Raw genomic sequence first — 72,089 nt, 5'->3', positions numbered from 1 at the left:
CAGAGAGTCAGTTGTAACTGCTAAAATATTGAGGCTGGGATTTCAGCAAAGGTAATGTTGAGGGGGGACGGTTGGATGCTCACTTGTCGGAGCTGGTCATTATCTGTCACTTATATGGACGTTTTTTTTGAAAACTCTGTTGTGGATGTGGGCATCACTGGCTCGGCCAGCATTTATTATCTGTCCCTAGTTGCCCTTAGGAAGGTAGTGGTGAGCTGCCTTCTTGAACTGCTACAAGTACATTTGCTTTCGGTAGATACAATACGATTAGGGAGGGGATTTCTGAGAACGCTGTTGTAAGCATATCCTAGCTTAATAGACCAAAACTGTACGCTGTGCACCTTGAGTGGCGTCACCAGTCTTGTGTGGAAAGATTTTCACTCCTCCCCTCCTTGAAATAAAGATTTGCACCTCACGTGCCTTCTAAAATACATGCTGTGCATAGAAGCTAAATTTTTGTGCTTCATGTACATGCCTCTTGCTGCGTTCTGCTGGGATCTTTTAAGAATCTAGAAAAGATTACAGCCAATACATCCATTTGGGCAGCACGGTGACTCAGTGGTTAGCTCTGCAGCCTCACGGCGCCAGGGGCCCGGGTTCGACTCCAGCCTCGGGTAACTGTCTGTGCGGAGTTTGCACATACTCCCTGTGTCTGCATGGGTTTCCTCCATGTGCACCAATTTCCTCCCACAGTCCAAAGATGTGCAGGCTAGGTGGATCGGCCATGCTAAATCGCCGGTAGTGTTCAGGGGTGTGTGTGGGTTATAGGGGTGGGATGGGATGCTGCAAGGGGCGAAGTGGACTTGTTGGTCCGACGGACCTGTTTCCACACTGTAGGGAACCGAATCTAATCTAATGTCTGCAGTCAACTCTTATAATCCTCCATGTTATCATCTAATTTAGTCTGAAGGGATGCCTGACAACTAATGAAGTGAGGGAACAGGCTTTATGTCTGTATTAATTGAGGATGAATTGATTGTGAGTTGGCTGTATAAATATGGGAGCTAGTAATTAGGGGTTGACGTTTATGGAGTATTTTTAAAAGAAATAAAGCTCTGATGGTACGATGTTGGGTTGGACTCTTTGCGTACCTGGAATCCAATTCTTCAGGTCCAGGGAACCTATTAACTTAGTCTTCTCAGTTTTCCTCAATGTTTTCTTGAGGATTTCCTTCTCCCTTTCGCTCCCTACTTTTCGCCCATTGATTTTTTTTTTGTATGTTTTCTACTGTGAAATCAGATAGAAAATATTGGTTCAAAGCTTGTGCCATTACCTTCATTTCCCATCATCAATTCCCCAGTCTCACCCTCTCATGAGCCATTATTCACTGTATTTACTCTTTTCCTTTTTATAGATTTGTGGAAGCTTTTACTGTATTTATATTAATGTCTCCCTCATTATTATTTTGGTCATCTTTTGTTCACATCTGAAATAGTTTCAGTTCCACAATTTTCGAATCTTTCTTTCAATTTATACTATCTTTAACTTTCTTAGATAGCAACAGATGGCACCATGGTGCATTCTAGCTGTACATCCTTTCATTCTAAATTGACAATATTTTTGTTCAGAGTTATGAAATATCCCCTGAAACATCTGCCATTGCTTCTCTATGGTCTTACCTTTTAAACTATTTTCCCAGTTCAACTCTGCCTTTATACTCCTGAGTTATCTTCAATGAAAGTTAAAGATATTAAACAGTTTCAGACCAAATTCTCATCCTCGTCCTTGATGTAAAATTCTACCACATCCTGATCATTCTTATCCAGAGAATCCTGTACTATGTTATGGTTGATGAGTTGTATCTCAAAACATACTACCAGGTCGAAAATATCTTAATCCCTGCTTGGTTCCAGTGGTACAGTTTTAAGACTCCAAATGCACTCTATGAATATATCCTGAGGGGTAGATAACTGCTCTTAACATCAAGGTGCCGTTCAACCAAATATGACATCAAGGAGCCGTCGCAAAGCTGCAGTCAGTAAGAATCAGGTGAAAAACCCTCTGCCGGCTGGAACCTTACCATAAAGGAAGTGGTTGTGGTTGTTGGAAGTCAGTTGCCCCAACTCCAAAGCATCACTGCGGGGGTTACGTAAATTTGTGCCCTGAGCTCAACCATCTTCAACTGTTTCATCAAATGCCAAATGCCATCCCTCCGTCAGAATGCCATACGTGGGGATGTTCTCAGTTGATTGTGTCATGTTCAGCACCACTCATAGCTCCTCAGATGCTGAAGTAGTCCATGTCCACGGAACATAAGTGATGAGAAGCAAGTGGTAGTTGTGCTGTGCAACTTACGGGCAATGAACGTCACCATTAAGGAGAATCTAACCATTGCCCCATGACTTACACTCCTTTACTGCCAATATGCTGAGGCTTATCAGGTTTCCAGAAACTGAATTGGACCAAACTTGTAATTATTGTGACGACAAGAGCAGGTCAGAGGTTAAGAATTCTGCAGTGAATAATGAGCCCCCTACCTACACAAAGCCTGTCCACCATCTATAAAGCCCAAGTCAGGAATGTAATCTCCACTGGTCAGGACTGGTGCAGCTCCATCAACACTCAGGAAGCTTGAATCATATGGACAAAGCAGCCTGTTGGATTGGTACCCCACCCACCACCTTCAACATCTGTTCTATCATCAGTAATGTATAATTAGTGCCCCATGCAAGTTTCCCTCCAAGCCACACACCATCCTGACTCGGAACTATATCGCTGTTCATTAATAGTCATTGAGTGAAGATTCTGGAGCTTCTTTCTGAACAGCACTACTCTAAGGACTGCAGTTATTCAAGAAGGCAGCTCACCACCACCTTCTCCAGGGTAATTGGGCTTAGCCAGCAACATCCACATCCCGTGAATAAAAAAGAATCTTCCAGGCTATCTGTGCCAATTGGACTCACAGTTTATGGTAACATCTTTCTTACAAGATCCCATTACTTCTTGGTCTATCGACTGTATGCTATCCTGGACTGTATCTTCTGTCAGGGGATCTATGAATCTGAAACTGTCACAGCTGTGACTTCTTTCCTTTGCTGTTCCTTATCTCTACCCAAACTGATTGTCTATTTTGCCTGGGAGCCAGTTGGCTGGTTTGTAATTCAGAGTGATACCAACAGCCTGGGATCCGACACTGTCTGAAGTTACAATCAAGGAATCTTCTTCTCAACCTCTCTCCTCATCTGAGGTGTGGTAACCTTCAATTTCAACCACCTCCAGTTATCTCTCTCGACTGTGAGAGCAGACCTGTGGTCCCATCTGGGACTATAGTGACTTTGAATCTCCAAACCAAGATAATTTCTCACCAATGTATTGATCTCATCTTTGACACAAGACAAAAAAACAAACAAATTAAACCCAATGAGATGAATTTTGGATCACTGGATTACATAGCATAATTGGACAACAAAATGCACTATTGTTAAAATAATTAGGAATTCAACCAGAAAGGCCACTAATGTGAATCCTGGATCTGTGTATCATTTGAAATTATTTAATTGGATAGTTTCAGTATTTGGCCACAAGATGGAGAAATCTGCTGAGGTGATGTACCCAGAAGATAGAAAGATGATAGAAATGTTTGGAGAGATATGGGCCAAGCACAGGCAGGTGGAACTAGTTCAGTTTGGGATTGTGATCAGCACAGGCTGGTTGGACCAAAGGATCTGTTTTCATGCTGTATGACTCTATGAAACTCAAGCTTAATTGTCCGAAACTCACATTCAGACATATCTAACCTTGATCATAATCTTACAGAAAGATAGCCGACTTTATCCCTCAGAGTTGCAGACTCTTCAATTTTACATCCTCAAAGACATTTAGCAGGAATAGCATGGATTATAGAGTGAGTTGAGTAGATTGGTTCATTATTAATTCTTAACTAAATTTGATTTATTTTACATTTTTAGACAACATCAGGTGATGATGTGCGTGATTTCACCAAGGTGCTGAAAAATAACTTCAGATCAAAGAAATACTTTGCCAAACATCCTCGCTTGGGTTATTTACCACTACAAACAGTCCTAGAAGGTGAGAACCTTGAGATGTAAGTTTATTGATGTGAGATTTACTAATGTATCACTCCCCATTTGGGGGTTGACAAATATTGCAGCATTATTCGTTCTGCAGCTTAGCAGGAGAGTGAGGTTGTCCATTTGCGCCGATATCAGAAGTACACAATACAAGAACAAGAGGGGCTTAACTGATATCATCGGCCCTCTCGCCTTGAAAGCAGTGTAGTTACTCAGAGTGCATCTGCTGTGGACTTGTTGATACTGTCACTAACGTGCAACCTTCCTTGATATCTTTCTCTGTCCTCCAGTTCTGTCTTTAAAAACTACAATCAATTACCCTCTCCTCAAAAGGAAAGAACCTTTGGCTGAACAGAGAACAAAGAACAGTACAGGCCCTTCGGCCCACGATGTTATGCCGACCTATTATCCCACTCAGATCAAACTACCCTGCATACCCTTCATTTTACTATCCTTCATGTGCCGATCCAAGAGTCGCTTAAAAGTCTTGAAATGTATCTGACTCCATTACCACTGCCAGCAGCGCATTCCACACACCCGCCACTCTCTGTGTAAAGAACCTACCTCTGACATCTCCCCTATTCCTTCCTCCAGTCACCTTAAAATTTCTCCCCCTCGTAATAGTCATTTCTGCCCTGGGAAAAAAAATCTGACTATCCACTCCAGCTATGCCTCTCATCATCTTGCATACCTCTATCAAGTCACCTCTCATTCTTCTTTGCTCCAATGGAAAAAGTCCTCGCCCCCTCAATGTTTCATCATAAGACGTGCCGTCCATTCCATGCAGCATCCTGCTAAATCTCCTCTACACCCTCTCTAAAGCTTCCACATCCTTCCTATAATGAAGCAACCAGAATTGAACTCAATATTCCAAGCGCTGCTCCATCCCCACAAACTAATGCTTGATTCCAAATCCCTTTTCTCTTGATGCTTTAAATTCAATGCTGTCTTTCGTGTAATTTCATATTTGAATTCACTGGTCCTGAGCCGCTCGCGGCGATGTGCCCCCGCGGTCCTGCTACAGTGCTTTGAGATGGAAACAAACATGACTGATGAAGGTCCACCAGTTGATGTAGTACGTTTAGATTTCAAAAAAGCATTTGATAAATTACAACTCATAAGGTGACTCAAAAGAAAGCAGCCCATGGGTTCAAGGGTAGTATATTAGGATGGACAGAGGACTGCATCGCAAACAGAAGTAGAGAAGGGGCAGCAGGATGGTAACTTATAACTGGTGTCCGGCCACAGGGTCCCTGCTGCGGAGGCCGTACACCTAATGTTCCCTGGGTTGATTTCGGAAATGGAGGAGGGGATTGCCATGCTTAGGAATGTTGGGCGGATGGGATTTATAAGATTGAAAGAAATCTTATTTTTTCAGCATTTAAGATTCTTAAGAGGCTTGATAGTGTATATCCGTAGAGAATGCTCCCATTTGTGAAATATTTTATGACCAGAGGCCACATTTTCATATTAGTTGCCTGTTAATTCAGGGGAAGAATTACTTCTTTCAGGTGGTAGCAATCTATTCAACACTTTAGCAGAGAAGGTTTTCGAGGTAATGCCATCAATTATATGCTAGGCTGAGATGGCCCGTTTAATTTTCAAATCAAGAAACAACAATAATGAGAAAAGGGTAGTCTTCACAGTGGAAGATACTTCAAGGATCCCCTTATCCCTGTATTCTTTAGTAATGAATTAAATACATCACTACCACACCATCACTACCATTACAGAAGTAGTAGTAGACAATCTAATGGAGTAAAAGCAGATCAGACTCTTTGCCCTGATGGTTTACTTTCTATGATTCCAAACAAAGGAGCTTCAGAGTTGGTGTATGCATTGATTGTAATTTCTGAAAAAGGTTTCGATTCTCGAGAAGCATCTGAGGGCTGGAAAACTGCCGATGTGACATCCCTATTTAAAAAGGAGAGAGGCAAATTGTTGGAAATATGTGGCAATCAACTGTGAAGAAAATAATAGCAGGACATTTGGAAAATCAGAATCTAATCAAACAGAATCACCATAGCCTGACGAAAGAGAAATTATGTCTGGCTAATTTGTTTGGGTTTTTCGAGGAAGTCCCAACCAGAATTAGTAGAGGAAAACCAGTAAATGTGTTGTATTTGGACTTTGAGCAAGCATTTGAGAATGTACTCAAAAGTAATAAGCTAAGAGCTGAGGTTTTGAAGGTAGTATATTGCTGTGGATCAGTATGCTTTGCATGGCCAGGAAGGAGAGATCACATCTACAGTGAAATGCACCAAGTGAATAGATATTTTGGGGAATTTGGTGGCAATGTGGTAAGTCAGTGCAGAGGGTAAGAGGTGCTATTTGCTTGCTTTTTTTGCCTGATAGTTGGTAAGCTTTTCTTTTGAGACAGGGCAAATTGAAGCCAGAAGCGGGGACCCAGAAGGTGAACCCGGTTCATTGGTTGGTGATAGCTACTGGTTTAAGAATCTATTATCGGTAACTTTCAGATTGAAAGTAAATCGGAGAAATATATACAGGCTACAAACTAATGTTTTTAAATCAAATTAAGATTTAAGTAATTGAAATGGAGATGCCGGGCCAATGATGATTTAAACCTCCATGACGGAGGAGTGGTCAGACACCATACTCCAGCTCAGGGTTGATGAACTGGAATCTCAGTTTCGACCAATCAACAAATCATGCGGGGGAGAGTTACCAGGGAATGCTCTGTTTCCGGAGGCAGTCACACACCTTAGATTAACTACCTGAAGCTCGGTCAGTGGCCAGGGATGTGAGACTGTGACTAAGGACAGGACAGGTGGAAGGATCCAGGATGTCGTGCAGAAGGAACCTTGGCCTTTGATCTTATCGAACAGGTTTGAGATTCTTTCTTCCTGTGTGGATGAGAGGTCAGGGTATATGGAAGATGAGTAAACTGACTATAGCACGGTGGTACAGGGGGACATTCAAGAGGGGATAAAAAGTGAAATGTAGTTATAATCAGAGGTAGTATAGTTAGCGGAATGAACATTGTTGGTTGTGACTAGGATCGAGAGTCTCGAAAGTAGTGTTGCCTGCCTGGCGCCCAGGTTTAGGATATTCCGTCTTGGCTACCAAGGAATTTGAAGTGGGAGGTGTAGAAATCCAGCTATCGTGGTGGACACAGGTACCATTGATATGGAAGAAAGAGGAAAGAGGTTCTGCTGAGGGATTATGAGCACTGAGGTGCTGAGTGAGAAGGCAGAACCAAAAGGTAATAATCTCGGGATTCTTATCTGAGCAATTTGGCACGGTGTGAACAAAACTGAAGATGTAAATGCATTGTTCAAATGATGGCATGGCAGAAATGTGTTTGAATTCATGGGACATTGGCATTGGTATGGGGAAGGAGGGAGTTGTTCCGGTGGCATAGGCTTGATGAGAATCATATTGGGACAAGTATCCTGGCAAAAGACATAGCTAGGTCTGGGGGTAGGGCATCAAAGTGAAAAGTGTGGAGCGGGTGAGTCCAGTTGCATGGAAAATTATGGAAAAAGTTAGAAGCTAGTAAGTGCTCAGCAAAGTTTCCAGAGCAAGTAATAGGACAAAAAGTATGGAAATAGTCAGGAGTCTCATTTCAGGTGCAGCAGATAAGAAGGGTGGCCGTAAATGCCAGACTGAAGGTCTTTTATTTAATTGTAGGGAGTGTATAAAACAAAGTGAATGAGTTTGTGGTGCAGATTGAAATTGACAGATGTATTGTTCTGGGTATCACAGACATGTGGTTGTAAGGGGATAAGTGTTGGGAACTAAATATCCAATGATTCATGTCCTATAGAAAGAACAGACAAATGGACAGAGATGCCAGGGTTGGCTTGTGAGTAAGAAATGGGGCAGCGCTGAAGGAACCACAGGTCTTGAGCTTGTTTATTAATGACTTGGAGGAAGAGGTGAATGTGCTGTGGCTAAATTTGTAGATGACTCAAAAATATTTGGAAAGACAAGGCATGGCACAGAAACAGAGATTTACCAGGATGTTACTTGGATTGGAATGTATTAGCTTTCAGGAGGGCTTGGTGGAAATGTTGTACAATAATAAATGTAATGAGATCAACCATGATCTCACCGAATGGTGGAGGAAATTCAATGGGCCAAATGACTTTTTGAGTGAGTCTTGTTGTTTGACAATGAATTCGTAAAGGTGTTTTTTTTTGTCTCTTGGATGAGATGTAAAAATGAAATGTGTATGCTTCCTTTTCATCTGGCAATAAATAATCGTTCTGAACGATTTCCATTGACTAGTGGCAATCTGACAAGCATCACGATGTAAAGAGATTCTTAGCTTCTTTTTAATTGTCAAGTTATTCTTTGGAATTAATTAAGCATATATTATTTGCATCTCAGGAATTATATTCATCACTGCATCTCAAAAAGTACTCTGTTGTATGATAACAGCATTTTAAAGAACACTCTTCAATGGTTGTGATTTTCAGTTGCCATAACACACATTAAATTACATTGTTGGCCAATCTGTCCATGATTATTTCATTGTCTTACATTTCAAACAGACAAGGAAATATTGGTGATGCAATGAAGAGTTTGATGATAAAATATAATTACTGTTACGGTTTCCTCTTGGACGAAATATTCTCATCAAGTTGACTGGTCAAGGAAATGGGACACTGACTGTGAGTACTTTGAGTGTTTAAGTGATTCCTAAAATGAAAATTATGACCTTGATTTCTCTTGCATGCAGATATGAAGAGACTATTTTAAAAATCCTCTCGGTTCGTGGTTCAGGCATAAAGGTGTCACATGTATATTTATGTATATACATGTACATGTGTAATCTGAAAAGAAAATGACGATAAATCACTTGTTACAAGGTGAGAATGAGTTATCCAGACAGTAAGAACTGCCAAAGTTGGTGTCTGAGATAACACATTGTGGAGCTGGGGGAAAGCAGGCAGCATCAGAGGCTCAAGAAAGTTGATGTTTTGGGTCAGGACCCTTCCTCCAAAATGGAGGGTGGACGGGAGCTCAGAAACAAATAGTGTGGAGAGGGAGGAGGTGCTGGGGAAGGTAGGTGGGATGGTGATAAATGAGTACTATCCAGATTGGAACAGATTTACCCCAGAAGGTATTGAATACAAGTTCCAAATCACTCTCAAAATCCTAGTGACTGTTAACATTCATGTTTTTTTTTGTCTGTGTGTTTCAGTAGTTGCATGTCAGTTTGAATGGTTCATTGAGAGTGAGGAACCTATGGACTCACACACACCAACATGGAATTTAATTCAAAGAGTGACTCCTCTTCAAAGTACTTAGTCGCTTTTAAAATCTTGACCATTTCTGCTGTCTAGTTGAGCAAGTGTAGCTGAATACTGCTTCGATAGGAATTAGTGTTTAATAGGAACATATTTGTGAAACTTACAGTTCCTCAAGCTTTAGCATAAACTGGTGGAGACTTTCGACGCTTGCAAAAAGGCTCACCTCTCTGTTAATACTGAAGGAAAATTGGAGTTTAAAAGTAAGTTCATCCGGTGTCAGGGAATGAAATGTTAATGTTGACTTGAATATAATTTTTAAAAAAGTAATATATTTGTGTAGCACTAAACTCAAATTAAAATTTGGATATGCCAGTTGACTCCTGTTTGACACTGTATGGAATGGCGGTGACATCAGATTCAGTGATGATTGAGAATCTAAAGAATATGAGGATAAGATTTAAAATCCAAATATCATTGAACTCTTCAAGGAATGTATTACTGGAAAAGGGGGAAAGCATGTATGTCTATTAAAATTGAATACACTCTGAAGGCGGTGGCACAGATGAAACAGACCTGTGTGCTAAAACTTATCACAAATTTCACATTGAATGGAGCAGTTTAAACAGGCTGGAGGAAGCAGACATGCCAGCGCAAACTTTTGAATTTGTGCATTCTGTTCATAAACATCAGCAAAATTGTGGGAACCTGTTTATTCTTTCTCTTTTATTGCACAGAACCATACGATTACACTAATTTTGATGAGGAATTTAAAGATTACGAGCCCCGTCCGTTTGACTCGCAGTTTGGTACCATAGGTTGGTACGATCTTCGTTCGAGAAGGAAGAGGGATGTTCCAGACACAGAAAATCGTCAAACCATTTACTACGAAGTCTGTTTCTGCTTAGTATTAATTAATGCAGTTAACATTTTCAGATCGACATGATTGCAGAATGGAGTCAATAAAACAAATTCCATCTGATATTCAACATAAATTTTAAGTTTGGAATAACAAGCTCACAAGAAAGATGACCTGGTTTTAGATATCACTTGGGACCACAGACTAACAGACAAAGGAACAAAGCAAAACGACTCTGCGATTTGATGTAGAAACTCCTGACTCCGAAGCCTGCAGCCGCCCTCCAATTCTCAAGTCAGAAGTGTGTCAATGATGGTGCAGATCCAACAACACTGGAAACGATCTTGAGTCTAGACCAAAGCAGCCCCTTGATTGGCACCGTATCCATTCTCTCCACAACCAACTCCAAGACACAATAATGTGTCCATATACAAGATGCACTGCCACATTTTTTTCCAACTATTCTTACACCCGCCTTTCCAGACTTAGAAAACTCATCTTCAAGGTCAAGGACATCAGACATGGTAGCACTAATCCCAGTAAAAATCACCTCCAAGCTACTCTCAAACTGATTTGGAAATGAATGATTGTTCCTGAGTCAATATTAGTAATCTCTTTTGGAACAGCATTGTGGGTCTGTGTACAGCAACATGAAGCTGTTCAAGAAGTCAATTTGTGCTGGACAATTAGCAACAGCTATGTCTCATTAAAGAATAAATAAATCGGAAAGAAATCCATCTGAGAGTCACAAGCAAATGGGTAACTTTTTTTTGTTCACTCTGCAGCTCGTGGGCTATTACCAATTTTGACAATGACAAATGAAGCTTTTGTTTGGTTTGCTATTGATAGCAGCTGTCCACAAAATAAAAACAATTGGCATCAGAGATAATGGGAAGTGCAGATGCTGGAGAATCCAAGATTACAAAGTGTGGAGCTGGATGAACACAGCAGGCCAAGCAGCATCTCAGGAGCACAAAAGCTGACGTTTCGGGCCTAGACCCTTCATCAGAAAAGAGGGAGGAGGAGAGGGCTCTGAAAGAAATAGGGAGAGGGGAAGGCAGATTGAAGATTCTTTACGCAGAGAGTTGTGAGAGCATGGAATGCGTTGCCAGCAGCAGTTGTGGAAGCAAGGTCATTGGGGTCATTTAAGAGACTGCTGGACATGCATATGGTCACAGAAATTTGAGGGTGCATCCATGAGGATCAATGGTCGGCACAACATTGTGGGCTGAAGGGCCTGTTCTGTGCTGTACTGTTCTATGTTCTATGTTCTAAGATGGATAGAGGGGAAGATAGGTGCAGAGGAGACAGACAAGCAATAAGGAAGGAGAGGATCAAATACGAAGGTAGGCTAGCTAGTCATATCAGAAATCATAGTAACAGCTTCTTTCAATACATAAGAAACAAACATGAGGCAAAAGTAGACACTGGGCCACTCCAAATTGATGCTGGAAGGCAAGTGGTGGGAGATAAGGAAGTAGCTGAAGAACTTAATAAGTACTTTGCGTCAGTCTTCACAGTGGAAGACATGAATAATATGCCAACAATTAGGGAGAGCCAGGGGGCAGAGCTGAGGATGGTAGGAATTACAAAAGAGCAAGTGCTAGAAGAGCTAAAAGGTCTAAAAATTGATAAATCTCCTGGCCCCGATGGGCTATATCCTAGAGTTCTGAGGAAGGTGGCTGAGGAAATAGCAGAGGCTTTGGCTATGATCTTTCAAAAGTCACTGTAGTCAGGGAAAGTCCCAGATGATTGGAAAATTGCTGTTGTAACTCCGTTGTTTAAGAAAGGATCAAGGCAAAAGATGGAAAATTACAGGCCGATTAGCCTGACCTCGGTAGTTGATTAAAATTCTTGAATCATTGTCAAGGATGAGATTTCGAAATTCCTGGAAGTGCAGGGTCAAATTAGAAAAGTCAGCATGGATTTAGTCAGGGGAGGTCGTGCCTGAAAAACCTGTTAGAATTCTTTGAAGAGGTAACAGGTATGTTAGACCAGGGAAACCCAGCGGATGTTATCTATCAAGACTTCGAACAGGCCTTTGATAAGGTGTCTCACAGGAGGCTGCTGAGCAACGTGAGGGCCCATGGTGTTCGAGGTGAGATACTGGCCTGGATTGAGGATTGGCTGTCTGACAGAAGGCAGAGAGTTGGGATTAAGGGCTCTTTTTCAGAATGGCAACCAGTGACGATTGGTGTCCCGCAGGGTTCAGTGGTGGGGCCGCTGCTGTTCACCTTATATGTTAATGATCTGGATGAAGGGACTGGGGGCATTCTGGCGAAGTTTTCCGATGATACGAAGATAGGTAGGCAGGCAGGTAGTACTGAGGAGGTGGAGAGGCGGCAGTAAGATTGAGACAGTTTAGGAGAGTGGTCCAGGAAATGGCTGATGAAATTGAATGTGAGTAAATGTGAGGTTTTTCACATTGGTTAAAAGAATACAGACATGGAATATTTTCTAAATGGTGAGAAAATTCGTAAAGCAGAAGTACAAAGGGATCTGGAATTCTTGGTCCAGGATTCTCTAAAAGTTAACTTGCAGGTAGAGTCCATGATTAAGAAAGCGAATGTAATGTTGTTGTTTATCTCAAGAGGGTTGGAATATAGAAGCAGTGATGTGCTTCTGAGGCTTTATAAAGGTCTAGTTAGGCCCCATTGAGAATACCGTGTCCAATGTTGGGCCCCACACCTCAGAAAGGACATACTAGCCCTGGAGCGTGTCCAGCGGAGATTCACACGGATGATCCCTGGAATGGTAGGTTTGACATACGACGAACGGCTAAGGATCCTGGGATTGTACTCATTAGAGCTGAGAAGGTTGAGGGGAGATCTAATAGAAACTTACGAGATAATATGTGGCTTAGAAGGGGTGGACGCTAGGAAGTTGTTTCTGTTAGGCCAGGAGACTAGGACCCGTGGGCACAGCCTTAAAATTAGAGGGGGTAAATTTAAAACGGAAATGAGACGACTTTTCTTAAGACAGAGAGTGGCGGGCTTGTGAAATTCATTGCCACGGAGTGCAGTGGGGGCCGGGACGTTGGATGCCTTCAAGGCAGAGATCAACAAATTCTTGATCTCACAGGAATCAAGGGCGAGGGGGAGCATGCAGGGAAGTGGAGTTGAAATGCCCATGAGCCATGATTTAAATGGCGGAGTGGACTTGATGGGTCGAATGGCCCTACTTAGACTCATATCTTATGGTCTTAAGTTAAAGGGTCGGACATGAAGCCAACAGAGGTGAGTGTAGGTGGGGAGAGGTCAGTCTGGGGAGGACAGACAGGTCAAGGGGGCGGGAAGCGGTTAGTAGGTCAAGAATGGGGGTTTGGCTTGAGCTGGGAGGAGGGGATCGGGGAGAGGAAGAGCAGATTAGGAACGTGGGGACGAGCTGGGCTGGTTTTGGGATGCAGTGGTGGGAGGGGAGATTTTGAAGCTTGTGAAGTCCACATTGATACCGTTAGGCTGCAGAGTTCCCAAGTCTCAGTTAAGGAAGGACAATAAACACTGGTCAGTCAGTCATACATCGAACAAAAAAAGTTTATTTTTTAAAAAAAATAGGATGCATCTGTCAATCAAGTGGCAAAGTATTATCGAGTTTTGAGAAGATTTTTAGCTCAGGATTGAGGTTTTGGATGTAAGATTGCTCACTGAGCTGGAAGGTTAGTTTTCAGATGATTCGTCACCATTCCAGGCAAAATCATCAGTGAGCCTCCGGTGAAGTGCTGGTGTTCGGTCCCGCTTTCTATTCAAGTGTTTAGGTTTCCTTGGGTTGGTCATGTTATTTCCTGTTCTTTTTCTCTGAGGATGGTAGATGGATTTGGAGCCAATGTGTTCTCCCGAGTGTAGTTTGTGTATGGAATGAACTGCCAGAGGAATGCCAGAGGCTATTATAATCACAGTATTTAAAAGTCACCTGCATGGACACATGAATAGGAAGGGTCTGTAGGGATATGGTTAACATGCTGGCAAATGGAACTAGTCATTTACGATATCTGGTCGGCATGGAGGAGTTGGACTGAAGGGTCTGTTTCCCTGCTGCACAACTCTACGACTCTGTCTTCGTCTCTTTGTGTCTCTCTCTCTCGCCCTCGCTCCCCCCTCCCATTTTCTCCAAACCCACCCCTCGCCACACACACAATCTCTGTCTCTCCATCTCTCTGTGTGTGCCTCACTCTGTGTCTATCTCTCTCTCTCTCTCTGTTGTCTTGTCTCTGCCACCTCACTGTGCACTTCTGTCTCTCTTTCTTTCTCTTTCACTCTGCCTCTTGTGTGTGCGTGTGTGTGTGTGTGTGCGCGCTCCTCTCTGTCTCTCGTCTTGTCTCTGCCTCCCTCTGTGTGTGTCTCTGCCGTTGTCTCTCCCCTGTCTCTCCGTCTCTCCCTGTGAACTTCTCCCTCTCCCCTGCCCCCGCCCCCGGCGCTCTGTGTCTCTCTTCCTCTCGCCGTGTGTTTATCTATCCGTGCATCTCCACCCGCTCAGCAGGCAGCATTGAGTTTTTTTTTTAAAAGTTTAAAAATCTGTTTAAACCCAACCCATCCGCAATCAGACTGCATTTCAAATTCTCTCTCTCACACACACAGTCTGTCTCTTTCTCCCTCTCAGTCAATCCCCTTCCTCTCCTGTTCCTACTCATGCCTTTTCCCCCCACTCTGCCTCGGTGACGAGTCCACTGTCTGGAACCCTTTTCCCGGGAGGGGACTGAGGACCCAGCTGTTCTGCATCGGGATCAGCGTACCACGATCCCGGACCCCTACAGCCTCCAGCATGACCACTGGGCGAGGAGCAGGCATCCAGGCTGCTGGAGCGCTCGCTGCTCAGTGGCTCGGCCCTGCGCCGCCTTGGCCGGGAGCGGGGATCCGAGGTGGGAGAAGGCCTCTTCGCCCGGCTCCTGGGCACAGCTACCTGCCTGAACAATAAAATGTGAGACTGGATGAACACAGCAGGCCAAGATCTTGGATTCTCCAGCATCTGCAGTTCCCACTATCTCTGGTACCTGCCTGAACAGCTGCCTGGCACCGAACCCACCCCCTCTCCTCCCCTCCTCTCTCCCCGCCCCCTCCTCCCTTCCCCACCCGCCCCTCCTCCTTCCCCCCAACCCCCTCGTCCTACCCCCCCGCCCCCTCCTCCTGCTCCCTCCCTCCATTCATCCATTCCTTCCTCCTGTCAGTCCTCGCTCCCTCCCTCCAGCCATCCATTCCTCCCTCGCTCGCTCCCTCCAGCCATCCATTCCTCCCTCGCTCCAGCCGTCGCACCCTCCCTCCCTCACTCCAGTCAGTCAAAACAACAAAGAAAATTACAGCACAGGAACAGGCCCTTCAGCCCTCCAAGCCTGCGCCGACCAAGATCCTCTGTCTGACTAGTCACCTATTTTCTCACGGTCTGTGTCCATTTGCTCCCTGCCCGTCCGTGTACCTGTCCAAATATATCTTAAAAGATGCTAATGTGTCTGCGTTGCCCACCTCTGCTGGCAATGCGTTCCAGGTGCCCACCAACCTCTGTGTAAAGAACTTGCCATGCATATCTCCCCTAAATTTTCCTCCTCTCGTCCACGTCCTTTTGGTAATGGACACAGTACTCTAAATGTGGCCGAACCACAGTCCTATACAACTGCAACATGACCTGCCAACTCTTGTACTCAATACCCTGTCCAATGAAGGAAAGCATGCCATATGCCGCCTTGACCACCCTATTGACCTGCATTGTCACTTTCAGGGAACAATGGACCTGAACACCCAGATCTCTCTGTTCATCAATTTCCCCCAAAACTTTTCCATTTACTGTTTCGTTTGCCCTTGAATTTGATCTTCCAAAATGCATCACCTCGCATTTGCCTGGATTGAACTCCATCTGCCATTTACCTGCCCAACTCTCCAGTCTATCTCTGTTCTGTTCTGTAATCTCTGATAGTCCCCTTCACTATCTGCTTCTCCATTCCTCCCTTGTAGTGCGATTAGGCAAGACTTAGGAGGCATAGAATGGGTTAGCAAAATGCAGGGGATGGGGACAATTGAATTGTGGAGCTGGTTTAAGGAACAGATATTGCATGTCCTTGAGAGGTACGTCCCTGTCAGGCAAGGAGGAAGCAATAAGCTAAGGGAACCGTGGTTTACTAAAAAAATTGTATCTCTTGTTCAGCAGAAGAGGGAGGCTGATGTGACGATGAGACCAGATGGTTCAGATGAGGTGATGGAGAGCTACAGATTAACTAGGGAGGATTTAAAGAGAGAGTTAAGAAGAGCAAGGAGGGTACATGAGCAGACATTGGCAGGTAAATAAAGGAGAGCCCTAAGCTTTCTATAGGTATGTGAGGAATAAGAGGATGACTGGGCTAGGCAAAGGGCCAGTCAAAGACAGAAGTGGGAAGTTGTGTGTGGACGCTGTGGAGATTGGAGAGGTGCTAAATGAATATTTCTCATCTGTTTTCACTGAGCGACAGGAGAATATTGCAGAGGAGGTGACTGAGTTACGGGCTACTAGAATTGAAAAGGTTACGGTTAGTAAGGATCAAGTGTTATCAATTCGACAACGTGTGAAGGTAGATAAAACCCCTGGGCCTGATGGGATTTTTCCGAGGATTGTCTGGGAAGCTCGGGAGGAGGTGGTGGAGCCTTTGGCCTTGATCTTGGAGTCCTCATTGTCTACAGGTTTCGTACCAGAGGACTGGAGAAGTGCAAATGTTGTGCCCTTGTTCAAGAGGGGCAGTAAGAATGACCCAGGCAATTAAAGACCTGTGAGCCTTACGTCTGTTGTAGGAAAAATTTTGGAAAGGATTATAAGAGATAGGATTTATAATCATCTAGAAAGCAACAATGAGATTGGAGATAGTCAACATGGATTTGTCAAGGGCAGGTCGTGTCTCACAAACTTCATTGAGTGTTTTGAGAAGGTGACCAATCATGTGGATGAGGGTCGGGCAGTTGGCGTGGTGTACATGGACTTGAGTAAAGCCTTTGATAAGTTTCCCCATGGTAGGCTATTGGAGAAAATACAGAGGCACGGGATTGAGGGAGATTTAGCCATTTGGATTAGAAAGTAGCTTTCAGTAAGAAGGCAATGAGTGGTGGTTGATGGAAAATATTCAGCCTGGAGTCTGATTACTAGTGGTGTGTCTCAAGGATCTGTTTTGAGACCACTGCTGTTGTCATTTTTATAAATGACTTGGATGCAGGCATTGGTGGATAGGTTAGTAAGTTTGCAGATGACACTAAAGACAATGGAGTGGTGGACATTGTGGAAGAATGTTGCAGGTTGCAGGGAGACTTGGATAAACTGCAAAATTGGGCCGAAAGGTGGCAAATGGAGATTGATACGGGTAAATGTGAGGTGATTCACTTGGGGAGGAATAATAGGAAGGCAGGACACCGGGTCAACAGAAAGATTCTTGGTAGTGGAGATGAACAGAGGGATCTTGGTGTCCATGTACATAGGTTCCTGAAAACTGCCCCCCAGGTTGATAGTGCTGTTCAGAAGTCTGATGGTGTTTTAGGTTGCATTGGTAGAGGGATTGAGTTGCGGAGACGTGATGTCATTCTGCAACTCTACAAAACGCTAGTGCGGCCTCGCTTTGAATATTGCATGGTTGCTCCATTACAGGAAGGATGTGGAATCGTTGCAACAGGTGCAGAGGAGATTTACCAGGATGTTGCCTGGTCTGGAGTGAAAGTCTTATGAAGAAAGGCTGAGGAACTTGGGTGTGTTCTCATTGGAGAGAAGGAGGCTGAGAGGGGATTTAGTAGAGACATACAAGATGATCAGTGGATTAGATAGGGTGGACAGTGAGAGTCTTTTTCCGAGGATGATGACTTCAGCTGGTACAAGGGGGCACAGCTGCACATTGAGGGGTGATGGATTTAAGACAGATGTCAGAGGCAAGTTCTTTCCTCAGAGAGTGGTACGGGGGTGGAATGCTCTGCCTGCCAATGTAGTTAACTCAGCCACATGAAGGGCATTTAAACAGCCCTTGGATAAGCATATGGATGCTGATGGGATAGTGTAGGGGAATGGGCTTAGATTAGTTCACAGGTCAGCGCAACATGGAGGGCCAAAGGGCCTGTTCTGCGCTGTGTTGTTCCATGTACTATTACAGTTCACAGATCACATTTAACACTAAAATGAGTGGTAGAGTAAAGAGGATAATGAAAATCTGCAGATGGACACAAAGTTGAAGTGAATGGACAAGGGTCTTGCAGATGGAGTGCAATGATGGTAAATGTGAGGCTATCCATTTTGGTAGCAATTAGGGCAAAATGGAGTATTACTTAAATGGTGAAAAATTGTAGCATGCTGCTATGCAGAGGGAGCTGGGCAACCTTGTGTATGAATCACAGAACGTTTGCAGATGCAGCTGGTAATTGAGGCAACAAATGGAATAGTGTCCCTTATAGCTCGAGTGATGCAGTTTAAAAATCGGGAGGGGATGCTCCAGTTGTATAGGGTGCTGGTAAAGCTTGATGTAGAGTAGTTTGTACAGTTTTAGTCTCCTCACTTTAGAAAGGATGTGCTGGCACTGGAGGGGGTGCAAAGGAGCTTCACAAGAATGATTCCAGAATTGAAAATGTTGCTGTATGGGGAGAGATTGAGGAGACTAGGATTGCACTCACTGAAACTTCGAAGAATGAGGGGTGTTCTCATAGCAACTTTTAAAATGATGAAAGAAATAGATAGGAAAGATACACGGAAGTTGTTTCCACTGATGGGTGAAATTACAACTGGGGGGCACAGCCTCAAAATAAGGGTGAACAGATTTAAGACTGAATTGAGGATGAGCTGCTTCATCCAAAGGGTTGTGAATCTGTGGAATTCTCTGCTCAGTGAAACAGTTGAGGTTCCCTGATTGAATGTTTTAAAGGCCAAGACAGATAGATCTTTGAACAGGAAAGGAATTGAGGGTTATGGTGAATGGCGGGGTAAGTGGAGCTGTGTCCGCACAAAGATCAGCCATGACCTTATTGAATGACGGAGTGAGCTGAAAGAGACAGATGACCTACTCCTGCTTTATTTCTTATGTCCGTATGTCCTTAGATTGCCATCCTTGTCATTCCTCCTTCCCTGGAATAGGCCAGTTCTGAACGCTGATCAGTAGGTCTTTAAATAACTCCCGCGTATCAAATGTCGACTTGTTCAATAAAAGCTCCTCCCAATGAATACTGCTCAGCTCCTACCTAATACTCCTTCCCCCAATTTAGTAGCTTCCCACAAGTTCCTGATTGTTCATAGCTATCTTAAAATGTAAGGAGAGGCGATCACCCCGTTTGAAGAAGCTCCTGGTTCAGTGTTTTTCCCCATGTGGGAGTCAGCTGCAGGTTTTCTTGTTCCAAGATTGGGGAGGAAATGGCCCAGTGGTGGTATTGCTGGACTGTTAATTCAGAGAGTTAGATAACATTCTGGGGACCTGTGTTCAAATCACAGCACAGCAGATGGTGGAATTTGATTTGAACATAAAAGAAAATCATGAATGAAGAATCGAATGATGACCATGAATCCATTGCCAAATGTCAGAAAAACCCAACTGCTTCACTGATGTCCTTTAGAAAAGCAAACTGCCATCCTTACGTGGTCTGGCCTACTTGTGACTGCAGACCCACAGCCATATGATTGACTCTGAACTGTCCCCTGGGCAACGAGGGATGGACAATAAACACTGCGTAGCTAGTGATGTCCTCCTCCCATTAACAAATAAATAAAATTGGATTCTACATCTTCTGATTGAAGATTGTTTCTTGTTCTCTCAGTAATTTCATCGCTTACAGTCAGTTTCCCTCCTGCCTGTCTTTTTGGAATGTCACGTAGCCCTGCACATTTACCTCCAGTGTTGATCTCCTTATAGCCATGTCTTTGTAATAGCTCTCAAATCATGCCCGTCAACCTGTATGTGTGCTCTTAATTTGTTGATTTTGTTCTGAATACAATGAGCACGCAAGCAAAGAGTCATTAATTTAGCTTTATAACTTTATTTGACCTCTTGACACTATTTACAGCTGTTTTCTGTTTCTACATGCTGTCTTTTCCAGTCCCATGCTGAGTATTGTTATCCCAATAGTTCTTTAATGTCAGTGTGTGTGTATTCCTGGGCGAATATGCTCGTGTGGTCTACGGAGTTGTGGAGGTCGCAGTTCTAGGACAGCCATTTCATAGGCCTCTGCTGCAGGTTAGAAGAAAAGACAATCTCTTGCTCTGAGCTCTGCAAACCAGGGCGATGTCAAAAAGAAACAAGGTCAAAAGAGTTTCAACAAGAATCTCAAAATTAACTGCTGAATTCATATCAGCATTACAGGGATCGCCCAACTTAGTGGCCACAACATCCCACTTTCTATTCTTCACAAACAATCCAAATTCTGAACTATCCGTATCCCTCTTAACTTTTATGTTTTTTGAGCTAATTTCTTGTGTCTAACTTGTGCATATTTGTGGTGCCTTATGACTTCTTGCGTTTAGCAATTGATAAACTCACTCTCTCTTGAATTGAGTAAAACCTAGTTTTATAGGATCCCCAGTGTGGAAACAGGCCATTCAGTTCCACAAGTCCACAGCAACCCTACAAAGAGCATCCCACCCAGACCCATCCCCATTCCCTACTCTATCCCTGTCAGCCTGCATTTCCAATGGCGAATATACCTAACCTACATATCCGTGGGCAATGTGGGTAATTCAGCATTCCCAATCCACCTAACCTACATGTTTCTGGACTGGTCAAAACAATGATTCGATATGAATTAGTTAGAATGCAGCTGTTGACTGTCATCTTCCATCCCTGTGTTGGAGCGAGATTTAACATTCAAGATCAAAAATGAAACACTTGAACAAGGTAGTTCAAATTGCGGTTGTTGACTTGCTCGCCGAGTTGGCTTGTTTTCATTGAGACGTTTCGTCACCATGATCAATGACATCATCACTAGAGCCTCCAACAAAACAATGTTACTCTACTCTGTCTGGAATTTATACTGTCCGGTCTGTTACCATGAGTACTGTCATTTCCGGTTTTGATCTGTATGGGTTTGTATGTGGGGGCCCAATTGTATCTGCTTGTTGGTTGCATTATGGGTGGAGAATCACGCCTCTCATACAAAACTGGGACAAGGTAACCATAGTAGCCCAAGCCAAGCATAGACATGCAGAGGAATCCGAGAGGCATGGTTCTCAACCCATTCTCCAGCCTCACATTCTTGGTCTCTTCTATTTGAATATGATCACTCAACCATATCCTTTATGACAAACAACAGAGTCTTACATCACAAAATCTTCAGACAGGACTGCCCAGACAGATCCACTTGTTCTCATGATATCATCTTTTGCTGGAGGGATTCCGAAATGTCTACATTCTTCCTCAACTGAGCATCCTTGCGTTCGTGGTTGACAGAGATCTCAGCCATGTCCAACCCATGTCCTACACTTTGGCCTCACCCCTGATGAGGTACCCTGGTCCTCAATGACCAACCCATCAATATCCACATCGAGAAGAACATCAGCCACGATTTCTAACAAGATCCCACCACCAAGCATATATTCCCCTCCCCTCTCTTGTCAGCCTTCCGCAGGGACCATTCCGTCGGGACACCTCGATCCACTCCTTATCCATTCTCAACAGCTCCCCATAACCCAACAGCACTTTCCATGCCACCACAGAAGGCATAACATCTGCCCATTTACTTCCTCCTGCTTCACTATCCAAGGCTTCCAGGGGAAGCAGCGATTTACCCACACTTCACTCAATCTAGTCTACTGTATTCACTGCTCACAATATGGTCTCCTTCTGCATCGGGGAGACGAAACACAGACTGACCAACCGCTTGGCAGAACACCTATATTCTGGCCGTAAGAATGGCCCCAGGTTTCCAATTGCCTGTCACCTGAGCGCCCCATCATGATCCCTGTCCAAAATCTCTGTCTCAGGCTTGCTGCAGTGCTCCAGTGAGTGCAAGCTAGAAGAAAAAAACCTCATGTGTGCTTTGCAGAACACCTCCGCTCGGTTCGCAGTAAACAGCAGCACCTCACAGTCGCGAACGGTTTTAGCTCCCCCTCCCATTCCTTAGACGACATGCCCATCATGGGCCTCCTGCAGTGCCACAATGATGCCACCCGAAGGGTGCAGAGGAACAGCAACTCATATTCCACTTGGGAACGCTGCAGCCCAATGGTATCGATGTGAACTTCACAAGCTTCCAAATCTCCCCTCCCGCCACTGCATCCCAAAACGAGCCCAGCTTGTCCCGCCTCCCTAACCTGTTCTTCCTCTCACCTATCCTCTCCTCCCACCTCACGCTGCACCTCCATTTCGTACCAACTGACCTCATCCCATCTCCTTGACCTGTCTGTCCTCCCTGGACTGACCTATCCTCTCCCGACCTTCCCACCTATACTCTCCTCTCCACCTATCTTCTTTTCTCTCCATCTTCGGTCCGCCTCCCCCTCTCTCTCCCTATTTATTTCGGAACCCTGTCCCCATCTCCCTCTCTGATGAAGGGTCTCGGCCCGAAACGCCAGCTTTTGTGCTCCTGGGATGCTGCTTGGCCTGCTGTGTTCATCCAGCTTCACACTTTGTTATCTTGGATTCTCCAGCATCTGCAGTTCCCTTTGTCTCTGAATAAAGGAGAAGGTAGGTGAAGAGGAGACAGACAGGTTAAAGAGGCGGCGAATAGAGCCAGTAAAGATGAGTGTATGTGGGCAGTTAGGGAGGGGATCGGTCAGTCCAGGGAGGACGACCAGGCCAAGGGGGTGGAGCTGAGGCTGGTAGGTAGGAGATGGGGGTAGGGCTTGAGGTGGGAGAGTGGACAGGTGGGAGGAATGACAGGTTAGGGAGGTGGGGATGAGCTGCGCTGGTTTTGGGATGTAGGTGGGGAGGGGAAATTTTGAAGCTTGTGAAGTCCACACTGGTACAATTAGGCTGCAGGGTTCCCAAGCAAAATAAGTGGTACTGTTCCTGCAACCTTTGAGTGGCATTGTTGTGGCACTGCAGGAGGCCCAGGATGGGCAGATGGAATTATGGTGTTGAAGGTGGAGATGTGGTCAATAAGTAGGAGCTTGACGTAGATGCCCTTGTTATCTGGACGTTCCAGAGATGTGTGTAAAGCCAAGGAGAGGGCATCTGCCATGGATCTGCTGCATCAGTAGGTGAATTGCAGTGGATCAAGGTAATGTGGGAGGCTGGAGTTGATGTGACCCATGACCAACCTCTCAAAGCACTTCATAGTGATAAATATGGATGTCAGAGCCACTGGGCAGTAGTCATTGAGGCTTTTGAAAAAAATTGCTGACATTCAGTGCGGGGATCTTAAAGCATTAGCACGAACATCAGAAAATTGGAGAAGCCTCGAGCATATGAGCACAGGTAGCTGAGGGTAGGGAGGGCGTGAATTACAGAAATCAAAGAGGGCAAGATACAGAGAGAGAGAGAGAGAGACAGAGATCATAGTGAACAAATGATTGGCCTGGTAGGCAGTGGAAAATACATGATTTTACATGGAACATGCAGATATCTTCGAAAAACAGTACATTGAGTTTTGGAAATTAGCGTTATAGTTGATTTGGAGTGAACCAAGTTACTGTTCAGTTTGGTTGTGGCTTTTGATGAAGGGATGGTCCATCTGAGATTGAAATTGGAGGGAGATTTCAGGATTTTTTCATGTTCTTGTCTTTCTGTTATGCCCCGAGGTAAAAAGCATTGGAAATGCTGTTAATTTTTTGCACGGCGAGCTGCAGAATATTAACCAGTCTCACACCATTGCCATCACCTTGCCCTTGCAGATGCGGATAAAGTTCTCCAAGCTGACAGAAATTGAAAGCACTCGCATCCTGTGACGATGGTAAGTTTACTTTCTTAAAAAAAAATGCTTGCAGCTTAATGAGCATAATAAAGAGCACAGGGGCTCTGGTTAACACTGCTGCCTCATGGCACTAACAACTTGGGTTCAATTCCGCCCTTAGGTCACTGTCTGTGTGGAGTTTGCACATTGTCCATGTGTCTGCATGGGTTTTCTCCGGGTGCTCGAGTTTCCTCCCACGGTGAAAAGATGTGCAAGTTAGGTGGATTGGCCATGCTAAATTTCCCAAGGTGTTCAGTGATTTGTAGGTTAGGTGAGTTATAGGTGGATGGGTCTGGGTGGGATGCTTTGAGGGGCAGTGTGGACGTGTTGGGCTGACGGACCTGTTTCCACATTGTAAGGATTCCCTGAATCATGATTCTATCATTTTACTGAGCGCAAAGGTACAATATTAGCCGGTCATATTTGTCTGACCTCTTTACACATTGACAAGAAAGCTTTAATTTTAGTTTCTACGCATTTGCAACGTGTCTGCTGTCTCTAACAAGGCTGACTATATCTCCTTCTCTAATGGGCATCTCCTGTCCCCTAACACCAAGAGGTGACACTTGCTTTTCGTTTCGTACAATCAGTAAAACAATAGCCTCCATGTTACAGCCAGCGGCTTCTCTTAATGCTCACACACGGTTCTTTTTTTCCTCCAGGTATTGACCACTCATCATTTCTTCTTCCTCATCTCATCTCCTCTCTCTCTCTCTCTCTCTCTCTCTCTGTCATTATCTCTCCTCTCCCTGTTATCCCCCATCACTTGACTCACAGGCACAAACAGAAGTTCACAGTCACACTGTGTTGCACATGCATATCCTATCCCTCATGCTCAAACATACTATCCATACACACACAGAACCAGGAACACAGTCTCTCACTCACACATTCTGTCACATTCTCACTCATTCATACTCCGTACTGTCACACAGTCAAGCACGGTCTTGCACACATGCTGTGGCATACTTGCATGCACTGTCGCAGGATCTTTTGCCAATGCTCATACTCTCAAGTACACACAGACACACCCCCCCACCCCCGACAAATCTCTCCCTCACACACTTAAGGTTGCAAATTTGCTTGCTCTCAAAGTCACTCGCTCTCACAGACACTCTCACAGCCTCATGCATGCTTGTAACACTCCCTCCTTGTGCTAATTCTTTTCACACACTCTCAAGCACAGACACTGGCGCACACAATCTGTCGTGCGCACACTCACACTTTCATGCACCATCTTTGCACTCTTGAACACAATCATATGCTCACCTCTCTCTCGCACACAGTCAATTTGATTTGAGTCATCATTGTCACTTGTGCCTTGGTACACTGAGAAGTTTTCTTATGCATGCAGTACAGACAGATCATACCATACAAAGTGCATTCGTGAAATGGAACATTGTACATCTTCTCTGTAGCTGTCACTGAGAGCGAGATCCAAAGGGCCTGTTCTGTGCTGTACTGTTCTATGTTCTATGTTCTAGATTTAAAATTTTAAGTGTTCTATTCAGATCCCCAATAACAGCGGTGAAGATGCAGTTCTTGAATCTTTTCACACATGTATACAAACTTTTTTACATCTTCCCTTCAGTCAAAGGTAGAAGAGAGTGTAATTGTTGGGTGAGAAGGGCCTTTGATTTTGTCAGTGGGTTTCCCGAGGCAGTGGGAAGTACAGGTGGAATCAATGAATGGAAGGCTGGTTTGCATAATGGACTATGCTGTGTTCACGACTCTGTAGTTTCTTATGACCTGAGGAAGAGCTGTTGCCAAACCATGCTGTGATAAGTTGCTTTCTATGGTACATCAATAATTGTTGTCCTTGTGGACACACGGAATTGCCTTAGCCTCTTGGGGAAATGGAGACATTGGTGTGCTTTTTTGCCCATTGTGACGATCTGGGTGGACCAGGAGAGATCGTTGGTGATCAACACTCTCAACTATCTCCACCTCAGCAACATCTCTCTCACTGTCTGATGCAGGCGCGCTCACACTCACATTCTGTCGCCCATTCTGTCTGTCTGTCTGTCTGTCTCTCCCTCATCGCCCATCTCTCTCGCTCTGTCTGTCGTGCGCTCGCTCTCTCCAATTCTGCCTGGAAGAAGAAAGGCAAGAGCCATAATAAATAGGGATTGTTCAGCTAGAGGAACCATGCTGTGATATGCATCCAGATAGGATGCTTTCTCTGGTACATCAATGAAAGTTGTCTTTGTGGACACACCAAACTGCCTTAGCCCCCTGGCAAGTAGAGACAAATGGTGTGCTTTTTTGCCCATTGCGACGATCTGGGTGGACCAGATTTTGCACAGTCATACCTGTGACTCCATTGTGGCATATTAACCAGGTCAACAATGTCATTAAGGGGATCCTGAAGGAGGAGGACCCTAAGACACAGCTCGATGTACACATTGGTAAGATGAGTGATTTGGTTTGGGGTAACGCTTGCACCAAGCGTTCCGAGAGCTAGGCAGTGGATTAAATAGCAGGACCTGTAAAGTTGTAATCTCTGGATTATTCCTGGTGCCACATGCTGAGAAGGCAAGAAAAAGGGGAAGAAAACAGATGAATGCTTGGCTCAAGTGTTTGTGTTTGGGGAGGGATTTAGACTCCTGGATCTGAAGGAGAATTTGTGAGGATGGTATGTCCTCTACAAGTGGGCTGGTCTGCAGCTGCAGCAGAAAGGAACCAAAATCCTTGCACAAGGGTTTGCTAATGTTGTGAGGAATTTAAGCTATCGGCCTTGCAAGCAGTGGGCAGTTGAAGAGCAGGGAATTCACTGAGGGGTGAGAAGCTAATAAAATAATAATTATATTCTGGGATTTCAACTGCACAACATTAATTGAGATTAGACAAAAGTTTGACTTGGGAAATAATTCTTTAAATACATTTGATAGATTATTTTACATGAACATGGAGATGAGCTTGTAAGGCACAGTGCAATGCTGGACCTATTTCTGGGACACAGAGCCAGTGTTCCTTTGGCCCTCGATGTTGCGCCGACCTGTGAACTAATCTTAACCCATCCCCCAACACTATCCCATCATCATCCATATGCTTATCCAAGGACTGTTTAAATGCCCCCAATGTGGCTGAGTGAACTACATCAGCAGGCAGGGCGATCCTTACCGCTCTCCGACTAAAGAACCTGCCTTTGACATCTATCTCAAATCTATTATCGCTCAATGCGTAGCTCTGCCCCCTCAGACAAGCTGATGCCACCATCCTCAGAAAAAGACTCTCACTGTCCACACTATCTAGTCCACTGATCATCTTGTATGTCTCTATTAAATCCCCTCTGAACCTCCTTCTCTCCAATGAGAACAGACCCAAGACCCTCAGCCTTTCTTCCTCAGACCTTCGCTGCAGAGCAGGCAACATCCTGGTAAATCTCCTCTGAACCTTTTCCAATGCTTCTACATCCTTCCCGTAATGGGGTGACCAGAAATGCACGCAGTATTCCAAGTAAGGCTGCACTAGCTACATCTTTTAATTTACTAGCACAGAGTACATCGCGTGCAGGATACCTATTGACCTTTAGCCCCATTAGTTTCCCTAGCACCTCTTCTCTGGTGATATTTCCTGTCTTCTTTTTGCCCCTTGTTAATTAAGTAATTTTGAGATGCTATTTGTGTCTTTTGCTGTGCAGACTGTTATAAAGTATTTATTTGTCTCATTTGCTATTTCCTGATTCCCCATTATTATTTTTGCCGCCTCCATTCTTTAAGGGATCTGCTTTCACTTTGACCTCTTCCTTCATTTGTTTAAATAAGCTCTTATTGTCTGTTTCTTTTCTATTTCTCGGCTTTGAAATCTTTCCTTATTTCTGGTTTTCTACTAACCTTGGGCACTGACTGTTGAATTGGCAGAACATTGGAGAGAATGCTTAGGATATGAAATTTTTGGTCTGATAAATAGTACTCGACATGGTGCTGTTGCCTCCGCTCCTGCTCAGGTCTCTCCCAGTTGAAATGCCAAATGTGAGCCTGCCCATGCTCTTCACAGCTGCCCTGCAGCATTAAATGGCTGGAGGCAGGACAGCGGGCACCCTCTTGGATGGAAGTTCTATCTTGTAGAACTCCTGGCCACTTAGAGCCCAGAAGAGTCTGAAGTTGCTGATGGCTGGATGGCGGGTCCCCGACTAGAGGTGCGGAGTGGTCGAGGGTTGTTAGGGGTTTTTAAAAGGTTGGATGAGAGTTGAAGGGCATGAAGTGCCTAGGATCAGGCCAAGGGGCCTGTGAACGATGTTCCCCTACCAACTCACTTTTTCTAGACTGGATTGTGCATGTAAAGCTGACTGTCTTTCTGATTGACATCTATCTCCTGACACAATAGAGGGGATCCCTTAAATTGCCATCAATTAGTCTCAGGAGGTCAAAGGATAGGCAGGCTGCTTGACAGTTCCCCAGAACTTTCACACATGTACGCACAGTGCCCTCCAGATTTTGTGTGTTCTTCCCACCTTCGTATCTGTGGGATGGGGCTGTATAATCGAGCTCATAAGAAGTTATCCTGAGCCTTGAAATAGGACTGGAATGATGCAGCCAAATCTGGTGACGAAACTTCAAGACTAATAATTTTGGTAGTCTTGAATAATAATAATGAAACTTACCCAACTTGTTTTAAGAATGTGACATTTTATCATCAAATTTAGCTAATGCTGTTTTCATTGGAGTACAGGGGATTAATAAGTAGTGAATCGAGACATGAGGGATTACGATAAGTTGGGATAAGATAAACGTGGAAAAGCTGTGTTCCCATGGCTAATGGATGATGTTACAAGGAGAAGGGAATGCATTCATGTTTTGGGGAAAAGATGTAGGGGGATGTAAAGAGGAATTTTTTTTAAAGCAGTGAATGTTTCTGCCTGGCATTCGATGTTTTGACAATGTTTGCCAGATTTTGTTGGCATCTTGTGAACTAACATTGAATTGATACTTGCTTAACTACTAATTGTTTTTGGTAGACACTGTAGAACATACCATATGTATGGCAAAATAGCAAAATTACAAGAGAAATCTAGTTCAAAACCTAGGTAACAGAGCACCTTTTTAAAATTAACAAGAACGTGTCATTAACACACTTAATAGCTGCGACATAGTGTGATTTAAAAGAATGCTGATAACCCGAAGTGAAGTAGGGGTTGTAAGATCCACTGTTTGAAACGAGTGAAGAGCCAATTAGATTGTACTTTGGATTTGGATGTAATGAGAATGCACGCCGGTTGAAAGAGATGGATGTTTTAGGTTAAATTGTTGTGAGTGCTGCTTCATAAATATCAAGGAGGGCTTCATAACATATAAAGCTACTGTTCCTCCACCATTGTTCCACAGAAATTACTGAAGCAAACAACAGAATATGACCAGCATCACTGACGGTTCCCTAGTTAGATTTGACATTTTACATTTGAGAAGGAAATGGCCTGTTTCCATCATTCCAGAGTACTTTTGTGAATCATTGTATTTATTTCTAGGCCAAATAAAGGAATTAATTTTATTTAATAGATCCAATAAGTTAAAACTGTAATCGAAGTTAGTTTTCTTCCTCCTTTGTAGTGGATCTGTTGGAGTTGCACACAGCACAATGTGTCTTCGATCAACACAAATTGACACAAAACGAGCAACTTCTAAATGTGACTGAAGTAATCAACTGTTCAACGACCATTTATGATGGTTTGGAACAAAATCACAAAAACTAGGTCAATGTGCCACTCTGTGTCGACATGTATCTGAACTGGCTGCTGAACGTCTTTGATACGTATGTATGATTTACACTTGAATGTAGTATGTTTAGATTGTCCTAAGGTGCATTAAACTGCTTCCTGCATATTGGATTTTGATATATGCATGATCAGTTAAGTAAATGTGAAGATTGTCGACTGATTAAAATCAACCCTGGCATTGTTGACAGAAAGTTTCAGTGTGTTCTAATTTCATTTCAGTGAAAGAAATAATGTAGTTAAAAGTTTTAGCGACTTTTGTTTTAAATCATAAAATTGAAACTGATATACTTTTGATTCCTTTTGGTCAGATCTGTACAGGATCATGTAGACATCTCGACACTCTGATTGCAATGCTCTTCACGGTTACAAATGTTAGTGCTGGAGAATGACGTGTATAATGCGCACAATATGAACATCATCCAGTTAATGTCAAGGAATAAACGGCCAGATGTTGAATAAAATTTTGTGACCGTCAATCTCGTAGAGTCATACAGCATAGAAACACCATATCTATGCCTACCAACAAACACCAAACTGCACTAATCTCATTTATCTACACTTGGTCCAGAGCCTACTTTGACCTAGCATTTTAAATGCTCATCCCAGATGCTTTTTAAATGTTGAGAATACCTGCCTCTACTTGCCCTCTCAGGCAGCGTGCTCCATACGTCTACCAGTTTTGACATGAAAAAGCTTTTCCTCAGACTTCCTCACCTTAAACTTGTGCCATCTGGTCTTAGACACATGTGCCGTGGGGAAAGAATTCTCACAATGTATTCTGCCTGTGCCTGTCATAATTTTCTATGCCTCAATCAGATCAGAGGAATTGAGTATAAGAGCAAAGTGGTCCTTCTGCAGCTGTACAGGGCCCTGGTGAGACCACACCTGGAATACTGTGTGCAGTTTTGGTCTCCCAATTTGAGGAATGACATTCTTGCTATTGAGGGAGTGCAGCGTAGGTTCACAAGGTCAATTCCCGGAATGGCGGGACTATCATATGTTGAAAGATTGGAGCGACTGGGCTTGTGTCCTCTCGAGTTTAGAAGGATGAGAGGGGATCTGATTTAGACGGATAGGATTATTAATGGATTGGACACTGTGGAGGCAGGAAGCATTTTTCTGCTGATGGGTGAGTCCAAGAGGGAGAGAGAAAACAGGAAATTGTAGACCGGTTAGCCTGATGTCAGTGGTGGGAAAGATGCTGGAGTGAATTATAAAAGATGAAATTACAACTCATTTGGATAGCCGTAACAGGATAGGTCAGAGTCAGCATGGATTTACAAAGGGGAAATTGTGCTTGACGAATCTTCTGGAATTTTTTGAGTATGTAACTATGAAAATAGACAAGGGAGAACCAGTGGATGTAGTGAACCTGGACTTTAAGAAAGCCTTTGATAAAGTCCCACATAGGAGACTAGTGAGCAAAGTCAGGGCACATGTTATTGGGGGCAAAATACTGACTTGGATTAGAAATTGGCTGGCTGACAGGAAACAAAGAGTCGTGATGAACGGGTCCCTTTCGGAATGGAAGGCAGTGGCCAGTGGGGTACCACAAGGTTCGGTGCTGGGTCCACAGCTGTTTACAATATCCATGAATGATAGAGATGAAGGCATTAAAAGTAATCTTAGCAAATTTTCCAATGACACAAAGCTGGGTGGCAGTGTGAAATGTGAGGAGGATGTTATGAGAATACAGGATGACTTGGAATGGCTCGGTGAGTGGACGGATGGCTGACAGATGCAGTTTAACGTTAATAAATGTGTGGTTATCCACTTTTTTGGTAGCAAGAACAGGAAGGCAGACTACGATCTCAATGGAGTCAAGTTGGTAAAGGGGAAGTACAATGTGATCTTGGTGTTCTTGTACATTCGTCAATGAAAGCAAGCATGCAGGTACAGCAGACAGTGAAGAAAGCCATTGGCATGCTGGCCTTCATAACAAGAGGAATTGAGTATAGGAGCAAAGACGTCCTTCTGCAACTGTACAGGGACCTAGCTTAGAAGGATGAGAGGGGGTCTTATTGAGATGCAGAAGATTATTAAAGGATTGGACACTCTGGAGGCAGGAAGCATGTTTCTGCTGATGGGTGAGTCCAGAACCAGAGGTTCTGTTCAAAAATAAGGGGTAGGCCATTTAGAACAGAGTTGAGGAAAACCTTCTTCACTCAGAGAGTGGTGGATATATGGAATGCTCTGCCCCAGAAGGCTGTGGAGGCCAAGTCCCTGGATAGTTTCGAGAAAGAGATGGATCGATCTCTTCAAGATAGTGGAATCAAGGGTGATGGGGATAAGGCAGGGACAGGATACGGATTGTGGATGATCAGTCATGATTATAATGAATGGTGGTGCTGGCTTGAAGGGCCGAATGGCCTACTCCTGCACCTGTTGTCTGTTGTAAAAGTTAATTGGAGAAGAATGATTAAGATGGTCCCATATATGGTGTTGGCAGCTGGTTCACATTGGGAAAACAACATGGTTGATCTTGATTCTACTCCTACTTGTTACACAGAAGCCTCTTCGAGCAACAATTCTTGAATGCCACAATGATGCCACCCGAAGGTTGCAGGAACAGCAACTCATATTCAGCTTGGGAACCCTGCAGCCCAATGGTATCAATGTGGACTTCACCAGCTTCAAAATCTCCCCTTCCCCCACCGCATCCTAAAACCAGCCCAGTTCGTCCCCTCCCCCCACTGCACCACACAACCAGCCCAGATCTCCCCCTCCACCCACTGCATCCCAAAACTAGTCCAACCTGTCTCTGCCTCCCTAACCTGTTCTTCCTCTCACCCATCACTTCCTCCCACCCCAAGCCGCACCTCCATCTCCTACCTACTAACCTCATGCCACCTCCTTGACCTGTCCGTCTTCCCTCGACTGACCTATCCCCTCCCTACCTCCCCACCTATACTCTCCTCTCCACAAACTATCTTCTTTACTCTCCATCTTCGGTCCGCCTCCCCCCCCTCCCTATTTATTCCAGAACCCTCACCCCATCCCCCTCTCTGATGAAGGGTCGAGGCCCGAAACGTCAGCTTTTGTGCTCCTGAGATGCTGCTGGGCCTGCTGTGTTCATCCAGCCTCACATTTTATTATTCTTGAATGTTGATGGGACGTTGAAATGCAGGTAGATTATGGTGATCACTTGTTGAAAATGGATAGCAGCCAGTAGTTCTCTTTCGTCTCAACTAGTGACCAGTAGGCAACGGTCAAACAGTACCTAACCCAGAGGACACAAGCTCCTCTGAGACATGATGTTAGTTGAGTCTCATGAATAACTACCTGCAGATGGACTATCTGCAGATAAAGCATGGTATTAAATCTCACATATACTGCTCTCAACCGTTTTAATCAAAGTATTTATCACTCGTTGCATAGAAACAGATCACAAAACTGAAATGGCATATGCACAAATGCCAGCATAGAAGTTCTATGCAGTAGCATTTTGTTTAAAGTTGTATTTGTAAAATAAAAGGGTGAAGTATTAACTTTCACAAATCATATTAACATGCTGTAGAAATCTGTGGAAGTGAGAAATTTGTTTTTTGATTCAATACATGTCTGACAAATGACAATTCAAAGAGATCTTTGTTTCAGCTGGAGTGGGTTGTGGAGTCGACCTCATTAGGGGCATTTAAGTGACTATTTGACAGGCATATGGGTGTTAATACAAGATAGGGGTGGAGGTTAGATAGACCTGAGGTTTAGGGTAAAAGTTCAGCACGACATCATGGGCTGAAGGGCCTGTACTGTTCGATGTTCTATGTATCTTATGCTGTATTCAAATAAGTAAAGTCAGTCAGTGACATTCTGGAACTTCCTTTTCCAGGGGTAGGAGTGGAAGAATCAGAGTGTTTCTTTGAAAATTGGCTTGATGTGTCTGTCCAAGGGTCATCTGGAGGAAAAAATACAAGTGTAAGTACTAAATCTATCATTGCTGATACACATGTAAACTGTAGATTTAACTGTACGTAAACTTTGTTTAACAAACTAGCCCACTCAATAAACTGACAAAAATTACACACCAGATGTTTACTGTATTCTCATCATCTCTGTGATGTCTGGTGAGGGTGCAAGTGAGAAGGCTCCCTGCCAGTAAGTTTGAGTTAAGGCGAAGTTGCATCATTACTGAAGTTATTTATGCTGTAAATGAAGGAGAACAGTAATGTGTATATCCCATGCATTATGTTCCTGTTATTGAGTGTGTGTTTTTTGTGTGTGTGGAAATATTGATCAACTGGAATTTTTGATTATTCAGCCCATTCCTGGTACCACGGGTACTGTTTAACAAAAGGTTTGCTGTCTTAGTATATTTCTCTATTTAGTCACTGCCACTATTAATGTTAAGTTATAGCGTGGTCTTTGCAGAATCTGCACAAAGAATCAGTCAAGTGGAGAAATGCCTCAAAGAAAAGCTGTGTAATTATTGAGTCATGGATGTTTGTTGCACAGGAGGAGGCCGTGTGGTCTGTCGTTACTGCACTACTCAACAAAGATCTGTCTACGTTGAACTCACAGTACATTGATTTCCTTTTTGATTGTTTGACCCATAGCCCTGGAGCCTACGGCAACAGAAGTGAATATCTAAATACTGCTTAAATATTCGGACACTTTCTGAATCAGCCACACTTTCCGTCAGTGAGTTCATGTCAACTAATGGAAAAAGCAGCTTCCAGTTATCCTTTCTGTGCCCTTCAAAATCTTAAACACCTTTTACCAGGTCCCCTTGTCTGCTCCAATCTTGTCATCGGTCAGATGGGCAGGTCAGTGGCAGATTGATATAGCCTGAAGAAGGAATAAGATAAGAGAGTACTTAATGTGGCAAAGCCTGTCGTGCCCGATGGAGGTCAGCAACGGCAGTCAGCAGTGAAGTCCACTGGCAAGGATGGGCGGGTTTTAGCCCTGCGCAGGGAATACAAACCATCACGGGGGAAGCCTCGTTCAGAGTGTCTGCAAACTCGTGGCTTAGGAAAGGACTGTAATAGAACATAGAACATAGAACAGAACAGTACAGCACAGAACAGGCCCTTCAGCCCACAATGTTGTGCCGACCATTGATCCTCATGTATGCACCCTCAAATTTCTGTGACCATATGCATGTCCAGCAGTCTCTTAAATGACCCCAATGACCTTGCTTCCACAACTGCTGCTGGCAACGCATTCCATGCTCTCACAACTCTCTGTGTAAAGAACCCGCCTCTGACATCCCCTCTATACTTTCCACCAACCAGCTTAAAACTCTGACCCCTCATGCTAGCCATTTCTGCCCTGGGAAATAGTCTCTGGCTATCAACTCTATCTATGCCTCTCATTATCTTGTATACCTCAATTAGGTCCCCTCTCCTCCTCCTTTTCTCCAATGAAAAGAGACCGAGCTCAGTCAACCTCTCTTCATAAGATAAGCCCTCCAGTCCAGGCAGCATCCTGGTAAATCTCTTCTGAACCCTCTCCAAAGCATCCACATCTTTCCTATAATAGGGTGACCATAACTGGACGCAGTATTCCAAGTGCGGTCTAACCAAAGTTTTATAGAGCTGCAACAAGATCTCATGACTCTTAAACTCAATCCCCCTGTTAATGAAAGCCAAAACACCATATGCTTTCTTAACAACCCTGTCCACTTGGGTGGCCATTTTAAGGGATCTCTGTATCTGCACATCAAGATCCCTCTGTTCCTCCACACTGCCAAGAATCCTATCCTTAATCCTCTACTCATCTTTCAAATTCGATCTTCCAAAATGCATCACCTCGCATTTATCCAGGTTGAACTCCATCTGCCACCTCTCAGCCCATCTCTGCATCCTGTCAATGTCCCGCTGCAGCCTACAACAGCCCTCTACACTGTCAACGACACCTCCGACCTTTGTGTCGTCTGCAAACTTGCTGACCCATCCTTCAATCCCCTCATCCAAGTCATTAATAAAAATTACAAACAGTAGAGGCCCAAGGACAGAGCCCTGTGGAACCCCACTCACCACTGACTTCCAGGCAGAATATTTTCCTTCTACTACCACTCGCTGTCTTCTGTTGGCCAGCCAATTCTGTATCCAAGCAGCTAAGTTCCCCTGTATCCCATTCCTCCTGACCTTCTGAATGAGCCTACCATGGGGAACCTTATCAAATGCCTTGCTGAAGTCCATACACATCACATCGACAGCTCGACCCTCATCAACTTTTCTAGTCACATCCTCAAAAAACTTGATAAGGTTTGTGAGGCATGACCTACCCCTCACAAAGCCGTGTTGACTGTATTTGATCAAGCCATGCTCTTCCAGATGGTCTTAAATCCTATCCTTCAGAATCCTTTCTAACACCTTGCAGACGACAGACGTGAGACTTACTGGTCTGTAATTGCCGGGGATTTCCCTATTTCCTTTCTTGAAGAGAGGAATTACATTTGCCTCTCTCCAGTCCTCAGGTACGACTCCAGTGGAGAGTAATGTTTGACTTTTTAAATTTTTGTTTTTATTCTTCTACTGTTATACTAAGAAGACTGTAGTGCTGAACATTTTAACTTATTCATTTATTTTTATCACATGGAGCATGGAACGGTACAGCACAGTACAGGCCCTTCAGCCCACGATGTTGTGCCGAACTTTTACCCTAATCCTGTGGTCAATCTAACCTCCGCCCCTACCTTATACTATCATCCATGTGCTTGTCTAATAGCCGATGAAATGCCCCTATTGAGGCTGACTCCACTACCCTCTCCGGCATTGCATTCCACTCCCCTACGACTCTGAGTAAAGAAGGATGGATAAATTTTGTACTTCTGCAACTAAAATTGCGTACCAAAGTACTTTGTACCTGAGATGGCACCGTCTAAGGCAACTTTGTACTCTTTTCTTTGTACTCTTGTACCCTGTATTGAATGCATGTGATAATAAAATCTCAATCTAATGCATAGCAGGACACTGGGAAGCTTAGAGGAGAAAAGGGATCCTGGAGTGCTTGTTCATGAATTCCTGAAGGGGTCAGGTCAGGCTAGTAAGGGTTGTTACAAAGACATATGGGACACCTCCCTTTATCAGTTGTGGCATAAATTGTAAGAGTGGGAAGGTCACTTTGGAGTTGTTTAAAAGTTTGGTTCGGCCACAGCTGGAGTCGTGTGTGGCATTTTGGTCACCACCCATTAGGAAGGATGTAATTGCACTGGAGGGAATGAAAAGGATGTTGCATGTGTTGGAGCATTTTAGCTGTGAAGAAAGACTGGAAAAAATCACATTATTTTCTGTGAAGCAGAGAAGGTTTGGTGGGTGAATGGAGGTCCTGACAGAGGCATATAAGATTATGAGAGGTAAAGATGGGTTGAATAGAAAGCATTGTTCCCCTTAGTTAAAGCATCAATAACAATAGGGCATAATTTTCAAGAGAAAGATGGGAATATTTTAGAGGTTTGAGGAAAATCGTTTTCATCCAGAGTGTGGTGAAGGTCTGGAGCGCATTGCCTGGGCGGGAAGTTGAAACAGGAAACCTCACAACCTTTGAAAAGTACTTGGATGAGCAGTTGACATGTCGTAATATTTAAGAGAATGGTCTAGTGTGTAAAAATGGGACTAGTATATGTTGCAGTGTATTTTTAGAGGTACAGCCTTAGTGGGCCATAGGAGCTCTTCTGTACGATATGATTCCATGACAACCCCCAGCCCAGGCAGCTGTTTTTTTCAGTCATCTCCAGGATTACACCCTTCGTAGTGTGATCCCTTGCGTTGTTCGCCCTCCCAAGTTCATTAGCTCACACTTTTCCTGGTTGAGTTCAATTGCTGTGCTCAGCTGACCAGTCTGTTGATCTCCTCCTGAAGTTTATTCTTCCTGTCTGTCAACCAATTTTGGATTCAGTGTGCCACTTTGCCTTTGATCCCATGGCTGTTATTTACATGGCCATTCCATCGATATCCTCCTCACTAAATTAGCCATTCGCTAGCGATACAGTCATACATCCTGTGTTTAAGCCCAAATGATGAATTAACTTGACAAATTTCAAGGGTCCTTGTGGAAAGCCCTGCACAACCCCACTCAAAGCAAACATCCTGCCAAATAGATATCCCTCTACCATCAATCACCCTGTGCTCTCTGCCTCAGCCAGTTTTGGCTCCAGTGTGCCTCTTTGCCTTTGATCCCATGGCTGTTGTTTTCTTGCTCAATCTGCCAAGGGGGACTTTACTAAGCCCACATCAAATGCATAATGTGACCTCATCTTAACAAATCCATAGTGTTTATCCCTGATTATTTCTTGCAAGTACATTCTACCCCTAAGAATGCCTCTTTCTAGCTTCACCAGTGCTGAGATTATTCTGACTGGCCTTTAATTTCCTGGTCTGTTCCTCTCTCCGTTTGTTAATAGTGGGACAATGTTAATAGTGTTTCATTACTTCACGTGTGATTGACAAGGCTTTGAAAATTGCTGCCAGGGGCCCAGATATCTCCTCCCTCACTTCCCCCGCTAGCTGGTATACATTTCAGTTCGCCCTGTAGATGTATCCACTTTTAAAGTTGCTCAACCAGCTGCATCTCCCTGTCTCTTAACCTCTGATGCTCCGAGGTCCTTTGCCCTGATATCTTACTTGCAGTGTCCTTTTCCATTGTAAAGATTGACACAAAATATTCATTGAGGACGGTGCCGATGTTTTCCAGGTCCACACAAAGATTACCTCTGTGAAATGAACGAGGAGATATTAGAGAGGTTTGAGATTTACAATCAAGAAAGAAATTGACAAAATGACCTCCTTGGAGAATCATACAACATCCATTGTCCATTGTTGTAAACAAACAGAAGGTTTTGTTTCCACAGTTGTTTGCAAATAGCCAATCAAGATCATAAAATAATGTTTTAAGATAATTTACAAAGCAAGGCAATTGAGGAAGATGTATTGGATGTATTGAACTCTCAACTACCTCCCTTAAGTTTAGGAATGTCAGTATTTTTCTTCTGGATAACTTTTGCAGATATCTTCAAACAAGTAGCTGAACCCACAGATTTATGTGACCAACGAAGCCTGAGCCTTTTGCTTCACGATGCAGTCCAGATCCCTCGGCAGCTGGGTGAGGTAGCTTCATTTGGAGGCAGCACCATTGAACCAAGTGTCCGCAGTTGCTTCCAACATCTAAGTGTGCTCTGCACCAATTCATAATGTCAAGCGGGTCTACTTGCCAGTATGAATTTTGAGCTCATTTTCGTTTTGTTCACCTGCACATCTGCCAGTGTGGTATATCGTATCCATTGCACCCGGTGTGGCCTCCGCTACATTGGGGAAACCAAGCAGAGGCTTGGGAACCACTTTGCAGAACACCTCCGCTTGGTTCGCAACAAACAACTGCACCTCCCAGTCGCGAACCATTTCAACTCCCCCTCTCATTCCTCAGACGACATGTCCATCATGGGCCTCCTGCAGTGCCACAATGATGCCACCCGAAGGTTGCTGGAACAGCAACTCATATTCCGCTTGGAAACCCTGCAGCCCAATGGTATCAATGTGGACTTCACAAGCTTCAAAATCTCCCCTTCCCCCACTGCATCCCAAAACCAGCCCAGTTCTTCCCCTCCCCCAACTGCATCTCAAAACCAGCCCAGCCTGTTTCTGCTTCCCTAACTTGTTCTTCCTCCCACCCATCCCGTCCTCCCATCTCAAGCTGCACCTCCTTTTCCTACCTACTAACCTCATCCCACCTCCTTGACCAGTCTGTCTTCCCTGGACTGACCTATCCCCTCCCTACCTCCCCACCTGTACACTCCTGTCTACCTATCTTCTTTTTTATCCATCTTCGGTCCGCCTCCCCCTCTCTCCTTATTTATTCCAGTTCCCTCTCCCCATGCCCCTCTCTGATGAAGGGTCTAGGCCCGAAATGTCAGCTTTTGTGCTCCTGAGATGCTGCTTGGCCTGCTGTGTTCATCCAGCTCCACACTTTGTTATCTTGCACTATTGATATGGACTGGTTTGTCACTAGAATTTATGACCCAGGCAAAGTGTGTCACGACTTCAGTTGATCTGAGCTCTTATCAGCAGATGGAGCCTCTAGTTAATGCCTCTTCTGAATGCTGGCATCTCCGACAATCCAAATTCCTCAGTACTTCATTGAAGTATTACCCTAAAAATTATGCTTAAATATAAATTACAGCTTGAAGCCATAGCCTTCTAATTTATTGTTGAGAGCTCTACTAGTTTATGACAGAACTAGAACAGACCTGGAATGGATACGGGATGGTTTTCTTGAGCAATATGTTGAGGAACCAACTGGAAAGCAGTGCATCTAAGACTGGGTGCTGTGTAATGAGAAGGGAATCATTGCCAATCTAGCTGTGCAAGATTTCTTCGAGATGAGTGGCCGCAACATGATAGAATTTTTTCAGTCAAGATGGAGAGTGTGAGAGTTGATTTGGAGACCAGGGTGCTGCATCTTAATAATGAAAGCTGAAGATATGAGGCATGAAATTAGCCTTGATAGATCACAAAGAGTTGCTTAAAGGGATGACAGTGGATAGGCAATGGCAAACATTTAAGGAGCACGTGGGCAGACTGCAACAACTGTTTATTCCTGTCTGGCATGAAAGCAAAATGGGTAAGAGGACCAATCCATGACTTAACAAAGGCAATTAGCGATAGTATCTGATCCATGGAAACAACATTTGAGGATTGGCAGCATAGTAGAATTTAGCAAAGAAGGACCAAGGGATTGATTAAGAAGGGGTAAATGCAGTAAAGTAAGCATACAGGGAACATAAAGACTGACACAGAGTTTCTATAGATACGTGAAGAGAAAGAGACTGGTAAAGACAAATGTTAGGAAGGGGGTTGACCAGTCAAGGGAAGACAGACAGGTCAAGGAGGCAGGGCTGACGCTGGTAGGTAGGAGGTGGGGTGGGGTTAGGGTGTAACCCTAACCCGAACTCTCACCCTAATCTCCACCCCACCTCCTACCTACCAGCATCATCCCCTCCTCCTTGACCTGTCTGTCTTCCCTTGACTGACGAACCTCCATCATAACTCCCCAACAACACTCACCTTTACTGGCTCCAGCGCCGCCTCTTTGATCTGTCTCCACCTATCTTCTCCTCTATCCATCTTCTATCCACCTCCCCTTCTCTCTTTATTTATTTCAGAATCCCCTTCCCCTCCCCCATTTCTGAAAAAGGGCCCAAACCCGAAACGTCATTTTTCCTGCTCCTCTGATACCGCTCGGCCAGCTGTGTTCATCTGGCTTCACACCTTGTTATCTCAGATTCTCGAGCATTGGCAGTTCCTCCCATCTCTGAAATGGTCTGTTGGCCTTCGTTCCGAGAGGTTTCGAGTACAGAAGCCGGAATGTGGTGTTGCAGTTACGCAGCACCTTGGTGAAGCCGCACCTAAAATAGTGTGTGCAGTTTTGTGCTTCTTTTCTGCGGAAGGATGCTGTTGCTGTCATAGTTTATCAGTGCAGCGCATGTTTATCAGCCTGTTTCCGGGAATGGCAGGTCTGATGTATGATCAGAGATTGACTCGGTTAAGATTGTTTTCGCTGGAATTCAAATGAATGAGGTGACTTATAAAATTCGAACAGGACTGGACAGGATAGATGCAGTTCCCAGTGGTGGGTGTGTCCAGAACCAGGGGTCACAGTATGAGGATTCAGGATAGACGATTTCGGAGGTATTTCTTCACCCAAAGAATGGTGAGTCCGTGGAAATCATTACCAAAGCAAGCAGTTCATGTCAAAACATTGAACGTATTCAAGATATGGCTAGATATAACACTTGGGGTGAATGGGATCAAGAGTTATGGAGAGAAAGCAGGATTAGGCTGTTGAGTTGGATGATCAGTCATGATCATGAAGAATGGTGGAGCAGGCTGAAAGAGCCATTTGGCCTCCTCCCTGCTCCTAGCTTCCATGTTTACAATAGTCACTCTCTGAAATGCAAATCTTGAGCAATTGTGCAACTTTGAACTGGGTGCTGGTAGTTTGGTCAGTAACGAAGTTAGGTAAGGCTCAGCAGGACAGTGCTCATTGTTGTTTCTAACATTTTCACCGTGTAGGACTTAGTCCTTGCTCTGCTTCAAGCGAAGAAGTGAGCTAATTGGAGATATCTACAACTTGTTAAGGTTCCAAAGGTTTAAAGTGATGTGGGGATGTGTGGTATTGTTCATAAAGTACATCATGAAGATAAATAAGATAAAAGATAAAAGAATGACGAGAGTAAGATGAGGGCCAATCAAGGACAGTAGTGGGAAGTTGTGTGTGGAGTCAGAGGAGATAGGGGAAGCACTAATTGAATATTTTTTGACAGTATTCACTCTGGAAAACGACAATGTTGTCGAGGAGAATACTGAGATACAGGCTACTCGACTAGCGTTTTGTACAGTCACGGGATTTATAGGGATTGACTTCCGGAGCCATGATGTCATGCTCCAACTGTACAAAATGCTAGTGCGGCCTCATTTGGAATATTGCGTGCAGTTCTGGGCGCCCCATGACAGGAAAGATGTTGAAGCATTGGAAAAGGTGCAGAGGAGATTTACCAGGATGCCGCCTGGTCTGGAGCACAGGCCCTATGAAGAAAGGCTGAGAGACTTGGGTTTGTTCTCATTAGAGAAAAGGGGGGATTTAATAGAGACATATAAGATGATCAGAAAATTAGATATTGTGGACAGTGAGAGTCTTTTTCAGAGGATGATGATTTCAGCTTGTACAAGGGGGCATAGCTACAAATTGAGGGGTGATAGATTTAAGACAGATGCCAGAGGCAGGTTCTTTACTCAGAGAGTGCTATGGGCGTGGAATGCCCCGCATGCCAAAGTAGTTAACTCAGCCACATTAGGGGCATTTCAACAGTCCTTGGATAAGCATATGGATAATGATGGGATCGTGTCAGGGGAGGGGCTTAGATTAGTTCACAGGTCGGCGCAGCGTCGATGGCCGAAGGGCCTGTTCTGTGCTGTATTGTTCTATGTTCTATGTTCTATAATGGATATCACAAGTAGATGACTGATGTGTATAGTGTGCATTGTCAAATGGTTCAAATTTTAGAACTGAAAAGTGCCTGGTCTACCTCAAATTGCCATGGAAAACCAAAGCTTCTCAAAAGTTTGAGCTTAAGCAAGTAATTCATGCTGCTGCTGTATAGTGGTTATGTGAATGGTATTTTCCCCTAGCAGGATGCTGTTGTCAGTCCAAAAATAATTCTCATTGCATTGACCAACATTGTCTATGAAATTTGCAGCCAGTATTATGCCAGACATATAGGTCATATGTGATCATGATTGGCCGACTGAAAACTGCTTGTTTGTAATGAGCAGAGCACACCGCACCGGCACGTGTGAGATACTTTCTCTTTTCCACAACCAAGGACCCCAACATGGTTCGCAGAACTTTCACTTTGATCCATTTCACAAAATTCGGCCCTCATCCATTCCACCTATCCCAGAATCATAAATTCTCCTTATTCTCAGCTTATCCCTCCATCAACCTCTGCGTTCAGCAGATTATCTTCCAGCATCTTCACCAGTATCCCCTTTCAGCATTCCAAAGTGACCATTCCCTCTGTAGTGTACTCCTCAGTCACCAAGCAAGGTCCCAAATACACTTGTAAAGTGAAACAGCGATTTACCCGTACTTCATCTGTTCAAACATACAGGTATATTCAATTTTTCCAGTGTTTTCTCTGCAAAGGGGAAATGATACATTGATTAGGTGATTATCCTGCGGTACACCCTCATTCAGCCCACAAGCATGACCTGAGTTCCTGTTCCTTGCTGTTTTCATTTTCTATTTTGCTCCCACTTGGACCTTGGCTGTTCATCCTTCCCCTGAAGAATTTCATGCAATTTCATGAATATTCACTACATTCTCCAAATTCCCAAAGCTACCTCAACCACACTTCCACACATATTGTTTCTTGTAAGGTCTCCCTTCCATCTTCCCTGATTCTTGGCCTCTATCACATCTGTCCTGACAAACAAACAAGCCTTCACTTGCAGAAGTCCAAAGTGAAACACCTGCTGTTAGCAGGGCCTGTTCAGTCATGACCAGTTTAAGATAAACAGTTGAACTTTTAACGGGGCTCATTTGCACCTGCTAGAAGTGACATACATTGACACTCAATGACCTGTTCTCTGTAAACAGAAATGTTTTAAAACTTCCACCTTCTTTGAATTAGCCAGAAGATTGTACAGCCTGTATTCCCTGTTCCTTTCTCCTTATTGGCACAGAGGCTCAATGGTTAGCACTGCTGCCTGTCAGGGACCCAGGTTCAATTCCATTCTCGGGGAACTGTCTGTCTGGAGGTTGCACATTCTCTCTGTGCCTGTGTGGGTTTCCACGAGGTTCTGCGTGAGTTTACAACAGGTCTCTGATTCCGTCCCACAGCCTAAAGATGTGTGTATTCGGTGGATTAGCCATGAGAAATGTAGGGTGACAGGGCTAAAGCAAGGGGGTGAGTCTGGGTGACGTGCTCTTTGGAGGGTCGGTGTGGACGTCTTGGGCCAAATGGCCTGTTTCCACACCGTCAGGGATTCTATTGACAGCTCGACCATTCAGAGTGGACTTGTCAACCACACGACATGTTTTTCTTCTCGTATAAATTATTCCAATTGTTTGAAATATCATGTTCTTGCGTTTGTTCCATTGGGTGTAAGACAAAAATGCTTTGGTAATAAAAGTCTCTCTGAAATGAAAGACAGAAATGTAAGGTATTTCCGGCTGGTAGACAGGAGGTCGGAAAACTCCCAAAAATTCTCAAGGGAATGCTTGTGATGAGGTGGAGGGTAGAAGAAATTATGTTATGAAACATTATTTTCTGCAAAAGCTTGGTAACACAATGGTAATTTTTTTTAAAAAAATCAAAGGTTGTGTCCAGAAGAGGTGTGAATAGCTACATAGGCATCTGAATGCAAAAAGGGATACAGAAGCAAGATCGAAGCGTAGATTCTGATCTAAATTGGTTGAACTTAATATTGGACCAGAAGGCTAGAAAGTGACAAGACAGATGATGAAGTCTTGTTCCTCAAACTTGTATTAAGGTTGTTGACTAATTGATTGATTTATTGTCACGTGTACCAAAGTAGAGTGAAAATCTTTATTTATGAGTGGTACAGGCAGATCATAGTAAGCGAAGGATATACAGATGAAAATGACAGAGGCATGCAGGTTACATTGAACAGAGCATGCGCTCAGTGAGATCAATGTTAGCAAGATCAGCGTTATTTCAGGCTAGAGAGTCTATTTATCAGTCTGATAACAACTGGGAAGAAGCTGTTCCTAAAACTGTTGGTGTGTGTGTGTTCAGGCTTCTGTACCTGGTGCCTGATGGAAGAGGATGTAGGAGATCATTACGTAGGTGCGATGGGTCTTTGGTGATGCTGGCTACCTTTCCGCAGCAGTGAGCCATGTAAATGGAGTCCTTGGATGAGAGGTTGGCTTCCGTGATGATCTGGGCTGTGCACACCCGCTTCTGTAGTTTCTAACAGTCCTGGGCAGAATAGTTGCCATACCAGGCCATTATACACTTGGACAATGTGCTTTTAATGGTGCATCTGTAGAAATTGGCCAGGCCAAATTTCCTGAGCCGCCTGAGGAAGGAGAGGCATTGTTGTGCCGCCTTGACCAACGTATTTTCGTGGAAAGTCCAGGACGCGTTGTTGATTATCGTCATACCGGGGAAAATGACACGCTCCACCCTCTCAACCTCAGTTCCATTGATATACATCAGGGCGTGTTCTCCTCCTGTCTTTTGAAATCAGTGATCAGTTCTTTAGTTTTGCCGACATCGAGAGAGAGGTTGTTCTCTGCACCACGTCACCAAACCCTTTGCCTCCCTTCTGTATTTTATTCATTGTTAGATATCCATCCCACTGCAGTGGTGTCGTCAGTTAACTTGCAGGTGGCGTTAATTTGGAATTTGGCAACACAGTCATGGGTGCACAAGGAGTGCAGTCGGGGGCTGAGAAAACATTCTTCGAGGGCACTAGTGTTATTGTGGAGGAGGGGCAGTTACCTATCTTCACTGTGGTTTTGGGTCAGAAAGTTGAGGATCCAGTAGCAGAGGGCAGAGCAGAGACCTCGGTCATAGAGTTTTGAGATCAGTCTGGAGGGGATAATAGTGTTGAAGGTGGAGCTGCAGTCAATGAGCAGAATTCCTACATAGCTCATTGTGCACATTGCTGCCAACAACATCGGTAGAAAGAGGGTTCACTGAATCCCTACAGTGTAGAAACATTCAGCCCAACAGGTCCACACCTACCCCTGCAAGGCTAACAAACCTGGTAGCTATGGACAATTTAGTGTGGTCAATCCACCTAATTTGCACATCTTTGGACTGTGGTAGGAAACTGGAGCACCGAGCGAAAACCCTCACAGACATGGGGAGAATGTGTAAACGAAGAGTCACCCAAGGGTGGAATTGAGCCCAGGTCCCTGGTACTGTGAGGCAGTAGTGCCAACCACTGCACCACCTTGTTGCCCTTGAGACTTTCTCCAAGGCTACCCTTGTGTCTTAAGGGACTCTTTTCCCCCCATTCTCACTAACACATTTATTATGTCGTACAATCCCGTAGCAGCAATATCTTTTAGAGTGTGGGAAGAAATGGGAGTAACTGGAGGAAATTCAAACAGTCATGGGGACAATGTGCAAACTCCACACAGACAGTTGTCCACAACTGGAATCGATCCTGGGGCCCTGTCACTGTAAGCCAGTGGTGCTAACCACTCAGCCACTGTGCTGTGGCATTTAGGTCCTGCAAAATGAGTACAAGAACTAGAATGATGAATATTCAACCTTTCGCACAAAAAGTTGGTCAGAGCTAGGACCCATACTAATCACTGTAACACTGTTTCTGAGACAACAAGGTGGAGAGCTGGATGGACACAGCAGGACAAGCAGCATCAGAGGAGTAGGAAAGCTGATGTTTCTGAAGAAGGGTCTAGGCCCGAAACGTCAGCTTTCCTACTCCTCTGATGCTGCTTGGCCTGCTGTGTTCATCCAGTTGTACACCTCGTTAACTCCGATTCTCCAGCATGTGCAGTTCCTGCTATCTCTCCAGAACACTGTTTTTGTTTTGTTCACAGTAGTGACAGAACACAGTTTGAGAGAAAATAATGCAGCCATATACACAACATTGATGAAAGATACTTTCTCATTTCCAAATGTTAAGGAAAGCGTTGTATGAAAATTATATTCTGTCACAGAATTTGGACACACTCTGGTTTCATCCTGTGTTAGCTAAAACGTATGCCATGTTTTTCAACCTTTGATTTCTCAGCATTTCTTCTTCTTTTGTAATGTAGTGCTGGAGGGAAACCATAATCCCAGATTGTAAGTGCTTTGAGCTTCAACATTGTCTGAGAACCCCCTCACTGTCTCTGAATACCCAAACTGATCAATAATAATCATCCTAATTGTCTGTCTTGACCTTACTGCAGCATTGCTTATTGTGTCACTGGCGGGTGACAGATCACATTGACATTTCACATCATGAAAGTAGCTGCATGAATATTTGTATTCTTGGTTCTACATTAGTGAGTTTTTGTTGCAATGTTTTGGTCTGGAAGTAAGAGGCATCTCAAAGAATGTGCTATCTGTGCTTTTGTGGAATCTGCTTTTGTGCTTTGACTTTGGGTTAAGCAATGTAACATGTCCTTGCTGATTTTCCATATTTAATTCAATTAGAATTTCATTGACTCTAGGTTTTACTCTTGAAATATGATCAATGAGCAGAAGGCTATTCAGTCCATTGAGTCTGCCACTCAATGAGATCATAAAATACTGATATTCATCGATACCACTTTCCTGCCGTTTCCCTATAGCGTTTGATTCTCATACTGTTAAAAATACTCCAGTCTGAGCGTCTTAACTTTTGTACATCCCTCTGCAGGCAGTCTGGCAGTCTCATCACTTGTCTTCCATACCTATTTTTGTGTTTTCTGTAAGCTCGGTAATAGTACATTCACTTTCATCACTATGTCATTAATATTTATTCGCAACAAGAATGGCCGTGGCATTGATCCGTATGGCAGTTCACTGTTTACAGCTTGCCGACCTGGAAATGACTCCCCCTGTACCAAATGTCTGTTCTCTATTATTTGGTCAATCCCCTATCCATGTTAATATATTTCCCCAAAACTATGTGGTCTTATTAAAAGTCTTATCTGCTTGAAGTGTGATTATTTTTACAAATACCTTTTTGAATGTTACACCCTTTTATTTGTACTACTTGTAATCTCCTCATGGAATTCTTATAAATCTGTCATGCACAATTTCCTGTTTATCAAGCCGTAGTGACTGTGATTGTATTATGTATTTTAAGTGCTCTGCAATTACATCTTTTCTGATAGGCTGTTGCATTTTCCAATAACAGACATTAAGCTAACTGGCCAGTAGTTATCTTTTTTGTCTCCTTTCCTTTCTAAAATAAAGGTACTAGTCATAGAATCCCTGCAGCATGAGAGCAGGCCACTTGGCCCATTGTGTCCAAACTGACTCTCGGAAGAGCATGGCACCCAGATTCAACCAGCTGCCCAGCCCCTGCAACCTTGCATTTCCCATGGCTAACCCACCTAATCTGTGCATGTTTGGATTGTGGGAAGAGACCAGAGCAGCTGGAAGAAACCCACACAGACACGGGGATAAGGTGCAGATTCCTCACAGAAAGTCACCTGTGGATGGGATTGAATCCAGGTCCCTGCCACTGTGAAACAGCATGCTACCCACTGAGCCACCATACTGCCCTGTGGGGCACTGGGACTTTTTGAAAAGCCAAGGATACTGGAGAGATTGTGATCAGTGCATCAACTATCACTATAGCTATTACTTTTAATATCCTAGGATGCAGCACTTCGGGCCCAGGGGACCTAATGGTCTTTAACCCAGTTAGTTTCCCTCATATCTTTTCTTTAGGGATAGTTGTTGTTTTATATCCTGTCCTATCATTTGCCCTTTGATTATGCAGGAATTTTGGAACACTGTCAGTGTCTTTTACTGTGACTGTATTCATTTGTGGGACATGTGTGTCACTGCCTGGCCAGTATTTCTTGCCCATCCTGAGTTGCCTCTTGAGAAGGTGATGGTGAGCTGCCTTCTTGAACCACTGCATTCTTCCTGCTGTGGGTTGACCCACAGCGCTATTAGGGAGGGAATTCCGGGATTTTGAGGGGAAGGAATGGCAATGTATTTCCAAGTCAAGATGGTGAGGGACTTGGAGGCGGTGGTGTTCCCATATGTCTGCTGCCCTTGTCCTTCTGGATGGAAGTGGTCTTGGGTTTAGAAGGTCCTGTCTGAGGAGCGTTGGTGAATTTCTGCAGTGCATCTTGTAGTTAGTACCCACCGCTGCTACTGAGCATTGCAGATGGAGGGAGTGGATACTTGTAGATGTTGTACTGGCTGCTTTGTCCTGGATGGTGTCAAGCTTCTTGAGTGTTGTTGGAGCTGCACTCATCCAGGCAAGTGGGGGAGTGTTCCATCGCACTCCTGACTTGTGCCTTTTAGATGGCGGACAGGCTTTGAGGAGTCAGGGGGTGAGTTATTTGATGTGATATTCCCAGCATCTGGCCTCCTCATGTGGCCACTATCTTAATGTGATGACCAGTTGAGTTTCTGGTCAATGGTAACGCCCAGCTGAGAGTGAGGGATTCATTGATGGTAACACTATTGAATGTCAAGAGATGGTCAGAGCCTGGCATTTGTGTGGCGCAAATGTCACTTGGTACTTGTCAACCCAAGCCTGGATATTGTCCGGATCTTGTTGCATGTGAACTTGGACTGCTTCAGTGTCTGAGAAGTCAAATGGTGCTGAACATGGTGCAAACATCAGCGAACATCCCCACTTCTGACCTTATGATGGCGGGAAGGTCATTGATGAAGTAGCCGAAGATGGTTGGGCCGAGGACACTACCCTGAGGAACTCCTGCAGAGATCTTCTGGAGCTGAAATGATTGACTGCCAGCAACCACAACCACCTTCCCATGTGTCAGGTATAACTCCAACCACCGGTGAGTTTGCCTGTGAAACCCATTGATTCCCATTTTGCTAGGGCACCTTGATGCCACACTCGGTCAGATGCAGCCTTGATGTGAAGGGTTGTCGCTCTCACTTCAGCTCTGGAATTCAGCTCTTTTGTCCACGTTTGAACCAAGGCTGTGATGGGGTCAGGAGCTGAGTGGCCACGGCAGAACCCAAACTGGGCGTAACTGAGGAGGTTATTTCTGAGCAGGTGCTGCCTGATAGCACTGTTGATGACACCTTCCATCACTTTACTGATGATTGAGAGTCGACTAATGGAGCAGTAATTGGCTGGCCTGGTTTTGTCCTGCTTTTTCTGTACAGGACATACTTGGGCAATTTTCTACATTGTCGGGTAGATACCAGTGTTGAAACAAACTAGAACAGCTTGGCTCGGGCAGCAGCAAGTTCTGGAGCACAAATCTTCAGTACTGTTGCTGGAATGTTGCCAGGGCCCATAGCCTTTGCGGTATCCAGTGTCCCTAACCGTTTCTTGATATCACATGGAGTGAATTGAATTGACAGAAGACTGGTATCTGCAATAGTGGGGATCACTGGAGGAGGCCGAGTTTGATCACCCATTCAGCGCTTGTGGCTAAAGATTTCTGCAAATGCTTCAGCCTTATGTTTTGCACTGATGTGCTTGGTTCTTCCATCGTTGAGGATGGGGACATTTGTGGTGCCTCCTCCTCCTCCTCCAGTGAGTTGTTTAATTGTCCATTGCCATTCATGACTGGATGTGGCAGGGCTGCAGAACTTAGATCAGATCCATGGTGAGATTGATTAGCTCTGCCTATCACTTGCTGCTTTCGCTATTTGGCATGCAAGTAGTCCTGTTTGGTGGCTTCACCAAGTTGATTCCTCATCTTCAGGTAAGCCTGGTGCTGCTCCTGGCATGCCCTCCTGCACTCTCCATTAAACCAGGATTGATGGTAACGGTTGAGTGAGGGACATACTGAGCCACGAAGGTTGTAGATTGTGCTAGAGTTCAATTCTGCTGCTGTTGATGGCCCACAGCACCTCATGGATGCCCAGCCTTGTGTTGCTAGATCTATGTGAAGTCTGTCCCATTTACTGCAGTGATAGTGCCACACACATGATGGAGGTTGTTCTCAATGTGACGGCGGGACGTTGTTCCACAAGGACTGTGCGATGGTCAGTCTTACTGATACTGACATGGACAGATGCAACTGCAGCTGGCAGATTAGTAAGGATGAGGTCAAGTATGTTTTTACCTCTTGTTGGCTCCCTCACCACGTGCCGCAAACCCAGTCTGGCAGCTGTGTCCTTTAGGATCTGACCAGCTCGATCAGTAGCACTGGTGCTGAGCTACTCTTAGCAGTGGATATTGAAATCCCCAACCCAGAATACATTTTGTGCCCTTGCCATCCTCAGTGCTTCCTCTAAGTGTTGTTCAACATTGCAGAGTACTGATTCAGCAGCTGAGGGAGGACGGTACGTGGTAATCGGCAAGAGCTTTCCTTGGCCATGTTTAACTTGAAGCCATGAGGCTTCATGGGGTCCAGAGTCAATGCTGAGGCGTCCTAGAGCAGCACTGTCCTGACTGCACACCACTGTGCCACCACCTCTGCTGGGTCTGTCCTGCCGGTGAGAGAGGACATATCCAGGGATGGTGATGGTGGAGTCTGGGACATTGTGTGAAAGATATTATGACTGTGTCAGACTGTTGATTAACTAATCTGTGAGACAGTTCTCCCAATTTTGGCACTAACCCCCAGATGTTAGTGAGGAGGACTTTGCATGGTCGACAGGGCAGTTTCTGCCATTGTCTTTTCTGGTGCCTAGGTCAATGCTGTGTGATTTATCCAGTTTTATTTCTTTGAGTCAGTTGAGAGTCAAGCTCATTGCTGTGGTCTGGAGCCATATGTGGGCCAGACCAGGTGAGGTTGGCAGATTTCCTCCCTTGAAGGACATTAGTGACAATGGATTCATGGTGATCGGTAGATTCTTAAGTCCAGACTTCTTTTTAAAATTAAACTTCCACCATCGAACCCAGGTCCCCAGAACATTTTCTGGGTTTCTGGATTAATAGGTTAATGATAATACCAGTAGGCCTTGAGGACTCATGCAAAGAATTTATTTAACTCTTCAGCCATTTCCTGGTTCCCCAATATTATTTCTCCAACCTCATTCTCTTAGGGGCTTGTATTAACTTTGGTCTGTCCTCCTTTCTATATATTTAACAAAGTTCCAGTTGCCTGTCCTGATATTATTTGCAAGTCCATCCTCAAAGTTTACCTAATCCCCTTCTTTTTTTGGTTGTTTTCTGCCTTTTAAGAATTTCTCGATCCTCTGGCTTGTGATTAATCTTTGCAACATTATATCTATTCTTTCTTTCCATTTGATAAAAGGATCCCTTTGCCTTGTCATGTAGGATAATACGATACAATGTTTTATTTGTCTTTTCTTGCAATACAGAGTTTTTATAGAACATTACAGCATAGTACAGGCCCTTCGGACCTTGATGTTGTGCCGACCTGTCATACCGATCCATAGCCCATCTAACCTACACTATTCCATGTGCGTCCATATGCTTGTCCAATGACGACTTAAATGCTCCTAAAGTTGGCGAATCTACCACCGTTGCAGGCAAAGCGTTCCATTCCCTTACTACTCTCTGAGTAAAGAAACTACCTCTGACATCTGTCCTATATCTTTCACCCCTCAATTTAAAGCTGTGCCCCCTCGTGCTCGCTGTCACCATCCTAGGAAAAAGGCTCTCCCTATCCACCCTATCTAACCCTCTGATTATTTGATATGTTTCAATTAAGTCACCTCTCAACCTTCTTCTCTCTAATGAAAACAGCCTCAAGTCCCTCAGCCTTTCCTCGTAAGACCTTCCCTCCATACCACGCAACCTCCTCGTAAATCTCCTCTGCACCCTTTCCAAAGCTTCCACATCCTTCTTATAATGCGGTGACCAGAAATGTACACAATACTCCAAGTGCGGCCACACCAGAGTTTTGTACAGCTTCACCATAACCTCTTGGTTCCGGAACTCGATCCCTCTATTAATAAAAGCTAAAACACTGTACGCCTTCTTAACAGCCCTGTCAACCTGGGTGGCAACTTTCAAGGATCTGTGTATATGGACACCGAGATCTCTCTGCCCATCTACACTGCTAAGAATCTTAGCATTAGCCCTGTACTTTGCCTTCCGGTTACTCCTACCAAAGTGCATCACCTCACACTTGTCTGCATTAAACTCCATTTGCCACCTCTCAGCCCAGCTCTGCAGCTTATCTATGTCTCTCTGCAACCTACAGCATCCTTCATCACTATCCACAACTCCACCGACCTTAGTGTCATCTGCAAATTTACTAACCCATCCTTCTACGCCCTCATCCAGGTCATTTCTAAAAATGACAAACAGCAGTGGACCCAACACCGACCCTTGCGGTACACCACTCGTAACTGGTCTCCAGGATGAACATTTCCCATCAACTACCACCTTCTGTCTTCTTTCAGCAAGCCAATTTCCAATCCAAACTGCTATATCTCCCACAATTCCCTTCCTCCACATTTTGTACAATAGCCTATCGTGGGGAACCTTATCGAACCTTGCCGAAATCCATATACACCACATCAAACGGTTTACTCTCATCTACCTGTTTGGTCACCTTCTCAAAGAACTCAATAAGGTTTCTGAGGCACAACCTTCCCTTCATAAAATCACATGATACACCAACTTTGGATGCTTGTATGCTTGCTTGTTTGCTGATCAAAATTAAATAAGTGAAACAATTGTACTGAGGTCACCAATCAGCCAGCACATGACCCTTCCTGTGCATTGGCTGCATGGTTACAAGGAGGAAGAATGAAGTGTCTGGTTCAGCTCAGTGAGACAGAAGCTGTATATTTTGGAAGTTTTGGATTTGACCTTTGAACAGGACAGTTCCATTTATGTATCTAAGTTATATTTATTCACTGTTTCACAGTGGAAGGACACAGTGGAAGGATGGCAAAATGGTCAACTCAAGGATGAATCTTGGGGATGTTTACTAATAATTGCACAGTGTTTAGCATCAACAGGAAGATGTCGATAATACTCGGGCTTGGACTGATGAGTGCCAAATAATGTTTGCGCCACAGAGGTGCCAGGCAATGATCATCTCTAACAAGAGAGAATCTCACCATCTTCCTTTGTTGAGTTTCAACACTGAAATTCTGTTATCAACTTCATGGGTGTTACTACTGACTTGAACCTGCATGAGATAAGCCATATAAATACTGTGGCTACAAGAGCACGTCTGGGAATCATGTGGTTAGTATCTCCTCTCCTTTCTCCCCAAAGCTTGTCCATCTCTGACAAGGCAAAGTTGGGAGTGTGATGGAATATGATTGCCTGGATGCCGCAGCTCCAGTCACACTCAAGAAGCTTGATGCCATCCATGCTTGATTGGCACCATTTCCATCACCTCAACATTGATGTTTGTCTACTGCTGATAGACAATGGGGGCATTGTGTACCATCTACAAAATGCACTGCAATAACTCATCTGACAGCAGTTCCCACTAGAAAAACAAGGGTAGTTCACCTGTATTGGGTACGTGTGACTACAATAAATCAAATAAATCAGATCAAATGCTGGGCCAGAATCCTGGCCATCCCTATCTATCAGCCTTGTGCAGGGTATCTATCCCAGATGAACACTTGCGGTCCATGAAGTTAGTTCAGTGCCTTTGCAACAGTGATAATGTGTGACCAATGTATACTGGCCTTGCGCAGGACCAACATAGAGCCATACAAATGATATAAACCAGAAGGGAGCCATTCAGCCATCTTTGTCCATGCTGACCCATAGACATCTGATGCCTTTTTTAATCCCAAATTGTTACAAACGTACATGGACCTGCAGCACTTAAAGTGCAGATCCAGGTACTTCTTAAAAGGGTTTAGAATCTCTTAGTCCACCACCAATTCAGGCAGCAAATTCCTGACACCCATCACCCTCTGCATAAAACGGATTTTCCCACATCCCCTCTAACCCTTCTGCCACTTAGCTTGACTCTGTAACTGCTGATTTTTGAATTCTCTGCCAAGGGAAGCAGCTTCCTCCTGTCTACACTAACTCTACCCTATCGCTGCCCTTCACTGTTTTGTATACCTCAATCATGTCATCCCTCAGACTTTTTGGTTCCAAGGAAAACAGCCTCATATTTACAATTCTCCAGCTTTGGCAATATTTGAGTAAATCTTTTCTGCACTGTCTCCAGAGTTATTATATACTTCCTGGATTGTGATGAACACAACTGCACACACTACTCCAGTTGTGGCATCATCAGTATCCTGTACAGTTTTATCATGATGTCCTTACTTTGGTAATCTACACTTTTCCCAATGAGGCAAAGCATTCCCTGTGCCTTCGTCAGAACATTACTGACCTGTAGTGCTACCTTTAGGAACCTGTTCACTTCCATGCTTAGATCCCCCACTTCATCTACCCCTCTCAGTATGTTCCTATTTATTGTGTATTCCCTTTATGTCCTCATGAAAAGCAATGCATCACACTTGTCAGAGTTGTGCTCCATCTGTCGCTTTCCTGCCTTCTCCGCCAACCCATCGAATATCATTTTGGAACTTGGAGCTATCCTCTGTCCTATCCACCTTACATCCAATTTTTCAGTTGTCTGCCAATTTACCAATTGTGCCCCCCATGTTCAAGTCTGAATCGTTCATCTATAAAATAAATTAAAGGGGCCCCAAAATCAAGCCCTGTGAAACACCAATGGAAATTGCTTTCCGTTCAGAAGCACAGCCATGAACAATTACCCTTGTTTCCTGCCACTAAGCCGATTAGTCAACACATTACTCCGTATCCCATGACCCATGAGCTTTCACTTTTTTGCACTTCTCAGGTGGGACGTTATCATTTGCTTTGCTAAAATCCATGTCGACAAATTCATTGCGCAACCCTCATCGATCCTCCTTGCCACTTTCTTAAAGAATTCAACTAAATTTGTAAGTAATGACCTTACCTTGACAAAGCCGTGCTGACTATCCATGACTAGTCCATGCCTTTCTCAGTTAGTTTATTTGATCTCTCAGATCGATTTTAAAATTTTCCCACCACTAACATAAGACAAGCAGGCTTTTAATTGTTTGGCATTTCCTTCGTACCCTTTATAAACAATGGAACCACATTTATATTCCTTCTCTAATTGATTTAAAACAAAATTTGCCCTGAGGATGATTAGTTTAGTCTTGCATGTGCTGGTGCTACCCTCCTAATGGAGGAAGGGGGACTTTTCATCCAAATTCCCTACTTGTTTCCTTTGTTTTAATTTTCTTTTCTTGTAAATATTTCACCCAGTTCCCTTTTAAGTGAAGCACTAGATTTTGCTTGAATAGTCACTTGCAGTAAAAGCATTCCCTATTCCATTATATGGAAACTTTTCCTCTAACTTTCCCATCATTGTTGTGTGAACAAATCCTGGCCTGAATCACAAGAAACAAACTGTGTCTCTTCAGAATTTTTTTTTGTTTGTTAGGGGTCTTACCTCATGAAAAAACAAAAATCAAGCTCTGTTTTTCTGAAACTGGAACAGCAACATTAGAAGCTGCAAGTTCTTCAGTATGTTTGGGAGATCTAGAGTGAATTGTCCCGGTAACCAGATGTTCCACAACATGGTTCTGTACTAGTGACCATTGGCCTTGAGATTGGTCTCATCTGTCCAGTATTGGAGAATCAGCCTTTGCCTGCTAGAATAGACCAATCATAAAGTCACCAATTGTAAGAGATGCAGTGTTTACCTTCCCTGCATTTGACCTTACTATTGAAATTTTTTTTACAATTATGTGGCTTCTGTCAGATGCTAGTAACTATTTGGAGCCACAGGTGAGAGCTGGTGAAGGTGAGGATGAACCCAGCATGAGCTGCTCAAAAAAAAAGTGAATCAAACAATTTTTTTTGCCCTCTCTCTTAGTCACTCCAAATCCTCTTGAAGCATCTTTGTACCTTCCTCTCAATTCTCATTTCCAACCAGTGATGTGATTTGTCAGTCACGGTGTTTTTCTGTAAATATGCCCATCTTCATCCTTTGTCCCCATCCACAGATTAGCACATTTAATATGAAGAACATAATATGAAAAACATATAGACCACATCAGATGAATTTCCCTCTTCAACACTTCTGATATCTGATAAATAGAGGCCTTCTAGAACATAGAACATAGAACAGTACAGCACAGAACAGGCCCTTCAGCCCACAATGTTGTGCCGACCATTGATCCTCATGGATGCACCCTCAAATTTCTGTGACCATATGCATGTCCAGCAGTCTCTTAAATGACCCCAATGACCTTGCTTCCACAACTGCTGCTGGCAACGCATTCCATGCTCTCACAACTCTCTGCGTAAAGAACCTGCCTCTGACATCCCCTCTATACTTTCCACCAACCAGCTTAAAACTATGACCCCTCGTGCTAGCCATTTCTGCCCTGGGATGCTAGCCATTTCTGCCCTGGGAATTAACATGTTGTGTCAGCATTGCTTGACTGATGCTTAAGGTTGCGGTGGTAATTAGTCTTTCTGCATTAAATATACTTTCAATATTAGAAACTTAAGTGATTGACTACTTCATTGGAACCTAATACAATTATCAGTGTTCTTTTTTTTGACAGTGCTGATTGATTGGATTTATTAAATGGAAATGTACAGTGTTGCTTTCAAATGGTGATAATTTCTCAATGGAATTTCACGTGCAGGCACTCAGACATGAACTAATGGATAAGGAGGAGACAATCAGAACTGCTTTGGATTCAGCCCATAGAAGGGCCAGAGGAGTCGCGCTGACACCTTCATGTTTAAACAGGTCAGCCACTTAATCTATTGCAGGAACAACCACTTTTCTGCAGAACACTTGGCTTTATAGAGCAGTAAGAGATTAGAAATAAAGTAATGCTAAACTGGAGAGTGAGAAATAATGCAGGGACTCGTATGTTATTTAAAGAAACATGTTACAGCGCATGACAGAAGATTCTGTGACAGTTATTTAGAATTGTATGTTGTGGGAACAATTGAAAATGTTTCCACTCACCTAGTGATTGTGGTAACTTCAAATTATTAGAAAATTTATAGATCAGCATCTTGAAATATGTTTTTTTTTCATTTTCACAAAACGTTACATGACTTTACGTTCTGCAATGTGTTCTTAATTACCATATTCAAAAGCAAAAAGCATGTGTTTACTGTCCTACCATATTTTGGTGATGTATTGATGTGTCTCATTTTCAGAGGACACTTTTCTGCGTGCCACTAGATGTATATCAGCCATACCAAAATGCTGCCTTTGCCTGAGACAGGGAAGATGAAATGACTTTGGGGAAATGGAGAATCATTCATGAATCCAGTTACTTTCTGATCTGACAGCTTTGTGGCATCTGAATGGATAACAATTTGATCTGGTAATCTCAATTGATAGAGTGCAAATGTGTAGTGATGCATTTTGGGAGCTCTGGTAAGTGAAAGATGTTCACAATGACTAGTAGATCCCTAGAGAGCACTGAGAAACAAAGGGACCTTGATGTCCAAAAGCAAGAGTTCATGCCCTCTGCTTCTGGCCTTTCAGGCAATGTTGGATCCAACACTCCACTGAGCCTTAGATCCCATGAGCTCTTGTTTTGTTGACCAGTCTGCTATCACTGACCTTATCAAAAACATATAGACCACATCAGATGAATTTCCCTCTTCAACACTTCTGATATCTCCTCAATAAAAATTAGATAAAATTTGCAAACCATGGCATTACCTCAACAAAGCCATGCTGACTATCCCCGAACATTCCATGTTTCTCCAAGTGCAGCGACATTTTGTCCCTTAAAATTCTTTCTGATAACTTCCCTACCACCAAGGTTAGACTGGCTTGTAACTTCTGGATCTGTCCTTTCTTCTTTTATATAAAAGTATGAGCGGTCCTCTGGCACCTTAGCTGTGGCCAGAAATGACTTGAAAAATCTTTGCCAGGACCTTTGATATCTCCTCCCCTGCTTCATAAAGTCATGCAGTATAGAAACAGGCTCACTTGATCAACATCAATGCCAACTAACAAACATCAAACTACTGATCCCATTTACCTGCACTGAGTCATTACCTACCATACCCTGGCCCTTTAAATGCTCATCTGTTGCTTCTTTAATATTGCAAGCGTATCTGCCTTCTCCACCTTGTCAGGCAGCATATTACATGTTTGTATCACTTATGGTGAAAACACTTGCCTCAGATCCCCTCTAAATAGCTGACAGTTCACCTGAAATCTATGCCCCCGACTTAAACTCGTCTACTGGTTCTCACAATCAATCTATGCCTCCTCATAATTTTGTATACGTCGATCAGATTTCCCCTCAGCCTCCTCTGCTGCATGGAAAACGCACTTAGCCTACCAGTTTCTCCTCATAAAACTTGCATTCAATCACAAAACAACACCCTGAAACATATACTATCAACCAACCTGGCCAACATCTCTGTCTCCGGCTTGCTACAGTGTTCCAGTGAAGCCCAGCACAAGCAGACAGAACAACACCTCATTTTCTACTTGGGGACCTGACAGCCCTCCAGACTTAATATTGAGTTCTGCAATTTTAGGGCCTAAACTCTCCCATATCGCAGCGCCCCCACCCCACACACCAGGCTTTGTTACCACGCAGCCTGCCACTACACACTCCCTGTTGTTAGTGACTAACAGTCCCCATTGACAACTTCCCAGCCTGATCGTTAGCAACTCCTTTATCTGTCCACCTGTCTTTCTCTCTCTTTGGGCTCTATCCTATTGTTTACTCCCTCCCCACCCTCCTCCCTATTTTCGGCATAGAAACTGATGTTTTCCCAGCCACCATCAGTTCTGAGGAAGGGTCACCGGACTGGAAATGTAAACTCTGTTTTTACCTCCAACATATGTTGCCACACCTGCTGAGCTTTTCCAGCAACTTTGTTTTTGTTCGTTGTTTACAGCATCCGCAGTTCTTGTGGTTTTTATCACTAAACCTGTCAGACTCATCAATGCTCTCTAATGCTCCAACTTGTTGCTCAAATTGCTCCAATAAGAGGCACCTGCTGTACACATGGTCATGCAGACCAGCAGGAGCACTCAGCATTTGACATGTAGCGTAGGATGCACCAATCATGGGTCAGATCTTAATTCCAGGCATACCTTAACTCAACAGAACACGGATCTTTGCTTTTAATTTACTCATTCTCCTACTTAATTGTAGGGGACAAAAACCAGTGTTCACTCTCAGGTCTCTGCTGGTATGCCTGCTTTTCAGGGAGAGCCTTATCTCACCCACTCCTCTCAATAACATTCTCTGACTGTCACTGGGCCAACCCTCCGCTCTCAGTAACACTGTCTGCCCGTCACAGGGCCCTCACCCCCTCCTCTCAGTAATACTGCCCGTCACAGGGCCCTCGCCCCCTCCTCTCAGTAATACTGCCCGTCACAGGGCCCTCGCCCCCCTCCTCTCAGTAACACTGCCCGTCACAGGGACCTTACCCGCTCCACTCAGTAACACTGCCCGTCACAGGGACCTTACCCGCTCCTCTCAGTAACACTGCCTGTCACAGGGCCCTCACCCGCTCCTTTCAGTAACACTGCCCGTCACAGGGACCTTACCCGCTCCTCTCAGTAACACTGCCTGTCACAGGGCCCTCACCCGCTCCTTTCAATAACACTGCCCGTCACAGGGACCTTACCTGCTCCTCTCAGTAACACTGCCCATCACAGGGACCTTACCTCTCCTCTCAGTAACACTGCCCGTCACAGGGACCTTACCCGCTCCTCTCAGTAACACTGCCCGTCACAGGGACCTTACCCGCTCCTCTCAGTAACACTGCCTGTCACAGGGCCCTCACCCGCTCCTTTCAGTAACACTGCCCGTCACAGGGACCTTACCTGCTCCTCTCAGTAACACTGCCTGTCACAGGGCCCTCACCCGCTCCTCTCAGTAACACTGCCTGTCACAGGGCCCTCACCCGCTCCTTTCAATAACACTGCCCGTCACAGAGACCTTACCTGCTCCTCTCAGTAACACTGCCCATCACAGGGACCTTACCGCTCCTCTCAGTAACACTGACTGATTGGAAAGGGCGCTCACCCACTCCTCTCAGTAACATCCCCTGACTGTCACTGGGCCCTCACCCGCTCCTCTCAGTAACACTGCCCGTCACAGCGCCCTCACCCACTCCTCTAAGTAACACAACTGTCACAGAGCCCTCACCCACTCCTCTCAGTAACACTGCCTGTCACAGGGCCCTCACCCGTGCATCTCAGTAATACTGCCTGTCACAGAGCCCTCACCCACTCCTCTCCGTAACATTGACTGCCTGTCACAGGGCCCTCACCCTCTCCTCTCAGTAACATTGACTGACAGTACAGGGCCCTCACCCCCCCCTCCTCTCATTAACACTACCTGTCACAGACCCCTCACCCGCTGCTCGCAGTAACACTGACTGACTGTCACAGGGCGCTCACCCCCTTCCTCAGTAACACTGTCCGTCACAGGGCCCTCACCCACTCCTCTCAGTAATACTGTCTGCCACAGGGCCCTCACCTGCTCCTCTCCGTTACACTGACTGACTGTCACAGGGCCCTCACCCCCTCCTCTCTTTAACACAGTCCGCCACCGTGCCCTCACCCCCTCCTTTCAGTAACACTGCCAGTCACAGGATCCTCACCCGCTCCTCTCAGTAACATTGACTGACTGCACAGGGCCCTCACCCCCTCCTCTCAGTAACACTGACTGCCTGTCACAGGGTGCTCACCCGTTGCCCTCAGTAACACTGACAGACTGTCACAGGGCCCTCAGCCGCTCCTCTCAGTAACACTGCCCATCATAGGGCCGTCACCCGCTCCTCTCAGTAACACTGCCCGTCACAGGGACCTTAGCCGTTCCTCTGAGTAAGACTGCCTGTCGCAGGGCCCTCACCCACTCCTCTCAGTAACACGGCCCGTCACAGGGCCCTCAACTGCTCCTCTTGGTAACTCTGACTATCTCCCGGCCCTAAACCCCTCCTCTCAGAATCACTGACTGACTGTCACAGGCCTCTCACTCCCTCCTCTCAGTAACACTGCCTGTCACAGAGCCCTCATCCGCTGTTCTGAGTGACACTGGCTGACTGTCACAGTGCCCTTACCTTGCCCACTTATCTGAATTAGAGACAATATCAATGTGGTTGCTTTATCAAGAACAAATGCGGAGAGAAATTAATGTCACAATCAAAGTGAACTTGATTAGTAAGAGAATGTGATGGAATGTCTATTTATTTAATATAAGTATGTTATGACTGATTTTATGACCTGAAGTCACAGCCGTATTCAATCAGCTTCCCTGTCTATATTTGCAACTCATTGATATAAAGTATTTAGTGACGTTCAAAATTGATCCCAATGTTTCCTAATCAGATTTTTTGAAAAGCCAGTGCCAGACTTTGTGAATAACAATACCTGACACCAGGTTTATAGCTAAAACAAAAGATTTTACAGTTTATGAACAATATAGTATCTTTTTTTAAAAAAGTTAAGCAAAAAGGTATTCTGACGAACGCCTATGACTTAAACATCATCTTCTTTGATTCTAGCCCCAATTCTAGCAAAGACAGAAAGACACACAAACAGATATAATTAAGGAATGTATCAAAGGGAAAAAACTAAATCAAGTGTAACTGGCCAGTTTACTTAACCAGACTGCATGATCTTTAAAATGGAAAGAACTGTGGATGCTGTAAATCAGGAACAAAAACAAAGCTGCTGGAAAAGCTCAGCAGGTCCAGCAGCATCTGTGAAGGAAAAAAAGAAGTAAGATTTCAGATCTGTCAACCCTTCTTCTGATCAGCTCTGAGGAAGGGCCACCAGATCTGACATCGTACCTCTTTTTTGCCTTCACAGATGTTTTCAGACCTGCTGAGCTTTTCCAGAAATTTTGTTTTTGTCCATCATCTAAATTCTCACAGTCAGATGAGATTGTATGTTAAGTTAAAATCTGAACAATCTACAGATGCTGTAAATCAGAAACAAAAACAGAAGTTGCTGTAAAAAACCAGCAGATCTGGCAGCATCTATGGAGAGAAAACAGAGTTAACATTTTGGGTCGTATTACCCTTCCTCAGAATTCCTTATTTCTAAGTGTCACAGGATCTGAAATGTTAATTCTAACTTCTGTCCATAGATGCTGCCAGACTCGCTGAGCATTTCCAGTAATTTCTGAGCTTCTGTCTTGGTTTCTGAAAACATTGAGCTGTGCAAATACCTTTCAGTAGGCTTTGGGGGATATTTAATTATTACTTGTAACAGAGGACCTCTTAACTTAGAATAAGTTGATAATGGGAGGACAACCAGTTGGCAATCAAACGTCTGTCCTGTAGCTTTTGCAGGGACAATCCTTCTGATTTAAAGACAGTTCAATATTGGTTTCTCTTTGCTAGTGACTCATCAACAGAGTTTTCTTGGAAGAAGAATTGACCTGCAATTAACCTCCAGACCTAGCCTCATAAACAAATATCAAATTGTTTCTTCTTTTTTCACATAAGCTGCTGCTCACAGTCCAAAGGTCACTCTCAGCTCACAGTTCACAGCTCCAAACCAAAAATGATAATGAACTTAAGTACTAGGAGGAGTAAGACAATTCAGCTCCTCGAGCCCCGCTGTTTGATATGATTGTGGTTGATCTTATCTCTGCTGCAACTTTAGTTTCCTACCTGCTCTCCATAATTCTTGAACCCATTATGAACTCAAAAATCGTTCTATCTCCTCTTCAAATTTGCTCAATGTCACAGCCCTCCAATGCCTTCTTAGGGAGTGAATTCCAGAGATTCATGACCCTTCCGGTGTAGAAATTTTTCATCATCCCTTTAAACCTTCTCTCCCTATGCTAAAACTATGACCTCTTGCTCTATTGCCCACATGAGGAACCATCCTTTCCACGTCAACTTTATCAATCTGCTTGAACATATTATATCCCTCAATTAGATCCCTTCTCATTGTTCTGAACACCTGAGAATGTAGGCCGAAACTACTCTGTCTGTCTTAAGACGCATTCTCGTCTCTGGAATCATCCTGGTGAACCTCCACTGGACTGCCTCCAATACAATGACACCTCTCCTTAAGTAAGGAGACCAGAACTGTACACAGGGCTCCAGGTGTGGACTCACTAATGCCTTGCATAGTTGCAGCAATCTTCTTTTGTATTTGTATACTCTCTTTCTTGAGCAATAAATGCCAAAATTCCATTTCCCTGCCTTAATACCTGCTGTACCTGCTTACTGAGTTTCTGTGATTCATAAAACTAAAAAAAATGAAGGTTTCAATGCTGTTAAAATGAAATCCATCCAAGTAAAATTAAAAGAATGATAAGAGGACATTAATAGAAAATGAAAACATTTTTCTCTCTCTGGAGAGCAATATTGAACAGGCTTCACATAACAATGTTATTTGTGAGCTTGGATTCTATACTGGAGGAATGCTGCGCAAGTTTTAAGTTTGAATTGTACACCTATACCGTGTGTAGTGAGAAGGACAAGACGTGGGTTTTAATCTAATAATTTTCTGTGTTCTTCTGTTATAAATATACATAGGCATCCGCTTGTGAGCATTTTCAGTAATTGAATACCACAGTAAAGAGAATGAAAATTTATCTCACCCTGGAATCTGAATTGTCCAGTATCACCATCAACTGGGATCATAACACTTGTCATTTCAAAGGCCAAACCTGATATTACCACTCGATTCCTCAACTAAAATGGAATTTGATTCATTCAATTGTCATACATGAATGACCTTGATAGAGTGTTGTAAATTATAAAGTGAAACAAAATAGCCCTTCACCATTTTTCTTGTAAAGCAAATCCATCATATTTGATTGTTGTAGTGGTATAAAACACTAGTAAGTCACACATTGCAAAGTCCTCCTGAATGTGAGCCAGACATTTACATAGATCTGTGGTTAACCTCAAGAGGCAACCCAATCTTGTATTTGTTTCCTTTTTAGGCCACTTTTCTGACAACAAAGACTTCACCAGTCTCCTTAAACAGCTGAGATCAGACTAATTACAAAGCTCTATTTTGTCCATAACCTACCCTTGATCAATGCTAAAGAAGATAGACTAGCATTTAAATAAAATTGTATTTATAGAGTCATAGAGTGATACAACACGAAACAGACCTTTCAGTCCAATTAGTCCATGCTGACCATAATCCCAAACTAAAGTAGTCCTGCCTGCCTCCTGCGCTCGGCCATATCCCTCCATTCATGTACTTACCTGGATGTCTTTTAAAAAGTGAAACTGTACCCGCATCCACCAATTCTACTGGAAGTTCATTCCACATATGAACAATCCTCTGTATAAAAATATTGCCCCTCATTTCCTTTTTAAATCTTTTTCCTCTCATCTTAAAACAATGCCCCATAATTTTGAAATCCTCCACAGTAGGGAAAAGACATTTGGCGTTCACCTTATCTAGATCCCTCATTATTTTATAAACATTCATCGGGTGACCCCGAAACCTCCTAAGATCCAGTGAAAAAAGCCCCAGTCTATTCTCACCTTAAATCTCAAAACCTCCATTTCTGGCAACATCCTGGTAATTCTTTTCTGAACCCTCTCCAGCTTAATAATATCCTTCCTTGAACACCGACCAGAATTGGACACAACAGTGTAGAAGAGGCCTCACCAATATCCTGTACAACTTCAACATGGCATTCCAACTCTTCTCCTCAAAGGTCTGAGTCATGAAACACCTTCTTAACTACCGAAAGAACTACAGATGCTGTAAATCACGAACAAAAACAAAGTTGCTGTCAAATCTCAGGAAGTCTGGCAGCTTCTTTGAAGGAAAAAACAAAGTTAACGTTTCAGGTCCGGTGACCTTTCCTCAAAACTGGCATTTCCCCTCTTTGCTGTGCACTGTACCACTGATTTTGGTATCATCTGCAAACTTAATAACCAGGCCTTCTATATTCTCATCTAAATCATTTGTATAAACGACAACCAAAAGCAGACCCAGCAATGATCCCTGTGGAACACCGCTGGCAACAGGCCTCCAGTATGGAAAACTTCCTTGCATCACCACTCTCCATCTCCTGCCTTTTATCCAATTTTGTTTAGTTTCTACTTAATTAATATTCCAGTAATAAACATCCCTGATGATCTGCGGAACGGTCACCGCACCCGAAACGTTAACGCTGTTTTTGTTTTCCGTCACAGATGTTGCCAGACCCGGTGAGCTATTCCAGCAACTTTGTTTTCGTTCCTGATGAGCTGCGACTTTGTACTTGACTGATTTCCAACATCAAAAGTTCTAAAGGTTGGAAGAGATTGGTTTACCTTGACTTCCTAGCTTGAAAATGTGCCTTTTATGCAAAGAAACTGTACTCTGGGACAGTGGTTTTGCAGATTTACCTGCAGGTCCAGCTGTGAATCGGAGTTGAAGTAGTTGCAAGCACTGATGAATAGGCAGCTATTTAGCCTCTGGATGGAATCCTGTGGAAGCGACGAGGGTCTAGGTCATTGACTCGAGAACTGATGAGGGAACGGCTTGCCCCAACCAGCTTCCCTTCAGGGGAGCGCCAGCCTCAGGTCGCTCCCCTCAAGGGGTACGTCATCCTGACCTTGCTCCTCTCATGCGTAGGCAGCTACATCTTTCTCCCCTCTGGCACATAATAGACCGGCGGCAAACCTGGTGGGATGCCACTTTCCATGAGCAGTTGGCTAACCAGAACCCAGCAGGTGTAGTAAGCAGCAGTGTCACTTGGGAGGTGATGATCTCTGTTACCATTGGCAACCAACCTACGATTATTGCTCGATCTCAGGCCAGGATTGAGTGAAACACCATTAGCACGCCACTTCCCCTTCTTGATGTTGCACATTGAATGCCTTTGAAAGCCTGTTACATTTCTTAATGGTGACACCCCTGCCCACTGTTGAGTCAATACCAGTTGTTGTGGGATGATGTATGTGTACGTCAGTTGCTCAATTGGGGACTTTAACTCGCAATGAAGTTGGGAAGTTATGCACAAGTCTTCTCACCATGGATTTAATCTGGCTCTAAGCAGAATTGTAGGTGGTGCCATCCTTCCACCTGATTAAATGTCCTCTATTTTCAAACTTGCCACAAGGGAAAGTACAAAATCCCGCTGTTTTTGTTATCAATTCATGGTTTTTAATTTTGCAATCAGTGTCGTAAGCAGCAGATTAGTTCAGTCCTTGTGAAATTGAAGGCAATGCAACACTTTAATTGGTCACTTTTTAACATGGTAGGTTCTCAGACTGAGGAAATGGTGAATGTTGTTGATCTTTAATGCAATATGATGGAGGAGAGAAAAATCTGGACTACAGAGCCCACAGGAAGAAAATTATAATCTGTCAGTGCTGCCTCCATGAGAACAATGCCAAGTAAATACCCGTCCCCATATCGAACAATAGAAGTTTCCTGCATATCAGAACATACCCATTGAGTGGGGAACTGATGAATAATGCAGGAGCACCATCGGATTGAAATACTTTTATTCTAAGAATTTCAGAACATGCTGGGATTTTTATAGCAAGCAATACTTGTGATGGAATATTCTTTTAATGTCAAAATGCTGCAACAGTTTGGAAGAACCAATATTAAATGGATATTATTGCAGATAATATATGTGAATTAAATAAAATTGTTTGCTTAAAGTATTTTGTAATTCAAATTGAATGTCGCATTTTTGTATCTTTGTTGTCTTCTGTTTCTACTTTTTCTTATTTTTATAGAGCAGGTATTGTCCTGGTCACTTGTAATGCTGCCAATTCAAGATTAACTACATGGATGGTCTCTATCAGTTGCTTAATCCCCGATGTCAGATTGCAATCCTGAATCCAAGATTGTCACTTCATCTTTCAATTCTGTGTATAATCAAAGTCTGAGATCAACAGCTTTCATTTTACTATCTGGAAGTCAATCAGTGCAGATTTTGTTTGTAAACCAGCGTTCTGTATGTAAAACTGCTTCGTTTAATTAGATTAGTTAGTTAAGATTCATGTTAATGAAATGAATCATAACTAAGCTTCATCTCTTCCTCATTCTGAACACATGGTATGTCACGCAATGGCAATTCACTTTTGCATTGGTGCCGGTTCAAACCATGTGTATTCCAACTACAGATTGATACAGATGAAATTGTACCATTTCCTTTTTAGTACCATTCTCACCATACAGTGTTTCTGTTCATTACGTTTCTGTGTACAGTTCTGAACCAGTCCCCTTGCCCCTGAGCTTGCCAAATGTCTCAATGTTGTCGTGACATTGTCAAAGAATTCATTTCTTGGTAGATTCAGAGATAAATTAATGTAAACTAGTATGTGTTAATGCCTCTGCTGTAATTGGGCGAAACACTCAGGCCATTGTCTTAATTTTTCTCTCTTGTATTTATATTGAAATGTTGACCATGCCATTTGCTCCACTTACTGGAATTGGACTTGTTACAGAAGTGCTGAACGTCAACTTGCCAAATACAATTGAATGAAAAGTATGAGGCCAATCAGTCTCTTGAAACACTTTCTCTATGCAATCAACATAACAACATTCATTGACAATGAAAAATTACGTACGTGCTTAAGAAGATTAGATTTGAAACAGAGATTTGTGAATATGAATGGAGCTATATATGTCCCCATCTCAGGCACCCACCTCAAGTTCACCTGGACTATCTACAACACCTCTGTCACCTTCCTGGACCTCTCTGTCTCCATCTCAGGTAACCACCCAGAAACCGATATCCATTTCAAGCCCACCGACTCCCACAGCTACCTAGAATACACCACCTCCCACCCACCTTCCTGCAAAAATTCCATCCCCTATTCCCAATTCCTTCACCTCCGCCTCATCTGCTCCCAGGATGAGGCATTCCATTCCCGTACACGTCAGATGTCCTCGTTTTTCAACGACCGCAACCCCCCACCCCCCACCCAACCACACACAGTGGTCAAGAACCATGTCTCCCACATTTCCTGCAACTCATCCCTCACACCCCATCCCCGCAATAAGCACCAAAAGAGAACCCCCTCATCCTCTCATACCACCCTACCAACCCCTGGATACAACGCATCATCCTCCAACACTTCCACCATCTGCAATCTGACCTCACCACCAAAGACATTTTTCCATCCCCACCCTTGTCTACTTTCTGGAGAGACCACTCTCTCCATGACTCCCTTGTTGGCTCCACGCTTCCCTCCAACCCCACCACACCCGACATTTTCCCTGCAACTGCAGGAAGTGCTACACGTGCCCCCATACCTCCTCCCTCACCCCCATCCCAGGCCCCAAGAAGACTTTCCACATCAAGCAGATGTTCAACTGCACATCTACCAATGTGGTATACTGCATCCGCTGTACCCGTTGTGGACTCCTCAACATCGGGGAAACCAAGGAGAGACTTAAGTGTTCTGCAAAGCAGTCCCTATGCTCGGTTCACAACAAACAACTGCACCTCCCAGTCGCGAACAATTTCAACTTCCCCTCCTATTCCTTCAACGACATGTCCATCCTGGGCCTCCTGCAGTGCCACAACAATGCCACCCGAAGGTTGCAGCAACAGCAACTCATATTCTGCTTGGGAACCCTGCAGCCCAATAATATCAATGTGGATTTCACAAGCTTCAAAATCTCCCCTCCCCCTACTGCATCCCAAAACAAGCCCAGCTCGTCCCCGCCTCCCTCACCTGTTCTTTCTCTCACCTATCCCCTCCTCCCACCTCAAACCACACCCCCATTTCCTTCCTACTAACCTCGCCCCTTGACCTGTCCGTCCTCCCTGAACTGTCCTATCCCCTCCCTACCACCCCACCCACACTCACCTCTACTAGCTCCACCTCTTCAACTTGTCTGTCTCCTCTCCAACTATCTTCCCCTCTATCCATCTTCGATCCACCTCCCCCACTCTCCCTATTTATTTCAGAATCCTCTCCCCCTAACCCTTTTCTGATGAGGGGTCTCGGCCCAACATGTAAGCTTTTGTGCTCCTAAGATGCTGCTTGGCCTGCTGCGTTCATCCAGTTGCACACTTTGTTATCTCTATATCACGTAACAACCTCATTGAGTGAGTTCTAGAGCGAATTGTGCAGGGTAGACTTCGGGTTTATCATTCTAACTTGCCAGTCCTGAAAGATGAAACTTGGTTTGTGTTGGATGTTTGTTTTAATAGCTATGAAAGATATCCTGAAAGGATATGTCAAATCTTTTGTTGAGAATTTTACCCATTTAGTCACTCTAATCTTTTTCCTTTTTTAAAGTTTCCTTGGTAGTCATAAATTTCAAATATCTGCACAATTTTATTTGGCTTTGTATTGGTTCTCTGAGATTCTCTGTTAATGGCTCCGTGACCTGCTAGCTCATTACAGAATTTATCATTGATGTGCCTGTAACAAAATCTTTAGTCTTGTACTATATATTCCCAATTTCAGGATAAAGTCCAGAGAGACCTTTTAAAGGAAAGGGGTTTCGAAAGAAAACTTCAGTTCCATCGATCAAAGTCATGAATAGTTGATAAATTATTTGCATTTCATATTTCCAGAACCTAACCCGGAAGAGAGAGCCCAGAGAATTGCCAAAGCTGTCCTCAAACAGTCAATAGAAGTGAAGGAAAATTGGGAGCAATTGAAAACCCATGCAAGCAACTGGCAGAAACAGGTGGAAAAGGCATTGGAGAAACTTCAAGAACTGCAGAAAGCTCTGGATGATCTTGAGGCTCGTGATAACAGCTGAGGGGGTCCACACTGATTGGCAACCTGTGGGTGACCTGCTTATTGACTCATTGCAGGATCACATTGATAAAACCAGACTAAGTGCAATTACATTACACTTCACTTATGAACAGATGTAGCCGCAATGTTGTATCGAGACGATCAGTAATATGAGTACTTTAGTAATATTGATTGAATGGTTGTTAACTTAATTTGAAAATTAAAACTTAGTTGAGCATGCCTTCTGATGATATCACATCGGTAATATTAGTATAATTGAGGATTCTATTAGTCAGTGACATCAGCTGAGTTATCTGCTTGTTGCCATGTTATCAGGATTAAAGGTAAAGTCTTAGCACGCCATTTGGCCACTCCTTAGAGAGAGACAACTGGTTATGATTTAACCTGAAGATCACCATGCCTCGGGCAAGTAGAGGGGTTGAGGCAAAGATCCTTTGTGGTAAGCTCACTGGTGTGGCAATTGAGCCCTCTCTGCAGGGCATCACTTTGCATCACAAACCAACCGTTCAGCCAACTGAATTTGAATGGAGTTTAGGATTGTAGAGTAATCCATGCAATTGTATTTTTTTGAATGAATGTTTCTAACTGGGACTCTCTCACTGGCAAACTTTTTAAAAGCCAGCTCAGCCATACAGGTTAGATAAGTTCCTGATCTCAGCTGAATTTTTTGATCTGGGGTGGGTCAGCGTTAGGAGTTCAGTGATTGGAATGAATTCTCATTAAATTAGCGAGAGGGATACTACACGTGAATAGACCGATGTTTTGAAAAGAGGATGAGATACGAGCAAAAGTTTAATTGATGGAGAAGACCAGCCACAATCATCATCAACGGTGGAGCAGGCTTGAGCAGCCATGCAACATTGTGCTGCCGCTATTTGACTTGCTCCGTGAAGAGGAAGGAAAAGGGTCAAAGTTTCAAAAATGCTGAAGACCACATCATTCTACAACCTCAAAATTTGATTGTGTTCAGCATATTATCAGTACTGGTACCCCTCTTTCCTGGTCTATCATCTCAGCAGCTCTACTCTGCCCAAAAGCTGGTTACCAGTGACATTTTTGAAGGCTCTTCCCAAGTCTGAAAATCATTTTTGTTACGTAGAATCAGAGTTGGCGTGTGGAAGGAGGTCTTCTGGCATATCATAGCTCTTTGAAATAACTCCCCAATTCATCCCTGTCTGCTGTGCAATGTCTTCAACCACTTTATATCTCTTTAATGGAGGCAAAGTTTTGAAGGCATCTGAAAGGAGTATTAACGATCCCAGAATACAACTGAGCCTTATTAAGTTCTTAGTTCTGATGATCAAGAGCTTGATCAAAGAGGATTGTTTTAAAAAGTGCCTTAAAAGAGGAAAGGTACAGCGGCTAAGAGGTGGAGGAAGTCTCTTGTTGGGTTTGACGCCTACACAATTAAATGTTTGACAACCAGTCGTGGGCCATTTAAAATCAAGAGTGGGCAAGAGGACATAATTAGACGAGTGCAGATATCCTGAAGTATGGTTGGACTGGTGGAGATTACCAAAATAGCGATAGGCGTAGCCAAGGAACGATGTGTAAACAAAAATGAGAATTTAATAAAATTACTGTTAATAGTATCAGTGAGTTAGAAAGTACAGAGAATAGGATTTGTTTCAAGATGAGACTCAGGCAGTGGAGTTTTAGATGGCCTCATAACACTCTTGGTCACCTGAAGAGAGTTATTATCTGACACTCCACTCAGGCCAATTCTATGATCTTTTGATCTTTCTGCTTATAAATTGTGTGTCTGTGT

At 44.0% G+C, this 72,089-nt stretch overlaps 1 protein-coding gene across 3 annotated transcripts; it reads left to right on the top strand.

The window, feature by feature from the left end:
• The first annotated feature begins 23,750 nt into the window (after window positions 1–23,750).
• LOC132209232 (uncharacterized) lies at window positions 23,751–69,357 on the top strand. Of its 3 annotated transcripts, XM_059644346.1 has the most exons (6): window positions 23,751–23,899; window positions 33,445–33,530; window positions 46,869–46,896; window positions 57,307–57,413; window positions 57,836–58,005; window positions 68,045–69,357. In XM_059644346.1, the coding sequence occupies exon 6, from the start codon at window positions 68,079–68,081 to the stop codon at window positions 68,997–68,999; it is 921 nt and encodes a 306-aa protein (XP_059500329.1). In that variant the 5' UTR covers window positions 23,751–23,899; window positions 33,445–33,530; window positions 46,869–46,896; window positions 57,307–57,413; window positions 57,836–58,005; window positions 68,045–68,078; the 3' UTR covers window positions 69,000–69,357. The 3 variants fall into 3 exon arrangements, 2 of the variants coding, with proteins under 2 accessions (XP_059500329.1, XP_059500328.1); XR_009445321.1 differs by lacking the exons at window positions 46,869–46,896; window positions 68,045–69,357 and adding an exon at window positions 65,792–67,219; XM_059644345.1 differs by lacking the exon at window positions 46,869–46,896.
• Window positions 69,358–72,089: the final 2,732 nt, after the last annotated feature.

Source organism: Stegostoma tigrinum, unplaced genomic scaffold (assembly GCF_030684315.1).
Source record: "Stegostoma tigrinum isolate sSteTig4 unplaced genomic scaffold, sSteTig4.hap1 scaffold_73, whole genome shotgun sequence".
Lineage (NCBI taxonomy): Eukaryota > Metazoa > Chordata > Chondrichthyes > Orectolobiformes > Stegostomatidae > Stegostoma > Stegostoma tigrinum.
The sequence above is the reverse complement of the archived record's forward strand: the minus strand, read 5'-3'. Positions and strand labels throughout refer to the sequence as shown.

Coding starts and splice junctions, on each gene's coding strand:
- LOC132209232 (XM_059644345.1), top strand. CDS start 68,079: ATGAAAAGTATGAGGCCAATCAGTCTCTTGAAACACTTTCTCTATGCA.